The following is a 71494-nucleotide window of genomic DNA, read 5'->3' on the forward strand; positions in this document are numbered from 1 at the left end:
TCGTTCTTTAATTATTCCAACGGTTTACCCACAATCCTTTCTTGAATTAGCCTCGTCCATTTAAACATCCTATTTAAGCCCGTAATTCTGCATGAGGCCGCTTGTTTAACGGTCTGTTGGTTGATTCCTAAGGCCGCTTGTATATTTACTGGTGGGAACCATTGTAAAAGAGCTAGGCGGGGATTAGTAAACGTGAAAGATGCATAACTTATTGGTTGTTACATCAAAGAGCCAGACACGATGTACTGCGTTCAATTGCCACGATGTTGATTTATTTTGACCCAATTATTTTTCGCGGTATCTATGAAATCCCATAGAAGGCCCATCAACATACGAGTACCTAGCCCGGATGGCTTACCATGTGTACGAGCAAACCATACGAAACTTTAGCGTGTGCTCATACCAAACGAAAATAAATGAAAAGAACCAAACCAAACCAAGAATACCTATTCCCTTTAATAGTAGGTATAGATATAGATATATAAAGAATCTAAAGGAAGCCAGAGACAACACGGTAGCGAGGCAACGATTATATGGAAAGAAACACGGGACGGAGAGATCGTAACGCGGGAGAACGATATGATGACGTATGAAGAAATCATGAAGAAACAGACCGAAGGACAGTAAGAATGGTCAAATAATATAATGTCCTATACAATTGCGAAAGACATGAATCGGAAGACGTGGTTAGTAGAGCGAGGCAATATTGATTCAACCAGACTTCGACTCATGCATATGCACTTTATTTTTCTAACGAAAATGAGCAAACCAGGACGTGAGCGAGGTGTCCTACTTTATTATGCAAAACTAATTTTAAATCTCAGCCATCAATATTTATGTTAAATATATAAAATCAACAGATATAAAAGGGTGACGTATGGAGAACTATGAAAGCCTCTGTCCTTTAATATTAGGTAAAGATATTGAATCCAACAAGACAATTACTCCCTCTGTAAAGAAATATCTTTAGTGATCTAAACGCTCTTATATTTCTTTATGGAGGAAGTACTTTACAAGACCCTGTGCATCCATAAAGCTAGAAGTTTCTTAGATAAATAAGCATTTCTCAAGATTCGAGTATCTTGTCATCTCCTCGTTATTATATAATCAAACTATTCTTATTGAAACATAATTTGTCTAGAGGAATAATTAATATTGCAAAAGGTGAAATCAGAAGATAAGTCATGTCACACTGGTCCTGTCTTGTTTTATTCATTGGTCTCTGAACTATCATCTTTGTAACTTTCTGGACCGAACTAATGAACAAAAGATACATACATAAATGCAAGTTGGCTTCTAGAGTAATAGTTCTCGATATACTGTAGGGTTTATTTTGACAATAAGTTGGTGTATATTTACAAAAAAAATACAAATATTGAAGTGCCAAATAAGACACAAAATACAGATCCTTATGTGATGTTTCAAATCTTAACTGGGTAATGATCTACATTTAATTAGAACTGGGTAACTGACCTATAACTTATAGTGATAATAGCAAAGGAATCAAGAGTGAGTTGATCAGAGACCAAACAAAATAGTCTGATGGGATAACATGTTACTAACCCTATATATGCGCACAACTTTCGCCGACATTTGAGAATGAGTGAAAACTCACATGTTCCTTATACCAAGAAGTGCATAATGTAAAGCACGTGAAGTTGCTGATACTGGAGCTACCACAACAGCCGGAGCTCCACAAATTGCAGTAGTCAGTGCTGACCTGGCATCAGCCCCGCGATTATACACATTAATAGGGTTCCCAATCAAAGCAGAGGTAGTCCTTCCAAGTCCATCAGTAAAGCTTTCATAAGCCTGGACAATGTTCCAGGTTAATATTAAAACACTCGGCACTACCTGTGTACTTTAGGATTCAGGCTAGTACAGTTCAGAGACTCAGGTGAAGCAATTTCAAGGTCTATTTTTAACTTATCTAGAGACTTTCATGGTAATGCAAAATTAAACTCCAAATCACAGAAAATTAGCAAAGCCCTGAATCCAACTTCATGAAGAGACAATTTTCATGTTATTCTAGAACAAGAGATATTTTTATCATACAATTCAAAGGAATTGAATACCTACTTTAGTCCTTGTGTTGCATTTTCGGGTTGGTTTTCCCTTACGTTATCTTTGTTTCTTTTACCTTCACACACAACAATACACTTGCCACTTCGCTAGGGCCAAGTTTAGCAATACTTGTGAAAATTCAAACATATAAAAGCATCATTCCGGGTATATAACGATTGCAACCACTCCATTCGGATACTTGTGTCGGTGTACAAAAGTAGGGGACCTTATGTACCCCTTTACTTGTGCACGGGCAGTCGTAGCCACACCTGCGGCCGGGCTCGGCAGGGCAGAGGAAGCGAAGATACAAAGCTGCTGAGGCAGCACCCAAGCCAGAAGCATAAGGAGCAAAGGGACAAGATGGGCTTCCCCTCGCAAGTGCCTTGCCGGGGCGGCCTACATGGCCCCGGCAAGAGCCTTGCCAGGTCAACTTGCCCAACACCAGCGAGACCGCCACCCTTGAGCCTGAGAGTTATGACGCCATCGACAAACGTCAAGACCGAGGCTCGGGAGCGCCTGCATGGTGGCATGCAGATCTTTGTGGAAACCAAAGGCCTGCAAGCCTAGATGAGAACCAGAAGACAAAAGCCCCCGGCAAGATCTTGCCAGGGACGACTGAAGACCCCCGGCAAGACCCTTGCTGGGGACACTCGCAAGCCCCCGGCAAGACCCTTGCCGGGGACGCCCACAAGATCCCGGCAAGGGCCTTGCCGGGGGGCGTCTACGGAGCCAAAGCCAGGCCCGCACTTACCAAAGCTTCACTGCCCCATGCCCGTTCCGACGTGGCAACCAGCCTACCAACTAGGCACGCACCCGCGTGGCAGCATGCAGCCTCTAGGCCGACCAGCCAAGCACCTGCGTGGTGGCATGTAGATCTTCGTGAAGACCCTGCCACCGCACCAGCTTAGTTGCCATCCAGCCAGCGTGGCACTGCATGCCTCGTCACCTTGGACGCGCGTCGAAGCAAGGCGAGGCGGCGATGGACGGGACAAGCTTCCTTACCGTCCCCGATAAAGCAAGAGGACACATAGTCAGCGCATTAAATGCGTTTGTCCTAGGATGTCAGGAGATAAACTTGTACACTGAACATACTTTCCACCTCCCGTGTGCCACTGTGGCGACCCCTTTGGCATATAAAAGGAGGTCCGAGGCGTATTGAGGAAGGATTCAGACTTTTTGGACTGGGCATGCATGGCAGCTAGTTCAAGAACTCAAGAACACTAAATACACACAAAGCAGGACTAGGGTTTTACGCATCGCTTGCAGCCGGAACCTAGGTAAAAATCCCACCAAGTTATTCTTTTAGACCCACTCTTTGCGCAGCCCTACGCCTCGCAATCATAGAAGGGATTCCGCCGAGGGATCCCGTAGTTGTCGTTCCAGAACCCCGACATCTTTGGCGCGCCAGGTAGGGGGCGTTGAGGCTATGGAAATCCATTTTTCAGGCCAACTCATCGACTCCTTCATCGCGATGGCTCGAGAGAAGAAGGCGACGTTGATCAACTACACTCTGGTGCCGTCAGCTGGGCGAGGCGGTGCCATCCTCAGCCGTAGTAACCATCCGCATGGCAATGGAAGAGTTAAGTCACGCAAAACTTTGAGCAATTTTCCTTTTTATAGAGTTATCTTCCTCGAAAGATCTTGCTCCTTGTATGGAAAACCTGCACGCAAGGGAACCCTTCTGCTATTGGCAACGCCCCTGTTCTGTTTTGAGTCCGCTCAACAGATCAGGCGGCTGCGCTAAGAACGGCAAGGTGATTTGCCCGGCAGCAAGCGCCCCCCGGTAGGCTGCTGAGGATCCGTTCCTCAAAGCGCCACAACATGGGTTTACGCACCGACAAACCTGTCCAACTAGGCGTAGGGTGTGTGCACACAAAGAAAGATCGGACAGGAAGATAGCATGCTTCATTTCAAAGTACTGTAGAGTTATATTACATCAATGACTGTCGCGGTCTAACTTAAGATAAAAATTGTCTCGGGCATGAACTCGCAGCGGCAAGGAGAAACAAGGTGGCTAGTCCCGGTGCTGGCCCTCCACCCTCTGGACTCCATCGACGCAGCTGATGATGGGCTCAATGCGCTCTTCGAGCGCCATGAGGTCCGTGCCCTCCGGCAAGCTCTCAAGCGCATCGGCGAAGTCGACATTGGGGTTCCAGAACACCACCTTGGTGAGCACCTTGGTCAGGGCACCCCGGCAAAGCCTCTAGGACTCATTGGCCAGATAGGGCGCTCGGTTGGAGCGGAGCCATTCCAGAGCGTCGAGGATGCCCTCGAAGAACAAGGTCAGCCTGGCGTTGGGGCTCATGTTCGGCTCCTGGGAGTACCTGACATCCGGCATGCCCATGACGGCTAGCTGCGCAGTGAGCCTCTTGGCAACATCGGCAAGACAGCTGATCTAGAGGTTTATGCTGCCCGCATATTCCTTATGGGCGGCGGCGTCATCGCTCCGCAACTTCTTCTCGGTCTCCAGGGCCTTGATCAGGGTCTCCTCCTGGGCCGTGACCTTTGAAAGCTTCCCCTCCAAAGCACCCAGCCACAGCTTCAGATCATCAATGGAGCTGTTGGCCTCGGAGAGCGGCTTGGTCTGGTCGGAGATGGTGACCTTCAAATCCGCCAGAGAATGGTTGGCTGCGTCCCTCACCTCCGTCAGCTCCTCCCGTTCCATCTCCATCTCCTCCGCCTTGTCGGCGTGGTCCAGGGCTAGAGCATTGAGTGTGTCCTTGTGTTTCTGCTCCAGCTCCTGGGTCCGTTGCGCGACAATCTTCCCAACCTCCTCATCCTTGCCACGGAGCGTGGCAGCAAGCGCCTGCTCACGCGCAACGAGGTCTTCCTCCTGGCTGTCCAGTAGAGCTTGTTGCTGCTGCCGGGCGGCTTCATCCTTGGCGGCCTGCTCCTTCGCTGCCTCTTGGACCTTCTCGATGTCGGCCTGCTTCAGGATGAGCTCTCGCTTGCGCTCTTCACGGGCATCGCCAAACCAGACTTGCGTCTGGGTGACGCGCTCCTCAAAATCTGCCTCCGCCTTGTCCACCGCCGCCATCCTGGACTTCACCTTGTCCTGGCGGGCACGGTGGAGCGCTTGGAGCTTCTGGAAGTTGGCGCTCATGGCCCAAAGAAGCTGCTCCTCCTAGGAATCACCGTCGCCGGTGCTCGGTTCGTCGACAACCTGGAGCCCGGCGGTGGCGAGCACCTCATCATCAAACACCTCCCCTTCGGCTGGCGCTCTGGTGCTCGTCGTCCCTGGGAGGCGGACGAACAAGTCATCACCCACCCTCAGGTACTTTCCCGGGGCAGGGACTGCAGGGGAGGAAGCTTGGTCATTGGACACCTCCTCCTCGACGGGCTCCTCGGCGGCCTCCCCGGCAGGCCCCTTGCCGGCCTCCTCGGCAGTGGCCATGCCGGGCTCCCCGGCAGGCTCCTTGTTGGCCTCCTCGGCGACAGACTTGGTGGCTTCCTCAGCCGCGATCTTGGCGGCCTCAGCTTCGGCGTCCTTGATGACCTCCCCAATCATAGTATCGATGACCTCATGGTCCATCGAGGGAGGGTCTGGAAACTAGAAAGGAGAATGAAACGAGGCCAAGATCAAAATTAATAAAGAGAGATGAGAGGCGGGCCACTTACCCGTGCCAAGCTGGGAAGAAGTGGTTCCCTCCCCGCCAACGTTCATGGCTGGGACGGAGCCGCCAGCGCCCATGCTGCCTCTTTCTCCTCCTCCTCCATGCACATGGGCTCGGCAGAAGGCGCCCTTGCCGGGGATGCCCCTCTGGGTGGCGTGGTTGACGGGGGCGGCGAGTCGGGGGTGGCCCTCAGTGGCTCCTTCTGTTGCCGCTCTCCTCCTAAAAACCCGGCAAGGTCAGCACCAAGGATTCATGCCCCAACGCCCATCAGTGAGGAGTGAGTAATGAACTCACGCTGGGGGCTGAGGCGGGGGCTGCGCCGAGGGCTGTTGTCCGGGTGGATCAGCACCAACTCCGCCGTGCGCGGGGCGCCCGTCGAAGCCCTGGCCCTCTTCGTCGCCCTCTGGGCCAGCGTCTCCATGTCGCTGCAAAGACAAGATCAAGTCAGGAAAGATGGCACAAGCTAAGGGTCAAAAATGATGAAGGGTGAGATGCTTACTCGCCCTCCTTTGCTTGCCTCCTCTTCCTCTTCGGGCTGAAGGACCCAAGGTCGAAGTCGGCCTCTGGGGCGGCGTCCGCGGGGGGAGGGGAAGGCGAAGGTGTCTTGCGCTGCTCCCTTCTACGGTTGCGGGGCATGGGGCTATGCAACTGGCGAAGGAGTTACCGCAGTAAAAACTCTACCACGCGTGCCCACGCACCGTTCTGGGCCTGTCCCAACAACGCTCCGTGCTTATGTGTGGTCCATGCTCGGGGGCTTCTGTTGGTGTACAAAAGTAGGGGCCCTTCTGTACCCCTTTACTTGTGCACGGGCAGTCGTAGCCACACCTGCGGCCGGGCTCGGCAGGGCAGAGGAAGCAAAGATACAAACCTGCCGAGGCAGCACCCAAACCAGAAGCATAAGGAGCGAAGAGACAAGATGGGCTTCCTCCGGCAAGAGCCTTGCCAGGACAACTTGCCAAACACCAGCGAGACCGCCACCCTTGAGCCTGAGAGTTATGACGCCATCGACAAACGTCAAGACCAACGCTCGGGAGCGCCTGCATGGTGGCATGTATATCTTTGTGGAAACCAAAGGCCTGCAAGCCTAGATGAGAACCAGAAGACGAAAGCCCCCGGCAAGATCTTGTCGGGGACAACTAAAGACCCCCGGCAAGACCCTTGCCCGGGACGCTCGCAAGCCCCTGGCAAGACCCTTGCCGGAGATGCCCATGAGATCCCGGCAAGGGCCTTGCCGGGGGCGTCTACGGAGCCAAAGCCAGGCCCGCACTTACCAAAGCTTCGCTGCCCCGCACCCGTTCCAACGTGGCAACCAGCCTACCAACTAGGGATGCACCCACATGGCAGCATGCAGCCTCTAGGCCGACTAGCCAAAAGCACTTGCGTGGTAGCATGTAGATCTTCGTGAAGACCCTGCCACCGCACCAGCTCAGCAGCCAGCCAGCCAGCATGGCGTTGCATGCCTCGTCACCTTGGACGCGCGTCGAAGCAAGGCGAGGCGGCGATGGACGGGACGGGCTTCCTTAACGTCCCCGATAAAGCCAAGGGACACATAGGCGGCGCATTAAATGCGTTTGTCCTAGGATGTCAGGAAATAAACTTGTACACTGTACATACTTTCCACCTCCTATGTGCCACTGTGGTGACCCCTTTGGCATATAAAAGGAGGCCCGAGGCGCACTGAGGAAGGATTTGGACTTTTTGGACTGGGCATGCACGGCAGCTAGTTCAAGAACTCAAGAACACTAAATACACACAAAGCAGGACTAGGGTTTTACGCATCGCTTGCGGCCCGAACCTGGGTAAAAATCCCATCGACTTGATCTTCTAGACCCGCTCTTTGCGCAGCCCCACGCCTCGCAACCGTAGAAGGGATTCCGTCGAGGGATCCAATAGGTGTCGTTCCAGAACCCCGACACGTGGTAGCTTCAGTCTTCTCAAAATTGATTCCTACAAATTAACCAGTGCATCCAAAGGAATTTGTTTAGATATGAGCATATCCAAAATCTGAGCACACCTAAACACCTATTGGACTACAGAGGAAGAAAAGGAAAAGCTCACCAACAAATCTTGCAATCTCCCGCAGCAGCAGCAAACGGCATCTGTTATAGAAACCAATTTGGAACTTCCTATTTGAATGCATAACTTCTGAGACTAACTGAGATGAAAATAAAGTGTATTGAAGAGAAGGGGCCAAATCATGCCAGTTAACAAGCTCAGCTTAGCATTTAAGAGATGATTATCGAGGAGCTGCAGTAGAGACGATACACCCAAAATTCATACGTGGTCTCGTAGTAGTACAAACTTAATTTTCATGAGCAAGTAAAAATAGTTCCTTGTCTCAACTGAATTAAACTGAAGAACAAAGGTGGCACTACATATTCATCATTTGAAATTGTATTTAACTGAAGAACAAAGATGGAAGTACAAGTTCCTCATTTGAACTGAATTTAACTATCGACAGATACACTTAAACTTCGTACATTATCTTGTTGTTGTACTAACTTAATTTTCATCGGCAGCAAGTAAAATGGTTCCTCGTGTAAATAGAATTTAAGTGAAGAACAGAGGCGGGCGTTGCTACTATTTGTTTCTCGTTCAACTTTAATATGTTGGATTGCATGTTGAAATGATTATGTTGATGATTTGCTGGGCCTAGAAGAGCAGTTTATGTTGAGCTGAATCATGTGGCAGGTGCAGTTTGGGAGCTCAAATTCTATATTGATCTGTCAATATCATTGTGTTCACCAATTCTACTGACATGATGTTGTTCTTTAGAGATGTGATGTATATGCACCTTATCCAGAATGTTTTTTCTTTAGAGAAGGGCAATCATCTAAATCCTGATCTATTGACAATTCACCGAGGTTTTCATGGCAATGAATTTGCAACTGAGATATCGATTGATAATGTATTTGTATGCATATCATAGAAATATGTTGTGAAATGAGATTAATAGGAATCTGTAATATAGACAATAGTTATGTCGAGTATTTTGAAAAGAAGATATAACATACAGTAAATATAACAATAGCAGCAACATTGTATGATTCTCATATGCAATTCCTTAGCTTCAACATAAGATAGATTCGGCTATTACAACGTCATATTATAGGGATTACATGGAGAGTCCTTATGTTTATGCCATGGCCTGAGTGTGACAGTTCTTTCTTGTCTTGTCATTCATTTCAGCTATTGAATGGTGGACGTGGCATTTTGCTAACCAAAGTTGAAACCTGGAAGCATGAATAGAATTGATGAGTGATGCATCAAAAAAGCATATGTTAAATACAAGATGATAGCTTCATAAACTGGGTACATATTGGAAATTGGTCATCGGTATGATCAGAAAAGCCAATGATGAAGATATTAAGATTTTGAAATGCTCTTGGCTATATAAAAATGTAGCAATAGTCTTTTGCAAACTTGTGAATTTTGCTGCAATTTACTTTGGGTTTTGAAAGCACGCAAACTTTTATGGAATTGTATGACCATATCTCGCATGATAGAGGTTAACAGAATTTTTACCTTAGCTTTCTTGCATACAAGTTAATTATTGAGTGGAGGAATGGCAACGCTGGTGCTGGAAACTTCTCTCGATGGAACCTGCTTTTATCAGGAGAAAAGACAATGGGACAGTTAGCATACGGAAGATGATCATACATGTGAAATTGTGAGCTCACCTCAGAGTTTTCTGAAGTTACATAGAGCTCTATTTTGTATCGGTGCAATCGCAGCTGCAATCCCGTCATTTGTGCTGATTCAAATACACAACCATCAGGTGTGACCCAGGTTGTTATTAAATCTGGCATCTGCTAATTCGCTTTTGTCCAAACGGTGCATTCATATCCTACTAAATTTGGTGATGAGCCTACATCATAACCATTATCATCCAGCGTGTAGTAGGGGCTTAAAATATCCTCCATGATTACTGTGCTATAGTATCTATTTGGTAGCCCTTGCAGTCTAACATCAAGTCTCCTTGTGAGCTCACCCGGTGTACCTTTCACTGATTTGGACCATTTGCGTATACAGTAGGGGCCAACATGGATTTCTTTTGCTGAATCTTTGAGTATGCTATTTTTCCTGAGCGAAAGTGACAGGACTGTGCCGTTTATGAGGCATGTTCGTCTGTCTAGGAACTTAAGCCTTGGCTCAACAACATTCAGTATATTCATATCATGGAGTTGCTCTATGATTTTTGCTTCGTTTTGTAAAGGAGTTGATAGAGGAACACTTAGTGTGTAGGATGACTCTAGCAGGCACATTGTTTGCAAGTCCACATCAACATCATTGAGATAGCAATAATTAACACTTCCAAGAGCGGCCGCCTCAACAAATGTATATTTCCTGGTCTCTGTAGTTTCGGTGGCGCCTGGGTGAGGGTTTGTGTTGAGAGTTCGAGCACGAAGTGCTACACAATATGTCATGATCTTCTTACATGTGCGGTGTTGTGATCCAACTGGTCCATCAATTCTAATTCTAACATGAATCACTATGTAGTGTGGGAAAGCTTTGTTGCCTAGTGCATTCCATCCAGCACATGCTATCCCTCTAAGTTCATTCAACATGAGGTTTGATTCATTGAAGTAGGTAACGATGCAGTATGGTTGGAGCATGCGCTCGATGGCCTTCACTATCCACAAGTGCAGCGAAAGAGAGTATATGTTTATATGAAGATGGAATCAGGCTATGTTGATCGTGCATGGAAAATAATATAAGGCTTCATCATAGGTTTTCAATTCATTCGAGATACACTGACAAAAATATTCAATTCCATCTATATGGAGGTTTCTACGGCTACTCATAAAAGCTATTGCGTACCTATTCATGAGTTCATTTACTAGCTCAAGAAGTGTAGTGGAATCCGTGTTGAAGGTGTAGAGTACCGGAGTATAACTCATTCAGAGACGATAGAATAGGGCCTTCGACAAGTCAAGTCGGTTTGCAGGTGACCCATCAGCACGGTGTATGGTGAACCTTGTGATAAATCTATGCAGATGCCTGATACGTCTCCAACGTATCTATAATTTTTATTGTTCGATGCTATTATATTATCTGTTTTGGATGTTTATGGGCTTTATTATGCCCTTTTATATTATTTTTGGGACTAACCGTGCCCAGTGCCCAGTGCCAGTTTCTGTTTTTTCCTTGTTTTAGAGTATGCAGAAAAGGAAAATCAATCGGAGTCCAATTGACCTGAAACTTCAGGGAACTTATTTTTGGACCAGAAGAAGCCCACGGAGTATCGGAGATGGACCAGGAGAGTCCCGGGCTGCCCACGAGGGTGGGGGGCGCGCCCACCCCCTGGGCGCGCCCCCTGCCTCGTGGACAGCCCGGAGATCCGCCGTCGTACTTCTTCCTCCTATATATACCCATATACCCTAAAAACTTTGAAGAACACAATAGATCGGGAGTTCCGCTGCCAAAAGCCTCCGTAGCCACCGAAAACCAATCTAGACCCGTTCCGGCACCCTGCCGGAGGAGGAATCCCTCTCCGGTGGCCATCTTCATCATCTCGGTGCTCTCCATGACGAGGAGGGAGTAGTTCTCCCTCAGGGCTGAGGGTATGTACCAGTAGCTATGTGTTTGATCTCTCTCTCTCTCTCGTGTTCTTGAGGTGATACGAACTTGATGTATCGCGAGCTTTGCTATTATAGTTGGACCTTATGATGTTTCTCCCCCTCTACTCTCTTGTGATGAATTGAGTTTTCCCTTTGAAGTTATCTTTTCGGATTGAGTCTTTAAGGATTTGAGAACACTTGATGTATGTCTTGCGTGGGATACCCGTGGTGACAATGGGGTATTCTATTGATCCACTTGATGTATGTTTTGGTGATCAACTTGCGAGTTCCGCCCATGAACCTATGCATAGGGGTTGGCACACGTTTACGTATTGACTCTCCGGTAGAAACTTTGGAGCACTCTTTGAAGTACTTTGTGTTGGTTTGAATAGATGAATCTGAGATTGTGTGATGCATATCATATCATCATACCCACAGATACTTGAGGTGACATTGGAGTATCTAGGTGACATTAGGGTTTTGGTTGATTTGTGTCTTAAGGTGTTATTCTAGTACGAACTATATGATAGATTGAATGAAAAGAATAGCTTCATGTTATTTTACTACGGGCTCTTGAGTAGATCGATCAGGAAGGATAACTTTGAGGTGGTTTCGTACCCTACCATAATCTCTTCGTTTGTTCTCCGCTATTAGTGACTTTGGAGTGACTCTTTGTTGCATGTTGAGGGATAGTTATATGATCCAATTATGTTATTATTGTTGAGAGAATTTGCACTAGTGAAAGTATGAACCCTAGGCCTTGTTTCAACGCATTGCAATACCGTTTGTGCTCACTTTTATCATTAGTTACCTTGCTGTTTTATATTTTCAGATTACAGAAATCATTATCTACTATCCATATACCACTTGTATCACCATCTGTTCACCGAACTAGTGCACCTATATATACAATTTACCATTGTATTGGGTGTGTTGGGGACACAAGAGACTCTTTGTTATTTGGTTGCAAGGTTGGTTGAGAGAGACCATCTTCATCCTACGCCTCCTACGGATTGATAAACTTTAGGTCATCCACTTGAGGGAAATTTGCTACTATCCTACAAATCTCTGCAGTTGGAGGCCCAACAACGTCTACAAGAAGAAGGTTGTGTAGTAGACATCAATGCCTTCTTTTCTCATCGACTCTACTGATGTAAGTCCGAGGATACATGAGGCACTTGATTGGTGTGGTTTGCTCTATCATCCAAGATTGTAGTTCATCGGCTGCGATTTAAATGGGAGTTTGTTATATATGAGTTGTGTGCGTTCATAGTTTGGCAAATTCAAGTATTGCTCTTAGAGAGGACGTACCTGTAGGTGTTTTGAACGAAGAAGTATGGTTCTCCTCCATTCCTGCTGTTGTTTCTTCGTTCATTCACCAATTGCAAGTTCAAGATCAGAGAAGAAAATCTGCAGAATAGAACATGGTTATTTGGGATATGAAAAAATGGATGGTCAGAATGTGCTCCCTATTTACTGAAACTGCTGTCTATAAGTTGAACACCTGCTGTTGTGAATGTTAACCCATGTTGATATGAAAACACTGAAGAGGGTATAATAGGTCCTAACAGTTCAATTAAAATGTAGCGTATTTATAATCATGTTTTAGAGAGGAGAACAACTCAATTTTAACTTAAACTTAATGTTTCATACAGAGAGTGATGGGTACAGTAAGAAATCGTTGACACTACAAATGAATATCTTGTCTTAGTAGGCTACCAATGGTGGGAAGGAAGTGAAAACAGAGTACCAGAAACATAGCCGTTCTAGTGTTCTAGTCTTGTCTACAAACTTGAGAAATTGCCCAACATATGTACTACTGCTGGCGTTGTAGTCTTCTATACAAACTTTACAAGCTGACCAACATATGCACCACTACCACAATAGAAGAGAGGGAGGGTTACGAAAAAGAGGAGGCTTGTCGCAAAAAAGGAAGTAGGACAAAGGACAGGAGAGTGGGGTGAGGGGAGCGGAGCAGTACATGTGTTTGCTGGAAGGATGGCTTCAGGCGCGTTGCCGCTTGGGCACCGGAGCCACGAGGAACCTGTATTGAGGCGGCGGCGTCGCGCCGCGGGAGAGAGGCGATATTGACCAGTGACAGCGGTGCAGTAAACCCTAATCGTGCAAAGGGGAAAGGGGAAAGAGATGTGTGGTCAATCTGGGTTGCTGTGATGCGAGTTGTGAGGGTGACTCCAACGTATTTCTTTACAGAGATTGGCGCAAAAACGGGCAGGCCTGGAGCCAAAACATTCGGATTTATGGACTTTGGCAAGAAAGAGTGAATAGAAGGCATTGGCGATAAATAAATATTTAATCATTATTTTTTGTATGAAACGTCTTAAAATCAATTTTTTTGAGTTTTCGTAAATAATAGAGACGTAAAGTACATATTTATAGCAGAGGCCATTGCATTCAAAGACAGCATACATATTTATCACTCGATACACCGAATGCTTTGTAGGGCAGTGTTCAAAAGTAAACAGAGGTACATAGTATTGGACACAGTTACACAGAGCGTTCAACTTAATTTCTGTCGATACATGCATCGACAGGTGCGAACAGTACATTCCCTTAACATGAGATACATATACCTTAGAAACCTTGACATTAAAAGAGCTACTCGTCTGTATCATAGTAAGGTTCATCAGCAAGGCATAGGGATGGAATTCGAGCCGAGTCGAGCCAGTTCGGCTCGACTCGCTAGAGCTTGCTTCGTTAACGAGCTAGCTCGACTCGACTCGTTATTATAACGAGCTCAAATCCAAGATTGGCTCGACTCGTATAACTCGCGAGCTGGCTCGTTTAGCTTGTTAAGCTCGTTAAAGATATGAACATAAAACCCTCAAATATTATAAAAATAATTATGTATATATTAAACATATATATCACTAACAATAGTAATTTTCTTGTAACGCATGAGTCTCCTAGGCGGTTGGGCCTTCAATGGGTAGGCCTTGTGTTGTGCGCCTAGGACATAGGGTGTTGAGTGGCTGATCTTTTTTTGTATTGGGAATGACTGATCTTTTGTACCGAGCCTAACGAGTTACACAAGTACTCGTGAGATTGGCTCGTTTAACTTGGTCTATAAATGATCTTAAACTAAAGCTTGGCTCGACTCGTTATTCTTCGAGTTTGAGTCGATTCGAGCCGAGTCACGAGCTACTTGTTTAGCTCATGAACTTCGAGCTTTTTTTTCAGCCCTAGCAAGGCAGCTTGGTCCAATGTATTCATCTTCTGGTCCAAAGTATTGTGGAAGCTGATCGCCCTCACTGTCGTCTGACTGTGATTGGTCTTCATAACCACCAACGGACTGCACTTTCTCGGTTGCTTTGATGATCAAACAGTGAAGATCTGATGTGAGCTTCTCTAGTTCCACGAAACACGAGCTGAAAGGTGTAGCAACCACTGCTTCTCTATTCGATTGGTTGTCTGCTACAAGTGTGTGAATTTTTTGGCAATGGACTGTTGATGCGTGTATGAACGTGCGAAAGGCTGTTGTGAGTTCCCCAATTCTTCTGTTCTTCACGCATAGTGAACCTTTTTTGGAAGCTAACTGTTTGATGAGGTTTCTGTTAGAATCTTCCATGCTCTTCACTTTTACATAATTGTAGTCCTTCAGTTCCTTTTTCTCAACTGATAGCATGTATTTTATAGCCTTAACTGTTGCTTCGTGTTCAGCAACTTGCGGTGTCATTGATGCACTGCTTGATAGGTGTATTTCACAGGAAGGATAAGGCAGGGTGGATCTGGATGGGTAGAAATCCACAACTACTGTTGTTTTCCCATTCACATCTCCATGGCTGTGGAATGCTGGTGGAGGTAATTGGAGTTTATTCATTATGGTCTCAAAGATGACCCTAGGTGGAACTTCAATTGCATCCATTGTACGATGCTGATAAGATATTAGGCACCATGTATGTTAGTATGCACTCATTTCATAATTTACTTTGCAAATGATAGGTTTGTGAGCTGAAATAGAATTTTATGTGAGGTGACTGTACTGATTTTGTCACACAAACCAAAGAGTGTGCTTTATGTAGTATTAAACAGTATAAAGCTGGAAAGAGATGGGATTTTCCGTTTACAGGCTATGATGTACTTACTTCGTCTGGATGAATGATCGCCGAGAGGAGCGCTACTTGTGCAGACCAGAAGCACACGAAGTAGGGCGCCGGGATATGCACAGAATGGGCGCAACAGTGTGGAGAACAGATACGCCAAGGAGCTGGCCAGAGGGAAACCCTAGCGACATAAAATGATTCGCTCAATCGCACGAAACAGGGAACGTAATTCAATTTGGTGGAAGAGGTAGAGCACGTTGCATCATTGCATGGCAGGCGTGCGTACCTTCGATGGTGTTGGACGTCGCGTGTTGAGCCCAGAGTTCTGCGGTGAGCGCCGCCGTACGGGAGAGAGAACACAGGAGAAAGGGGATCGAGTAGGAGGTGCTGGGGAGAAAGAGAGTGAGAGAGACAGACTACGTAGGTGGTTTATTTTTTCTGGAGAAGAGAAATGGGTTGCGTGTTGCTTTAGATAGGTCTGTATTGGTGGGGCAGATGGGCCAAGTGGAGCAGGCCAAACGATCAAGCAGACTCATTATGTACTATCTTTATTCAAAGTGATTTAAAAGGTGGAAAGTTCCTAAAAAATTATACAAGTTCGGACCAAATTTCTCATAAGAAAGGATCGCTATAAAAAACTAAAAATGCGTCTATAAATGCGAAAGTGACAGACAAAATGTAACATAAGATAGTATTATTGGATGTAACAATTATTTGCAAGAACCAAGTAAATCAACTATTTTTTTAGAGAAAAAGTGACAATATTATTTAATCTAAATAAAATTATCAGCTATTTGCAAAACTTATAAAGTGATCAATATGTTTAACATCATATTTTCGTGCCTATAAAATTTATATTATATTTTTTGGAGTTTTTCATAATTGTAATATGCACTTTTATTATTAAAATAGTTATTAGTGTCGTTTAATGAAAATAGATGCCATTGTGTTTCGCTGCATACTCCATCGAAAGGGCGCCTAGAGTCAAGGCAAAATTGGACAGACTGGCCAGTCAACGGATGGATCTCGATTCATATACACAAACTTTGTTTTTTGTAGCGAAGATCACTTTGTTTTCTTGCTGTTTTAGAAATTAGGTTTTCACGCCGCTGCTTCTGTTGGTGGACCCTAGTCGTGTTCTAATACAAATACTCACATAGAAGTTTAAACGCTCTTATTGATTAGAAGAGTATAAGGGATTACAGAAAAGGATACTCTAAGAGCTTTGTTTCTCTTTCATCATGATAGTAGTGAAGAGTACATGGTCCTACATTTTACTGCCTTTTTTATCGATGGATTTTTCTTGCTGTTTTAGAAATTAGTTTTTTGGGTTGGCGCTTCTGTTGGTGGACCCCGGTCTCTTTCTAATAGAAATACTTGCATAGAAGTGCAAATGCTCTTTATATTAATTAGAAGAGTATAAGGGATTACAGAAAAGGATACTCTAGAAGCTTTGTTTCTCTTTCATCATGGTAGTATTGAAGAGTTCATGATCCTAAATTTTACTACCATTTATAATCGATGGAAGTGTACAAATATTGTAAGTCTAATACATTTCATATGACTTAGGTGTCACATGGATTGCGCGGTTACTTGTAATTCATAAATTTCTTCAAATGAGAGGACGATATGGATTAGTTGATGCATGTATGTTAAAAATGTAACTGCATACAAGATATGCATTCCAGGTAATAATATGTCAAGCAACATTCAAATAAAATATAGAATAGTAAGAAGAAGCTTCTGCAATACACATAAGTACTTCACTGCATAAGGGAAACCATAACTTAGGTTCAAGTCTTACAAGGTAGTACTATGTACAATATGTAGTCAGCACCTCTGCTTATGTCAGCAAGTGACATGAAAGGGAAAAGCAATTAGCTGAATATTAGGTCTTACAAGCTTCTAGTGTAGAATAAACTATATACAATACGTACTCGGCTCTTCTGCCTGTGCCAATAGGTGGCATGAGAGGGAAAAGCAGCTAGCTGAATATTAAGTCTTTTAACATTCTGCTACAGAACAGATGCACAACAAATCTGCTTACGCTGACAAGCAGCGGTAAACGGAAAAGCACTTGGCTGAACATGAGCTCGATATCATCGAATACTGGTAAGTTTGGATCCACTACTACTTTGGTGGATCATTGATATATTACATAACATAAGGGAGTTGCATTCGCAGGAATAGTTAACATGCAGAGTCGGATGAGCTTAAACGCTAGCATCTTGTGCTCATGTGACCATCCAAACGCAAGAGGTGAAGGATATCACCTGCATTACAACACAGATGATACACTTTAGCAAAGAGCACTAAAAATTCTATGAGGTGCAGGTAATGTGAAAGAGCCTATTGCTATCCTTCCACTCGGCACTGTCGGATCACTAAGGCCGACTTTCGTCTCTGCTCGACGGGTGAGTCTTGCAGTCAAGCTCCCTTATGCCTTTGCACTCGAGGACCAATGTCCGTCTGGCCCGAGAAATAAAGCATTGGGTCAAACTCTTCTTTGGTGTTAAGGTGGTAGCTGTGAATAGCCATCGACTACCTGGAAAAGGTAAAAGAATAGGACCTATTCTGGGCCATACAATGCATTACAGACGTATGATCATTACCTCGACTAAAGTATATACTTCGACTTTCATGTGCTAGAACTTTAGCTCGTAAACATAAAAGCACGGTACGAACTTTTATGCAACGATTGGGTTCGGCATCGGAAGACTCAGAAGAGGAATATGATACCCTAGAAGACGAATACAGGACCCGAGAGGACGATTGTGAATATGAAACCCTTGAAGAATCTCTTTCTTACTTTTTTTTGGAGCCAGTGTGTCCCTTCTTAGGCTTGTTTGGAGTATTAGAGGCAGTAACAACAGTCTTGCCCATCTTACTGCACATGTTTTCAAAAGATGAAAATAAGAAACAATTAAACTATGGGGAAGGAAGGAAATTGGCTAATTAAGTACTGAAGAACTATACGCAAGTGTTGTACAGTTTCTCCATGGTTGTTATTACCAAACATATTTTAGGGATATTCTTATTGAGAAATTATTGTTATTATTGATTCCCTTCCAAATTACACCAGTTTATGAGATCAATTAGAATGGACCTAATTGACGGAGGGGATACACACAATTTCTTAGGAGGGTTAGTCTGCTTAGTGGAAGTTCCTGATTCAACTGTAAGGTCTTCAGCAGCGCTGTAATGCATGTTGTAAATATAGTAGACAAACATGAGATTACGATAATTTGGCATCCACAATGGCATACTATATTATATTCTGTACATAATACTCCAAAGTGTAGTTGCATGAATATCTGTACATTGGAGAACTGACTAATAAGTGCAATTCATAAGAAGTGAACAAAATCAACAACCTGAGGACCAGCGGCAAGATCTTAGTATATAACAACCAAAGAGTCGGAGGACTAATAATGTTCTGGTTACCTTCATGTTTAAACGATGATAAACATTAGCTAGCATACATATAGAGTTCTAACGACTAAATAAAATAAAGAGGCGCTGCCCCCCGCGTCGCCCCCGCTCGGGCGACTCGGGCGGGATCTCGATCCCTAGCCGCCGCCGGTCCCCTCCCCTCCCTCCTCCCCTCCCTCCGCCGCCGCCGAAGGACGCCGCCGGCGATGGCCCGGGGCTGACGGCGGTGGCGGGGGTCCTCCCTCTTGCCTGCGCCGTGGGGGTGGTGCGGCGCCCCGCGGCATGGGTGGCGCGGCCGATCTGGCCTGGCGGCGCGGCGGCTGCCTCGGCCAAGGGCCGATCTGGCCTGGCGGCGCGGCGGGCCTGCCTTCCGGCGGCGGCGCGGCGGCTGCCTTGGCCAGGGGCGGCGATGGTGGGGTGCGGCAGCCGGTTCTGCCTCGGGCTGCGTGGCGGCGTTCGGCGGCGGCGGCCGGGTCTGCGGCGACACACCATCTGACCTCGGATCGGCGGTGGCGGCATGGAGGGCCTGGTGGTTGGGTCGGCACCATGCGGGTTGTGCCCTCCGGACAGATCTGATCTGGCCGGTGCGGCCTGCTCGTTGTGCGGCGGCTCAGATCGGCGGCGACCTGTGCACACATTACGTGATGGAGGTTCTTCGAGCGGATCCGGGTGAAAACCTTGTGCTCGGCTTCATGCCATGGCCGGCGTTGGTGACACCCTGTTGTGTCATTACCTTCTTGAAGGCATCGCCGTGGAGAAGCTCTAGACCTCTATCCGCTACCTCCGGGGGAAACCTTAGATCAGTTGATCGGATGACGGCGGCGCGTTGGTGTCGTTTCCTCCTTGGGGGCGTCATTCTTGGAGGCGTACACGGGATCGAGGGACCAGCGGGCGCCTTTTTGGTGGAGCGGTGCTTCATCCTTCACATTGATGACGGCGGATCTCGGCGGCGTGGTGCGGTGGAGACTCGGCGCCCGATGCGCGGTGATGGACTCGCGCAGGTGGAGGTAGTTGTCTGGCGTCAAGGTGGCGTCGATGACGGAGTGACCTCACAAGGTAGAAGCCTCAATATCTGCTCTGAAGACGGACATGTGGAAGATGGCGGCGACGACACATGTGAGTGCGTCAGACCAGTTTATGCCCCAGACCCAGTATGTGGCTCGGATGGGGCTTCTGGCTTTGGATGATAGGATTAGGTGAGTAGTCTGGGTATGTGGCCCAGGTAGCACCCCTGCATCATTTGGATAGGAGTAGTGGCATATGTTGTCAAGATGGCGGATTCAGGCATATTGTTGTAATACTTTGTAAGGTCCTCGAGAATAATCAATAAAGTGGCCGTATGCATCTCCCAGATGCAGAGGCCGGGGGTCATCCTCCTTTTCTAAAAAAATAAAAATAAAATAAAGAAAGGTTTGTAGCAATGCGTAACAAAAGTGCAAAAGAGCAGCAGCAGGAGTAAGAACTAACTAAAAGTGAAATAAGAGATAAAAAAGAAGACAAAATCCACGCTCAAACAATGTTGATCAGATCTGTGGTTCAGGGTCATAGGTCAACCGAAATGTAAGCCACAACAAACATGGTTTGCAAATTACGAAAGTGGAGGAAAAAGACAGAGTGAACCAAGTCACTACAGTCGAATTATGGGGTCATAGTTGACGTTGTTGATGCAGCTACAGAGAGAGAGAGAGAGAGGAACCTTGATGGAGGAATGAAGTCTTGTGGTAGAGACAGGCTTGAAGGAGTGGCAAATGCAGCGCCCTTTAGTGCCGTGTTGTCAACTTCAATGTTCTTGTCTTTGATCTTGTTTGTTGAGTTGTGTGTGGTACAAGCGGCATTACAATCAATTGATCGGAATGAAGCAAGATCAAACGATAGTTCTTTTGAAATTGATGAGACACTTACACGAGAGGTGTAATTGCCAGCACCGTAGTTCCATCACTTGAAGCATCGTTGTTGGTCACTTTGCTTGACAACTCTATTTCAGCAGAGCCATCAGTATTCTTTCTCTTCAGGAGGCGAAGAAGCTAAAGAGAGATGGAAAAGCGTTGTTTTAACACGATTGCATGATCCACACAATTCGAATAGTAAATACTTTAGATTTTGAAGGACATACCACACGTGATGCGCTTGTCTTTTTGATTTCTTTTTCAGCTACTATGGGGAGCTCAGGCATGTTGTCTACAGAGCTCGGGTTGGTAGATACAGCAAGTGCATGACCACTTGAAGATCCAGTTGGAATCGCTAGGGGCATAATAGTAGGAGCACGAGTATCATGTGACATAGAGTCATGTCTCCCAAAAAAGGTTTGAATGCCATTCACTTGGAATGAAATGTTTCTCTTTTAGAGGCTCTTCTGGGTCACTGAGACAGCAAGGGTATATTTCTGAGACACAACTGCAGCTATTTCACGAGGAAGTGCAGATGACCTTAGCAGTGCCATGACATATTTTCCAACAAGTTGTTGTGCAACTCTGTTAAAGAACACAAACTCGGATGCGCCTGTGCCATCCGTTCCTTCTAAACAAAGGCGGAACCTGCATAGGCAAATAAACAGCTCTGTTAATTGAGTGATCAAGAAGATCATCTTGAATTTCGTTTTTTATATGAGACTGTACTTTGGGTAAGCTTTTGTTGAGACACATCTTGCACTGCATCTGAATTCCGAGCCATAAGAGGTGGCAGAACAATGGAATTTACAACAAGATTGGAACCACCATGGCTGCTCAGGCATCACTTTTGTAATTGTGGCAGTGCAAAGAAAATATGTGTTCTGCCAAGGGAAAGAGTGCATCACAGATGTTTTCTCAAAGTTGGTACTATTATTTCTGAAAATAATCATAAAAGATAGGATAACTGAATTTAAGTGTGATAGAAACACACCTCTGCCTCCCATGGATCCATGTTTCGCAGCTCGTCGACAGTTTTCTGTGGGAGGTCACCTCGGTTGCTTTTTGCAGCAAACTTCTCAGCACCATTTGATATCCATTGAATTTTTTGGAAAATCATCACCCAACCTGTGTGTGTAAAGACATGTGGTTCAAACTGTGAGAAGATGAGCTCGTAGGCACATAGTTGTAAAGGGCACTCAAACCTTTCAAAGGAGTCATCTATTTCAGGAATGTCCTCGTTTAGATACCATCTGCATGCAGATCCTCTGCTAAGAGTTTCATCATCTGCATAATAGGTTGAGAATACATTCAGCATGAAACGCGAGCACCAAAAAGTGGTTCCAATATAAAATCTTTGACTTACTATTGTAAGATTTCATTAGAAGGCCAACAAAAACACCAATAACAGGTAAGTTCTGTCCATTGTCATACACAAGTTGCGCTTCAAACTCAACAACCCTTTGTCCCCAAAGAACGATTTTCATTTCGGTATTCCTGTAAAGAAATACACACATGGATGTTAATATTTGTTAGAAATAAGGTATTTTTGTGGTGATGCGCATCTTACTTAGGTAGTATTTATTTTAAATGCATGATAAACCATGGTTTCAGGAGCAGCCATTTTCAATGCAAATTCATATTAAGGGAGCGATTAGCCGTACCTATCATCTCTGAAGGCAGTGACCTGCTTTGGAGTGTCTGTTGTGTTTGTAGGCATTCGCACGTATGCCAACTGTGACACACCAACAATTTGTCCAATGACATCTGCAAACAAATTTAAGGCTGAATACATTTTCTCATTTCTATACCACAAGAGTGCTGCATATATAGTTAGACTTCTTACCAACAAAGAAATCCTGCGCACCAACACGTGATGGAAGTTCGGAAAATGGCATTAGTTTGTACACATACATAGGAAACTCTGGATCAACATCCTCAGCATGTACAACAGTGGTCCAGGGTGTGAACCTAATCATGTACTTGGCAAGGAACGGCTTGTAAGAGGCTTTGCTTCGAAAACCAATAATTTCTTGAAGCAATAAACTTTTTGTTCTTCAACAAGCTGTTTGAACTTGGTTGCCTCATTTCTAGGAATCTCAGCATAAATATGGTTACCCTGTTTAACACGGTAGTTAATGCTAAGAGGGTGTCGATAAATGAAATAATTGACATGAAAACATCACACATGTTGTGATTATAACCATCATTACAATAGAGAGGAGCAAGTAGAATTAGCTATATTATAAGGATTGAATTTGTTCATTCCAGGGTACTAGTACTGTATAGTAATAACAATTACAGATGTTGGATTGATGTCTATCGAAAGGAAATAATGTGTGCTAGCTATTAAATAGTGATGTTTGGGTACCTTTTCATCCACCAACACAGGTCAACATGTATTGGAGGTTGTCCATCACATGTTCCACAGTAGTAACACATACATGCAACACGGACGCGAATAGACCAGTGTCGGCTTGTCGGCGACACATCAGACAGCGAGTCAAAAAGCATCTGCAAATTAACAAGAAGAACAGAAGGTGAGCAGGAAAATCTTTGAACCAAGAGATGCTCTCAGGGTGAATGCAGGTAGAAATACAATACGCACGTGCCAAGAGAATTGAATAAACGTTACAGTCGCTGACTATAGAAATATTTTTTCCAGCGAGAGTATGTGTACTGTCTGCAATTCTGCTTATTACGTTGTATCAGAATTTGTAGATACATGGTTTCTAACATGAAGGCCAACCTCATTAAGAGATTGTGCCTGGGTTTTATTGAGCATTGCATAATAAACTCTCATTGCAGACTAGTGACGTTGCGTTGCTGACACATCAGAGACAGAGTTCAAAGCCATCTACAAGTTAACAAGAAGAGCAAAAGCTGAGGAGAAAAATCTGTGAAGCAACAAAAGTTGGTAGGGTGAATGCACGTACCAGTAGAGTACAAGTGTGGGTGCCAACGAAATCGAATACATGTCACAGTAAGTATATGTAGGAAATGTAAAATGATTTGTTTGCAACGATACTATGTGTACAGTACTATTATATACATACGCTAGTAATACACATTTTTCTGTTACCGCAGTGATCCAAATATTTCACGGTAGACAATATTTTTTGTCCATCGTGTAGTTCTTCTTATCATCTTCTATCACAATTTTCAGACCTGTCCTTGATGTGACACGCGACAGAGCTACGTAGAGCTGTCCATGAGAGAATACAGGGTTTCTAAGATAAAGCCCAACCACATTAAGAGATTGCCCCTGGCTTTTATTGATGGTCATTGCATAACAAACTCTAATTGGAAATTGACGACGCTCTAGACTGAACGTCCATTTTTTGTTCTTGGTGCAAAGCATGATCTTAGGGATGTAAACAGTTTCACCTATGTTGGAAACAGTGAGAATCTGTGCCTCAATCAAACGATCTCCTAAATCTGTGATTAACAGTTTTGTACCATTACAAATAGCCTCACTTGGATTCAAGTTTCGCAGCAGCATAATTAGTATACCTTTCTTGAGCACCAATCTATGCTCTGGATAATTGTTCACACTAAGCATGTTCAAGTATTCAGTTGGGTAAATAGCTTCCATATCACTAAATTTTCAGAAATTTTTGACACCCAGTCATAGCTTAGGTACTCTAGCCTGCCCTGGAACCATAGTTAGCATAACATCATGTGTAGCGGATATTGTCTTTGGAGGCCGAGCTCCATGGAGCTCGGTTTTGAAAAATTTGAATTTTGTTGAATTTCATATTTTCTACATTTCAAAAAATTCTGAAAAAAAACACACATATATATGAAGGCCTAACACACACGTGTGTAAATTTTCAGGGCAAAATAAGTTGAAATGAGGGCTGTGCAAAAAAGACAAATCTGAGGCTTTTTAACACATGACACTATTCATCCTCCCGGACCAGAAATTTGTCTTTTTTGTATAGGTCACATTTCAACGTTTTTCATTCTGAAATTTTACACACATAGGCATAACATACTTGTTTACTTGCACAATTTTTTTCAGATTTTTTTGAAACCGAAAAGTTTGAATTTTGATTTGTTTTCAAAAAAAGGCCTCCATGGCTCCCGGGAGCCAAACGTCCGTTCTCCATGTGTAGGGCATAATATAGCACGATCACAAAGATATGCTGGATCCATAAATTTATCAGGAAAGTCGATATAGACAGCGTCTATGATAGCACAAATATTGTTACCGCCTTCCATGATCAAAAGATTCAAAGGAAGTTCTATCCAAGATGGTTCTGTTTCATCACCTCTACGGAACGCAGGAATGTTCCATCACCAACAACCAAAACAAAGTCACTGAACTCTGATAACTAGACGGCAGAATTTGTGTCAAGGGACGGTGCTTTTAACCTCATGTTGGTGTTTAAGTGCAAAATCTGTGCATGTGCCTATAGATGGGAACTTGTGGCTGCATTAACAGTTTGGCTTCTTACACCACCTTCTACAACGGGTAGAATTTGCCTAAGGTCACCACCCAACACCATTACCTTGCCACCGAAAGGAAGCAGAGTTAATTCATGGTTATTGTCGTGGAATTGTCACGGCAGATGTCCTAGAGCAATGACTTAGTCATAGGGCCATCGCACTAGGAAGTTTAAAGGGGTTAATCGGGACAAAGGACACGAGAGGGTTTTATACTAGTTCGGCCCCTTACGATGAAGGTAAAAGCCTGCGTCTAGTCGGGATTGGTATTGCTGGGGTTTCGATCACCAAGAGGCTCAACTCGTCGGCTTGGTTATCGACTTGTATACAGAGTCCCGGCCGGCTCATAATCGTGTCCGGCTCGGTGACTTCCTTTACATGCCTTTCTTTAAAAGTCTTTCCTTACATACGGCGGTTCACAATATCAGGCCTTAAACCGCCTTCAGGCCTTTGGGCCTTCTATAATATTTAATGAACTATAATCTTGAATGTTTACTGGGCTTCTTGTGTAACCCGCCATTGGGGCTGACCCGGCCCCTCCTGGGCGGGTCATAATTGATAGTAATATCCCCAACATTAGGCCCCAGGTTTGACTTTGAACTTTGTTCTTTGTCAATCTTCAATACTTAGACAAAAATCCATCTTCTTATCTTCGCTGAAATTTTCTTGTAACCCGCCGTGACGTCATCTCTTGAAAACGCAAAAAACTTTCATGACGTCATCTTCCAACGGATCTTTTATCTTTAATGTTTCCTGAGAATCGAGGCGCCTGTATAGCTGGATAACCATTATTCGGCTCTCCCTTGATTTTCGCGCCCGTCTGTTCGCATCTTTTCCTTATAAATAGGCACGCCTCGGCCTTCTCATTATCCTCTCTCGCTCCGTCTTCTTCCTCTCGCAAACCCCCTGCTGCTTGAGCTTCGCCACCGCCGCGCTTCACCTCCGTCTCCATCGATGTTGGCCGCTGCATCAACCCGAACTGATCCAGAGAACAACGGCGACCTCCGCAGAAGATCCGCAATCGTGCAGTAGTGTTTTTGTACCTCTTCTTGATCCACAGATCCATTTCTCTGATTAAAAGGCTGCTTCAGAACTTACCGACTCCTCTGTACTGAACTTTTTAGGTATAGAATTTTTTTCATTTTGAATAACCATTTGATCTGGAATAATATCAAGCAATGTAGGAAACTTGTTTGTCTCAATACTTAGCTGAATTTGCCTTCTTCAAATATCTGTAGTCATGGCGGCTTATCATGCCGGCTTAATTTTCCTTATATGTCATTAGCCCTTAACTAAGCCGCCATTAATTGTTTGCATCTTCATCACTTAACTGTCAATCTCACCATTAAACTGAACCGACATGTTGCTTTTCTTTTCAGTTCTTCTTTGCACATCATGCCGTCCAAAACACCAACCATCTGTAACTGGGTTCCCTCAACCATAACTGAGGAACGTTTAAAAGAGTTCACCATAGGATTTCTGCCAACGAAAACCGTCATGTCTTACCGTGCCCCTGACCCGGAAGAAGAACGGCCCAATCCAAGAGACGGTGAGGTGATCATTTTTACTGACCACATGAACCGTGGCTTCTCACCGCCCGGCTCAAAGTTCTTCAGAGAGGTCCTCCACTTTTTCAAGCTCCACCCTCAAGATATCGGGCCCAACTCCATATCTAACATCTGTAACTTCCAAGTGCTCTGTGAGGTATATATTCAACAAGAGCCGACCGTGGAATTGTTTAGAGAATATTTTTATCTAAACCGGCAGAACGAGTGCACCAACGGCCTTAGCTTATAGCTTGGAGGCATATCAATTCAACGCCAGCAGGGTGCCATCTTCCCCCTCATTGTCTTACCAAGTCACCCGAAGGACTGGAACCAGACTTGGTTCTACTGCCAGGACACTTCACCAGCAAACGAGAAGCCACTGCCGGGTTATCGCCCCGATCTTCTTGACTCCAAGTTCGCGCTTCCTGATAAGCTTACCGTCGCTGAACGCAAGAGGCTGATACCATCTATCAAAAGGATCAATGCTCTGTTGGGGAATAGGTTAACTGGAGTTGATTTGACCCGCTGCTGGATCTCATGGCAGGTCATCCCTTTGAGCCGCCGGTCAAAGCTGATGTATGAGTATGGTGCAGGCCCGAACGATTCTCTTCGTCACAGCCCCGTTCAATTGACAGAAGAAGATATTGTCTCAATGTCAACTCTTCTGGTGAACGGGAAATATGAAGATTGCAGTGTCGTCGGGTTAAACCCCTTCTGCCAGCTTAACCCGGTGCCAGAAGTAAGGATGTCGTTATTTCTCTCTTTTGTATTTTCCCAGCCATATTGTTTTAATACTTGCCTGACTCTTTATCTTGTTTTACCTGTCTGCAGGCCAACTCTGACATCTGGAAGGTTAAGTATGACCACGAGGCTGCCAAGAAAGCGAAAGTCGCCGCCATAAACGCCAAGAAAACGACCCGGAGGTCGAAAAAGAAGAAAAAGAGCACTGCTAAAGATTTGATGAAGCTTGATGATACATCTGACTCGGAGGTAACCCTTGATTCCCTTGGCCAATTTTTTAACAGTCTTATTGACACTGATCATTACCAGGATGGCATTGGGGCTAGTCAGGCTGTGGAAGTAGAGGTAACTATCATTTCCTCCGACTCAGGGCCCTTGTCAAGACAAAAAGTTCGACGAGTGATCCGTAAAGTAAGGTTTTCTAACCCTTTAGCTCACTTGGATCCCAATTTTCATTTGAAAAAGTAGCAACATGAAAGCCGCCGTCAAGCTTGGACTGAAGATGAGCCGGCTGTCATTCTTCAACAAACTACTCAGAAGCGTCCAAATGAGGTTTTACTTCTTTCTGTCTTTAACTCTTTTTAATGGACCCTTCCCCTTGTATTACTTTTAACTCTATTTTATCCTTTCAGGAGGTGTCTCGCTCTTCTGACGACTCATCGCAGACGCAATTTCCGGCCTTCAAGACTGCCCTTGGGTAATGAAAAATCCTCATATTTTCCGGGTTGTTCAAATTGTATCTTTATGCTGATGATCTTGCAACATTTTTCTTAGTAGCCAAGCTAAATCCAAGAAAGCGAAGGTAGCTAAACCGGTGGAAGACCCGCCAGTGCTTGCATCTGACCCGGCCAGGCCATCTTCTCCATTAACCGACGCTCCAGCAGACCCGCCTGTTGATGTAGAAGCAAATCCTCCTGAGCCATCGTTTGATGAGACCAGTGTGAACCCTTCTGCTACTGGACCATCAAGCTCAGCCAACCCGCCATCACCGTCTGCACAAGACGTTCAGATCACCGGGAGCCGCTTTATTGAACCAAGGAATCCAACCGTGCTGGCTCGGTGTACTGCGAAACAAGAGGCATTGGAGAGGCAGAAAGTTCGCTTTGATGGTGCCAACTATGACCATATAAATGCCAATGATATTTTATCCGGCTATCTTAGCCATGTACACTCCAGTCGCGACTCTGAGATTGAAATGGTCAAACAGTTGCAGTTGAAATACGAGGTACGTTCTTCCGGCTTATCTATATTCCTTCAGCCCCCAAGTCTTCAGATTATGAGAGAACCGGAATGATCTGTAGACTTTAAAATATAGGCCGAGACCTTTACCTTTGAAACTTTTCTTGAATTCAATAGAACAAAGCTTCACCTGTAGTCCCCAAGGGCCGGTTCATTTTGATCATAAATGAGCCGGTACTTTAAATTGTTTGGTACCGTATTCAAAGGACTTAATACTCCGGCTTAACCTTGAGAAATTTGCTGAACTGCATACATTAGCCCCCCCAAGTGCCAAGTGATGTTACTTTGTAAGGTACTTGGGACTTAAAGTATGTCTTTAGAGTCATAAAAATTTGATTTGGCATACATTAGGCCCCAAGTGTCAAGTGGTTTTTTGTGAAGTACTTGAGATTTGAATCTTGATTTTTGAACTTGAAGCAAAATCTTGACTCATCTGAATGTTTTGCAAAATGCCTTATCTGAATTAAACTTGCAATTGACTTATGCGAAGACCCGGCTAGCGAGTCAGGAGGCAGAAATCAAATCTGCTAACTCCAAACTGCAAATAAGTCTCTCTGAGACGGAAAATTTAAGGACCAGCTTCGCTGCCAAGAAGAAAATTTGGGAAGAGGAAAAAACGCTTCTGACCCAACATGCCGAGAAGGCCGAAACAGCCCTTAAAGAGATTTCAACAGAGCTGAACGGTTTAAAGGGCCGGGTGTCTCAAATCGTGGCTTCCATCTTTGGTAAGCCGCCCGACTTTAATTTTGTGTGCTTTTTGCTGATCCGGAGTATAAGCCGCCAGCTGACTTTGTGTATAAAATATGTGCAGGCCCTCGAAGCAAAAATCTGAGCCAAGACCCTTTGATTAAACTGAAGGCAGTGTATACTTTGGTAGAACAACTATATGTTGGTGCACAGCGGGCTCTTGCCGCCATCTCTCCTGCCAATCAAGGACCCAACCGGCTCAGCGACGTCCTGAAGAAACTGTCGATCCTGCCTGCCAGGTTTCAAGAAGTGAAACGCTCCTGCGCGCGAGCCGGAGCTTTGACTGCCCTGAGCCGCTCCAAGGCTTGGGTGCCAGACCTAGACCCGGCGGACGTGGCCAGAGGCTATCCCACCATGAAGGAAGATGGTTCTCCTTTTGAGCAGGATGACTTCATGGCCTGCGTGCGTGGAGTCTGACCTCAGGCAACTACCCTTGGAGACGACACCAATATTGACAAATACCAGCCGGGTTTTGATGCTGAAAATAAGAAGATGGCGACTCCCTTGTACAAGGTGACGGATTTGATCCCGCCTGTAAGAGAAAACACATTTGCCCCGGAGGTTGACTCGGCAGGCCTGATCGATGCGGAAGCAGAATTTGTCGCCGTGAATGGTTTTGACTGGTCAAAACCCAACTTCCAGCCAAGAGAGGGGGGTGAACCGGCGAGGGAGGAATAATAACCATCTTCATTTGGCTTATAAAAAGCCGTGTAATAGTTTAGCTGTGAAAACACTGAATGCCTTGCTTATGCCATCGTGCATAAAACACTGTATGTGACTCCGTGTTTCCTGATGGCAATATATGCATTATATTTGATGATTGTTTCTGCAACACTTTAAATCTGTAGCCTGTAGAGACAAGAAAAGACTGGATTGGCGGCTTAGAATCGAACGGGTTAAAACACCCGGCTTATATCCAATATGTTTATCATAATAGAAAAACAGAAAACAGATATAAGTAAAGGACAAGGGCCGAAACTAACTCTTTAGTTAATGCAGCAGACAATTATATATAAATAATAGCCATACTTGTACCTTTGATCCTTAGACCACCGGCTTGAGTAACCCAGGTAATGAAGCCGATAACTCAATCTTTCTGAGAAATCAATACCTTTGAATACTTCAATGATCGTTATACCTTGGTAGCCATGTTGTTAAATAGACAAACCGGCAAAGAAGATCATGCTAATTATTTGCAACAAGAAACTCAAAGGCAAATAACAGTTAACAAGTATGATTTAACCTTACATTTAAAGGTTGGTGGCTTCTGATTCGAATACGATCAGTATACCGGACCAAAGGGGTTAAGCTAAGGTTCGAATACGACCATATAGCCCCCCAGTGGCTGTGGTGTTGCGCCGATCAAGAGGGTACCGACAGCTATGTTCTCTTTGGTTCGAATACGACCTATGTTTGAACAGAAGCCCCAAAATGACCTTGAGAGGTTTTTAACGACCCTGATTCAAATATGATCCAAGTCGGACCCAAAAGGGGTTAAGCTATGATTCGAATACGATCAAGAAGCCCCCTAGTGAGTTTGGCCTTGAGCCGATCAAGACGGTTACGACAACTATGTTCTCTTTGGTTCGAATACGACCTATGTTTGAACAGGAAGCCCCCAAATGACCATGATAATTGCAGCTAGATTCGAATACGATCATAAGCCAGACCAAAAAGGTTAGACTTGATTCAAATATGATCAGCTCCTTAATAGTCATTTGAGAATAAGAAATAACAAAGATGCATAATCTTTGAAAAGAAAAGAGACCGATGGTCTTACTTTATTACTTATCATGGTATATACAATGTTAAAGTATGTACATGATGAGAGCCGGTAGCTCAGGTGTAGTATGGCCGAAGTTGAGCAATGTTCCACGGCCGGCGGGTCTGCTCCTCCGACTTACGTGAATCTTTGTGTTCTCGAACGTCAATGAGGTAATACGACCCGTTGTTTAAGTTCTTGCTGACCACAAAGGGTCCTTCCCAAGGTGGGAATAGTTTGTGTGCATCTGGCAGATCCTGGATGAGCCGGAGCACCAGGTCGCCTTCCTGAAAAGTCCTGGATTTGACCCGGCGGCTGTGATAACGGCGCAGGTCCTATTGATAAATTGCTGATTGAGCCGCTGCTAAATCTCTTTCTTCATCAAACAAGTCAAGTGCATCCTGTCTGGCTTGTTCATTATTAGCTTCAACATAAGCCGCCACATGGGGCGAGTCATGACGGATGTCACTAGGCAACACTGCTTCTGCTCCATAAACCATGAAGAAAGGTGTGTAACCTGTAGACCTGTTAGGCGTGGTGTTGATACTCCACAACACCGAGGGTAATTCCTCTACCCAACAACCCGGCATTCGCTGTAAGGGAACCATAAGCCATGGTTTGAGACCTTTTAAAATTTCCTGATTTGCTCTCTCAGCTTGACCATTGGATTGAGGATGAGCTACAGAAGAAACATCAAGCCGGATGTGCTCACGTTGACAAAACTCCTCCATAGCCCCTTGGGACAGATTAGTGCCATTGCCAGTGATAATGCTGTGTGGAAAACCAAAACGGAAGATCACCTTTTTCATGAACTGGACCGCTGTGGCCACATCACACTTACTCACTGGCTCCGCCTCAACCCACTTAGTGAATTTATCAACTGCCACCAAGAGATGTGTTCTTTTATCCTTAGACCTTTTGAAAGGTCCCACCATGTCAAGACCCCAGACCGCAAACGGCCAAGTGATTGGAATCATCCGGAGTTCTTGAGCCAGCATATGCACTCGTCGTGCAAACTTTTGACATCCATCACATCTCCTGACCAGATCCTCTACATCAGTGTGAGCCGTCAACCAGTAAAAACCGTGACAAAAAGCTTTGGCCACCAGAGATTTTGACCCGGCGTGATGATCATAATCGCCTTCATGGATCTCATGAAGTATTTCTTGACCTTCTTCGAGGGAAACACACCGCTGAAACGCTCCGGAGACACTGCGATGGTATAATTCTCCATCCAAAATCGTCATTGACTTAGACCGCCGGGTTATCTGTCGAGCCAGGGTCTCATCCACTGGCAACTCTCCCCGGGTCATGTAAGCCAAGAACGGCATTGTCCAATCTGGGATGACATGAAGAGCCGCCACCAACTGCGCCTCCGGGTCGGGAACAACTAAATCTTCTTCTGTGGGCAACTTGACAGACGGGTTATGCAAAACATCCAAAAAGGTGTTAGGAGGTACCGGCTTACGCTGAGACCCCAACCGGCTTAAAGCATCAACCCTTCATTCTTTCGACGGTCAATATGCTCCACCTGATAACCTTTAAAATGCCCTGCAACAGTGTCAACCTCCCGGCGATAAGCCGCCATGAGAGGGTCCTTGGAATCCCACTTGCCTGATACCTGTTGAGCCACTAAATTTGAGTCGCCAAGATATCTGACCCAGCTCAAACTCATCTCTTTTGCCACTCGAAGACCATGGAGCAAGGCTTCATACTCTGTCGCGTTGTTAGTGCAAGGAAACATCAACCGTAACACGTAACAAAATTTGTCACCTCGCGGAGAGGTTAACACAACTCCAGCCCCCGAGCCTTCCAACTGTCTGGACCCATCAAAATGAATAGTCCAATACGTGTTGTCTGGTTTCTCTTCTGGCATCTGCATCTCTGTCCAGTCATTAATGAAGTCAACCAGTGCTTGAGATTTGATCGCAGTACGTGGCACATACTTCAACCCATGAGACCCAAGCTCAATTGCCCACTTGGCGACTCGCCTAGTGGCTTCTCTGTTTTGAATGATGTCTCCCAAAGGAGCAGAGCTAACCACGGTGATTGGATGTCCCTGAAAATAATGCTTAAGCTTCCGGCTTGCCATGAACACCCCATATACGAGCTTCTGCCAATGTGGATACCGTTGATCGGATTCAATTAGCACCTCACTGACGTAGTAAACCGGCCGTTGAACCGGATGCTCCTTGCCAGTCTCCTTGCGCTCCACCACAATAGCCACACTAACAGCTCATGAGTTGGCGGTCACGTATAACAGCAGCGGCTCTTTCTCGATTGGAGCAGCCAGGACCGGCGGCTCAGCAAGCTGTGTCTTCAGATCTTCAAAAGCAGAGTCTGCAGCATCGCTCCAAACAAAATCATCTAATTTCTTCATCATCTGATACAGAGGCATTGCCTTCTCCCCTAACCGGCTTATGATTCGGCTCAAAGCAGCAACACGGTCCGCCAGTCGTTGAACGTCATTGATGCATGTTGGTTTGGCCAGGGATGTAATTGCCTTGATTTTCTCCGGGTTAGCCTCAATACCTCGGTTAGACACCAAAAAACCCAAGAGCTTGCCGGCTGGGACTCCAAAAACACACTTGGCCGGGTTAAGCATTATTTTGTAGACCCGGAGATTATCGAAAGTATCTTTCAGATTTGTGACCAAGGTTTCTTCCTTCCTGGATTTTACCACTATATCATCCACATAAGCATGAACATTACACCCAATTTTATCATGAAGACAATTATGCACACACCGTTGGTAAGTCTCCTGGGAACTCTTAAGCCCAAAAGGCATAGACACATAGCAAAAAGCTCCAAAAGGAGTGATAAAAGCCGTCTTCTCCTGATCCTTGACTGCCATCTTGATCTGATGATAACCAGAATAAGCATCCAAGAAACTCAAACGTGCGCAACCCATCATAGCATCAATGATCTGATCAATACGGGGGAGGGCAAAAGGATCAGCCGGACAAGCCTTGTTTAGATCGGTGTAATCCACACACATACGCCAGGTGCCATTCTTTTTTAGCACAAGCACCGGGTTGGCTAACCACTCTGGGTGAAAGACTTCTATAATGAACCCAGCTGCCAAAATCCGGGCCACCTCTTCTCCAATGGCCTTGCGCCTTTCTTCATTGAACCGTCGGAGAAATTTTCTAACAGGTTTAAACGTTGGATCAATATTGAGAGTGTGCTCAGCGAGTTCCCTCGGGACACCCGGCATGTCTGAAGGTTTCCATGCGAAGATGTCCCGGTTCTCATGGATGAACTCGATGAGCGCGCTTTCCTATTTTGGATCCAAGTTAGCACTGATGATGAACTGCTTGGACGAGTCGCCAGGCACAAAGTCAACCATCTTGGTGTCATCAGCTGATTTGAACTTCAACACCGGCTCATGCTCTGTTGTTGGTTTCTTTAATGACGTCATGTCTGCCGGGTCAACATGATCTTTGTAAAATTTTAACTCCTCTGTTGCACAGACAGATTCAGCATAGGCGGCATCACCTTCTTCACACTCCAAGGCTATTTTCCGGCTCCCGTGTACTGTGATGGTGCCCTTATAACCCCGCATCTTAAGCTGCAAATACACATAACACGGTCGAGCCATGAATTTGGCATAAGCCGGCCGTCCAAACAGAGCATGATACGGGCTTTTGATCTTAACCATCTCAAAGGTTAATTTTTCTGCTCTGGAGTCATACTCATCCCCAAAAGCTACTTCCAGTTCAATCTTACCAACTGGGTATGCCGACTTGCCAGGAACCACACCGTGAAAAACAGTGTTGGATTGTTTAAGACTCTTATCAGTCAATCCCATTCGGCAAAACATCTCATAATAGAGGATGTTGATGTTGTTGCCTCCATCCATGAGTACTTTAGTGAATTTGTATCCACCAACCTGAGGTGCCACCACCAAAGCCAAGTGACCCGGATTATCGACCCGGGGTGGGTGATCCTCTATGCTCCATATCATAGGCTACTCTGACCAACGTAAGTAACATGGAACCGCCGGCTCAATGGCATTGACGGCCCTCTTGTGAAGTTTCTGGTCTCTCTTACATAAGCTAGTGGTGAATACATGGTATTGCCCACTATTCAGCTGCTTCGGATTGCTCTGATATCCGGACTGTTGCTGTTGATTACCTTGGCCGGGTTGCGGATTATACCCTCCTTGGTTACCAGGATGGCCCTGACCGTGGAATCCTCCTCCACCTAAGCCGGCGCCCGGTGTTGGGTTTCGTAGTAATTTCAAAAATTTTCCTACGCGCACACAGGATCATGTGATGCATAGCAACGAGAGGAGAGTGTTGTCTACGTACCCAACGCAGACCGACTGCGGAAGCGATGACACGACGTAGAGGAAGTAGTCGTACGTCTTCACGATCCAACCGATCAAGCACCGAAACTACGGCACCTCCGAGTTCGAGCACACGTTCAGCTCGATGACGATCCCCGGACTCCGATCCAGCAAAGTGTCGGGGAAGAGTTCCGTCAGCACGACGGCGTGGTGACGATCTTGATGAACTACAGCAGCAGGGCTTCGCTTAAACTCCGCTACAGTATTATCGAGGAATATGGTGGCAGGGGGCACCGCACACGGCTAAGGAATCGATCACGAGGATCAACTTGTGTCAACTTGTGTGTTTAGAGGTGCCCCTGCCTCAGTATATAAAGGAGGAGAGGAGGGGAGGCTGGCCGGCCAAAGAGGGAGGCGCAGGAGAGTCCTACTCCCTCTGGGAGTAGGATTCCTCCTCCAATCCTAGTCCAACTAGGATTCCTCGGAGGGGAAGGGAGAGAGGGGGGCCGGCCACCTTCTCCTAGTCCTAATAGGACTAGGGGAGGGGGAAGAGGCGCAGCCACCTTGGGCTGCCCTTTTCTCCTTTCCACTAAGGCCCATGATGGCCCATATGGCTCCCGGGGGGTTCCGGTAACCTCCCGGTAACCCGGTAAAATCCCGATTTCACCCGGAACACTTCCGATGTCCAAACATAGGCTTCCAATATATCAATCTTTACGTCTCGACCATTTCGAGACTCCTCGTCATGTCCGTGATCATATCCGGGACTCCGAACTCCTTCGGTACATCAAAATGTATAAACTCATAATATAACTGTCATCATAACCTTAAGCGTGCGGACCCTACGGGTTCGAGAACAATGTAGACATGACCGAGACACGTCTCCGATCAATAACCAATAGCGGGACCTGGATGCCCATATTGGCTCCTACATATTCTACGAAGATCTTTATCGGTCAGACCGCATAACAACATACGTTGTTCCCTTTGTCATCGGTATGTTACTTGCCCGAGATTCGATCGTCGGTATCCAATACCTAGTTCAATCTCGTTACCGGCAAGTCTCTTTACTCGTTCCGTAATACATCATCTCACAACTAACATATTAGTTGTAATGCTTGCAAGGCTTATGTGATGTGTATTACCGAGAGGGCCCAGAGATACCTCTCCGACAATCGGAGTGACAAATCCTAATCTCGAAATACGCCAACCCAACATCGACCATTGGAGACACCTGTAGTACTCCTTTATAATCACCCATTTACGTTGTGACGTTTGGTAGTACCCAAAGTGTTCCTCCGGTAAACGGGAGTTGCATAATCTCATAGTCATAGGAACATGTATAAGTCATGAAGAAAGCAATAGCAACATACTAAACGATCAGGTGCTAAGCTAATGGAATGGGTCATGTCAATCAGATCATTCAACTAATGATGTGACCTCGTTAATCAAATAACAACTCATTGTTCATGGTCAGGAAACATAACCATCTTTGATTAACGAGCTAGTCAAGTAGAGGCATACTAGTGACACTCTGTTTGTCTATGTATTCACACATGTATTATGTTTCCTGTTAATACAATTCTAGCATGAATAATAAACATTTATCATGATTATAAGGAAATAAATAATAACTTTATTATTGCCTCTAGGGCATATTTCCTTCAGTCTCCCACTTGCACTAGACTCAATAATCTAGTTCACATCGCCATGTGATTTAACAGCAATAGTTCACATCACCATGTGATTAACACCCATAGTTCACATTGCTATGTGACCAACACCCAAAGGGTTTACTAGATTCAGTAATCTAGTTCACATCGCTATGTGATTAACTAAGGTGTGATCATGTTTTGCTTGTGAGAGAATCTTAGTCAACGGGTATGTCATATACAGATCCGTAAGTATTTTGCGAATTCTATGTCTACAATGCTCTGCACGGAGCTACTCTAGCTAATTGCTCCCACTTTCAATATGCATCTAGATCAAGACTTAGAGTCATCTAGATTAGTGTCAAACTTGCATCGGCGTAACCTTTTACGACGAACCTTTTTCCATAATCGAGAAACATATCCTTATTCCACTAAGGACAATTTTGACCGCTCTCCAGTGATCTACTCCTAGATCACTATTGTACTCCCTTGCCAAACTCAGTGGTATGGCATACAATAGATCTGGTATACAGCATGGCATACTTTATAGAACCTATGACTGAGGCATAGGGAATGACTTTCATTCTCTTTCTATTTTCTGCCGTGGTCGGGCTTTGAGTCTTACTCAACTTAACACCTTGCAACACAGGCAAGAACTCCTTCTTTGACTGTTCCATTTTGAACTATTTCAAAAATTTATCAAGGTATGTATTCATTGAAAAAATCTTATCAAGCGTCTTCATCTATCTATATAGATCTTGATGCTCAATGTGTAAGCAGCTTCACCAAGGTCTTTCTTTGAAAAACTTTTATTCAAGTATCCTTTCATGCTTTGCAGAATAATTCTACATTATTTCCGATCAACAATATGTCATTCACATATACTTATCAGAAATGTTGTAGTGCTCTCACTCACTTTCTTGTAAATACAGGCTTCACTGTAAGTCTGTACAATAACTATATGCTTTGATCAACTTATCAAAGCGTATATTCCAACTCCGAGATTCTTGCACCAGTCCATAAATGGATCGCTGGAGCTTGTACACTTTGTTAGCTCCCTTTGGATCGACAAAACCTTCCGGTTGCATCATATACAACTCTTCTTCCAGAAATCCATTCAGGAATGCAGTTTTGACATCCATCTGCCAAATTTCATAATCATAAAATGCGGCAATTGCTAACATGATTCGGACAGACTTTTAAGCATCGATACGAGTAAGAAAATCTCATCGTATTCAACACCTTGAACTTTGTCAAAAACCTTTTTCGACAAGTCTAGCTTTGTAGATAGTAACACTACTATCAACGTCCGTCTTCCTCTTGAAGATCCATTTATTCTTAATGACTCACCGATCATCGGGCAAGTCAATCAAAGTCTACACTTTGTTCTCATATATGGATCATATCTCAGATTTCATGGCCTCAAGCCATTTCGTGGAATCTGGGCTCATCATTGCTTCCTCATAGTTCGTAGGTTCATCATGGTCTAGTAACATGACTTCCAGAACACGATTACCGTACCACTCTGGTGCGGATCTTACTCTGGAAGACCTACGAGGTTTGGTAGTAAATTGATCTGAAGTTTGATGATCATCATCATTAACTTCCTCACTTATTGGTGTAGGAATCACTGGAACTGATTTCTGTGATGAACTACTTTCCAATAAGGGAGAAGGTATAATTACCTCATCAAGTTCCACTCTCCTCCCACTCACTTCTTTCGAGAGAAACTCCTTCTCTGGAAAGGATCCATTTTAGCAACGAATGTCTTGCCTTCGGATCTGTGATAGAAGGTGTACCCAACAATTTCCTTTGGGTATGAAGACGCACTTCTCTGATTTGGGTTCGAGCTTATCAGGATGAAACCTTTTTCACATAAGCATCGCAGCCCCAAACTTTAAGAAACAACAGGTTAGGTTTATTGCTAAACCATAGTTCATACAGTGTCGTCTCAACGGATTTAGATGGTGCCCTATTTTAAAACGTGAATGCAGCTGTCTCTAATGCATAACCCCAAAACGATAGTGGTAAAGAGATATCATAGATCGCACCATATCAAATAAAGTGCGGTTACGACGTTCGGTCACACCATAACGATGTGGTGTTCCAGGTGGCGTGAGCTGTGAAACTATTCCACATTGTTTTAATTGAAGACCAAACTCGTAACTCAAATATTTGTCTCCGCGATCAGATCGCAGAAACTTTATTTTCTTGTTACGATGATTTTTTCCACTTCACTCTGAAATTCTTTGAACCTTTCAACTATTTCAGACTTATGTTTCATCAAGTAGATATACCCATATCTGCTCAAATCATCTTGTGAAGGTCAGAAAACAACGATGCTTGCCACGAGCAACAGCACTCATTGGATCGCATACATCGGTATGTATTATTTCCAACAAGTCAGTAACTCGTTCCATTGTTCCGAAGAACGGAGCTTTAGTCATCTTGCCCAAAAGGCACGGTTCGCAAGCATCAAATGATTCATAACCAAGTGATTCCGAAAATCCATCTTTATGGAGTTTCTTCATGCGCTTTACACCGATATGACCCAAACGGCAGTGCCATAAATAAGTTGCACTATCATTATTAACTTTGCATCTTTTGGCATCAATATTATGAATATGTGTATCACTCCGATCGAGATCCAATGAACCATTTTCATTGGGTGTGTAACCATATAAGGTTTTATTCATGTAAATAGAACAACAGTTTATTCTCTTACTTAAATGAATAACCGTAATGCAATAAACATGATCAAATCATATTCATGCTCAACGCAAACACCAAATAACATTTATTTAGGTTCAACACTAATCCCGAAAGAATAGGGAGTGTGCGATGATGATCATATCAATCTTGAAACTACTTTCAACACATATCATCACTTCACCCTTAACTAGTTTCTGTTTATTCTGCAACTCCCGTTTCGAGTTACTAATCTTAGCAACTGAACTAGTATCAAATACTGAGGGTTTGCGATAAACACTAGTATAGTACACATCAATAACATGTATATCAAATATACTTATGTTCACTTTGCCATCCTTCTTATCCGCCAATCACTTGGGGTAGATCCGCTTCCAGTGACCAGTCCCTTTGCAGTAGAAACACTTAGTCTCAGGCTTAGGATCAGACTTGGGCTTCTTCGTGGGAGTGACAACTTGCTTGTCAATCTACTTGAAGTTCTCCTTTCTTTTCCTTTGCCCTTTTCTTGAAACTAGTGATCTTGTCAACCATCAACACTTGATGCTCTTTCTTGATTTCTACCTTTGTTGATTTCAACATCACGAAGAGCTCGGGAATTATTTTCATCATCCCTTGCATACTATAGTTCATCACGAAGTTCTACTAACTTGGTGATGGTGACTAGAGAATTCTGTCAATCACTATCTTATCTGGAAGATTAACTCCCACTTGATTCAAGCGATTGAAGTACTCAGACAATCTGAGCACATGCTCACTAGTTGAGCGATTCTCCTCCATCTTTTAGCTATAGAACTTGTTGGAGACTTCATATCTCACAACTCGGGTATTTGCTTGAAATATTAACTTCAATTCCTGGAACATCTCATATGGTCCATGACGTTCAAAACGTCTTTGAAGTCCCGATTCTAAGCCGTTAAGCATGGTGCACTAAACTATCAAGTAGTCATCATATTGAGCTAGCCAGACGTTCATAACTTCTGCATCTGCTCCTGCAATAGGTCTGTCACCTAGCGGTGCATTAAGGACATAATTCTTCTGTGCAGCAATGAGGATAAACCTCAGATCACGGATCTAATCCGTATCATTGCTACTAACATCTTTCAACACAATTTTCTCTAGGAACATATCAAAATAAACATAGGGAAGCAACAATGCGAGCTATTGATCTATAATTTGCAAAATACTACCAGGACTAAGTTCATGATAAAATTTAAGTTCAATTAATCATATTATTTAAGAACTCTCACTTAGATAGACATCCCTCTAATCCTCTAAGTGATCACGTGATCCAAATCAACTAAACCATAACCGATCATCACGTGAGATGGAGTAGTTTTCAATGGTGAACATCGTTATGTTGATCATATCTACTATATGATTCACGCTCGACCTTTCGGTCTCCGTGTTCCGAGGCCATATCTGCATATGCTAGGCTCGTCAAGTTTAACCTGAGTATTCTGCGTGCGCAACTGTTTTGCACCCGTTGTATTTGAACGTAGAGCCTATCACACCCGATCATCACGTGGTGTCTCAGCACGAAGAACTTTTGCAACGGTGCATACTCAGGGAGAACACTTCTTGATAATTTAGTGAGAGATCATCTTATAATGCTACCGTCAATCAAAGCAAGATAAGATGCATAAAAAGATAAACATCACATGCAATCAATATAAGTGATATGATATGGCCATCATCATCTTGTGCTTGTGATCTCCATCTCCGAAGCACCGTCATGATCACCATCGTCACCGGCGCGACACCTTGATCTCCATCGTAGCATCGTTGTCGTCTCGCCAATCTTATGCTTCCACGACTATCACTACCGTTTAGTAATAAAGTAAAGCATTACATCGCGATTGCATTGCATACAATAAAGCGACAACCATATGGCTCCTGCCAGTTGCCGATAACTCGGTTACAAAACATGATCATCTCATACAATAAAATTCAGCATCATGCCTTGACCATATCACATCACAACATGCCCTGCAAAAACAAGTTAGACGTCCTCTACTTTGTTGTTGCATGTTTTACGTGGCTGCTACGGGCTTAAGTAAGAACCAATCTCACCTACGCATCAAAACCACAACGATAGTTTGTCAAATAGACTTCGTTTTAACCTTCGCAAGGACCGGGCGTAGCCATACTTGGTTCAACTAAAGTTGGAGAGGCAGTCGCCCGCAAGCCATCTCTGTGCAAAGCACGTCGAGGGAACCGGTCTCGCGTAAGCGTACGCGTAAGGTTGGTCCGGGTCGTCTCGTCCAACAATACCGCCGAACCAAAGTATGACATGCTGGTAGGCAGTATGACTTTTATCGTCCACAACTTACTTGTGTTCTACTCGTGCATATAACATCAACATCATTAACCTAGGCTCTGATACCACTGTTGGGTTTCGTAGTAATTTCAAAAAATTTCCTACGCGCACACAGGATCATGTGATGCATAGCAACGAGAGGAGAGTGTTGTCTACGTACCCAACGCAGACCGACTGCGGAAGCGATGACACGACGTAGAGGAAGTAGTCGTACGTCTTCACGATCCAACCGATCAAGCACCGAAACTACGGCACCTCCGAGTTCGAGCACACGTTCAGCTCGATGACGATCCCCGGACTCCGATCCAGCAAAGTGTCGGGGAAGAGTTCCGTCAGCACGACGGCGTGGTGACGATCTTGATAAACTACAGCAGCAGGGCTTCGCTTAAACTCCGCTACAGTATTATCGAGGAATATGGTGGCAGGGGGCACCGCACACGGCTAAGGAATCGATCACGAGGATCAACTTGTGTCAACTTGTGTGTTTAGAGGTGCCCCTGCCTCAGTATATAAAGGAGGAGAGGAGGGGAGGCTGGCCGGCCAAAGAGGGAGGCGCAGGAGAGTCCTACTCCCTCTGGGAGTAGGATTCCTCCTCCAATCCTAGTCCAACTAGGATTCCTCGGAGGGGAAGGGAGAGAGGGGGGCCGGCCACCTTCTCCTAGTCCTAATAGGACTAGGGGAGGGGGAAGAGGCGCAGCCACCTTGGGCTGCCCTTTTCTCCTTTCCACTAAGGCCCATGATGGCCCATATGGCTCCCGGGGGGTTCCGGTAACCTCCCGGTAACCCGGTAAAATCCCGATTTCACCCGGAACACTTCCGATGTCCAAACATAGGCTTCCAATATATCAATCTTTACGTCTCGACCATTTCGAGACTCCTCGTCATGTCCGTGATCATATCCGGGACTCCGAACTCCTTCGGTACATCAAAATGTATAAACTCATAATATAACTGTCATCATAACCTTAAGCGTGCGGACCCTACGGGTTCGAGAACAATGTAGACATGACCGAGACACGTCTCCGGTCAATAACCAATAGCGGGACCTGGATGCCCATATTGGCTCCTACATATTCTACGAAGATCTTTATCGGTCAGACCGCATAACAACATACGTTGTTCCCTTTGTCATCGGTATGTTACTTGCCCGAGATTCGATCGTCGGTATCCAATACCTAGTTCAATCTCGTTACCGGCAAGTCTCTTTACTCGTTCCGTAATACATCATCTCACAACTAACATATTAGTTGTAATGCTTGCAAGGCTTATGTGATGTGTATTACCGAGAGGGCCCAGAGATACCTCTCCGACAATCGGAGTGACAAATCCTAATCTCGAAATACGCCAACCCAACATCGACCATTGGAGACACCTGTAGTACTCCTTTATAATCACCCATTTACGTTGTGACGTTTGGTAGTACCCAAAGTGTTCCTCCGGTAAACGGGAGTTGCATAATCTCATAGTCATAGGAACATGTATAAGTCATGAAGAAAGCAATAGCAACATACTAAACGATCAGGTGCTAAGCTAATGGAATGGGTCATGTCAATCAGATCATTCAACTAATGATGTGACCTCGTTAATCAAATAACAACTCATTGTTCATGGTCAGGAAACATAACCATCTTTGATTAACGAGCTAGTCAAGTAGAGGCATACTAGTGACACTCTGTTTGTCTATGTATTCACACATGTATTATGTTTCCTGTTAATACAATTCTAGCATGAATAATAAACATTTATCATGATTATAAGGAAATAAATAATAACTTTATTATTGCCTCTAGGGCATATTTCCTTCACCCGGGCCTTGGAAACCGCCTCCACCTAAGCCGCCAACTGGGCCGTGACCTCCATCAAACGTGTTTGAATTTTTATACGCCTTCATGATCGTACAATCTTTCCACAGGTGGGTGGCTGGCTTCTCCCGGGTGTCGTGTTTTGGACAAGGCTCATTCAATAATTGCTCAAGGGTGGGACCTGACCCGCCCAACCGAGGGGGCTGTCTGCCCTTGCGCTGTTGATTTTCGCTCTGTGCATTGGTGTTAGCAACAAACTCATAAGCCTTACATTTATTACCTCCTTGATTCGCCGGGTTATGCTGGTGACCCTTGCCATTGCCGTTCTTCTTTCCCTTCGTTGCCTTTTCTTCGTCAGACACCAGGTCCTTGGTAGTATCAGAATCAGCATACTTGACGAGAGCCGCCATCAATGTTCCCATGTCATTATAGTCACGCTTGAGCCGCCCCAGCTTCTGCTTCAGAGGTTCAAAATGGCAATTTTTCTCCAACATCAAGACCGCTGAGCCGGCATCCATCTTATCAGATGAATGTATTATCTCCTTGACCCGGCGCACCCAATGGGTTGTGGATTCACCATCCTCTTGCTTGCAATTGGTCAGGTTCACAATCGACATAGGCTGCTTACACGTGTCTTTAAAGTTCTGGATGAACTGGGCCTTCAACTTTGCCCATGAGCCGATGGAATTGGGTGGCAATCCCTTCAACCAAGTACGAGCTGTTCCATCTAACATCATAGTGAAATACTTGGCCATTGCTGCATCGCTGACCTCCAATAACTCCATAGCCATCTCATAACTCTCAATCCAAGCCCCGGGCTGTAAGTCAGCTGTGTAATTAGGAACCTTACGAGGACCCTTAAAGTCCTTTGGCAAATGCTCATTACATATGGCCGGCACCAAGCAAGGAACGCCTCCGGTTCTTGTGGCCACTCCTGCCTCGACCGAGGTTGCTGGATAAGCCGGAAAAGTTTGATGAGCCGCCTAATCTGTTGCCATTTGAACTGCTCGTTCCGCCTCTTGACGAATCCTCTCCTGATCCGCCAAGTTAAGGGCTCCAGCCCGCACCAGCTCATGCCTGTATGGCCGGTTGTGGCGTTGAGCATTAATTGACATATCTGTGGATTCCATATACCTACTGTAACTCGGGCTCCGGCTTGGGCGAGGAGTTGAATGGATCCTGTCTCGACTGTAGGAGTATGCATCCTGCTACGCCAGAGCTGTTTGAAGAAGTTCTCTTACCCTCCGTGTTTCAATTGCCGCCCGTGAGTCACCTTCCATCGGAAGAGCCGCCAGACGAGATGATGCTGCGATGAGGTTTTCCAAAGGGTTGGAGAAGTGACCCGGCGGCGTTGGGACGTAATGAGGCGGAGCGGTAATTAGACGAGGTGGATCCATGGCGCGCAGCTGGACCGGTGCGCCGGGTGTTGTAATCCGGGGTGCCTCCGGCGGGTTACTTCCGCTGGCTCCGGGTGTGTGAAAAAGATTCCTAGGATTGAGCATCAGAGGCAGACGTGATTGGGTTTTCTGATGCCTCCTCCTCATGACCTCGTTTGACGCGTTCAGATCCACCGAGAGTCGGAAGGTCTCCGCTTGAAGCTGTTGAGCACGAACGTCCAAAGCCGCCCACTTTGCTTCCATCCCGACTTCCTCTATGGCTAGATTTTCTTTAGCTTGCACCATCTCTTCACGTACGCGTGCCACCTCTGTGTCATGCTGGCCTTTATCCGCCGGCTCTACCACGGCAGTCAACAGAGTCGTCAGTTTATCCATGAGGTCCATCAAGATCCGAGCCGGGGGGCGCGCGGGGTCTCCTAACCCGGCTGCGGCCGACCTGGTAGTTGTTGCCGCCGCTGCTGTAGAGTTCTGCACGGGTTGTGTCCCTGCCATGAAGACTCCGGCCCAATTCGGTGGCTCAAGAGGGTCCGGAATACTGCTGCCATCGGAACAGCCCCCAAGCATGCCGTCCTGCAGTTGGTACAAAGAGTCCGTCTCACCCGTTGATGAAGCGGTATCAGAACAGACGGCCGTCTCACCGCTCTCCACCGATCCTTCAGAGTATTCACCGCCGTGGACACAGCCTACGAAGGCATGCTTCACGGCAGATTGAACACGGGCGGTCCTCGTGCGTCGAGCCGTTTCGATGAGGTTGGTGTGGACGTCCGGCTCAGGACCTGACTCGCCGATCCGGCCTATGAAGACGTGAATTCCGTCGAAGGGGACCCGGTATCCGTACTCAATTGAGCCGGCCTCTGGGCCCCAGCCTTCGTCGTCGATGTAGAGCTTGCCGCGACGACTCTTGGTCATCCGGCCTCACAGCGTATCCTTTGAGCCATTCGAAGTTGCCCTTCAAGAACTCAAATCCACTGTGCGCTGTCCCCACGGTGGGTGCCAACTATCGTGGAATTGTCACGGCAGATGTCCTAGATCAAGGACTTAGTCGTAGGGCCATCGCACTAGGAAGCTTAAAGGGGTTAATCGGGACAAAGGACACGAGAGGGTTTTATACTAGTTCGGCCCCTTACGATGAAGGTAAAAGCCTACGTCTAGTTGGGATTGGTATTGCTGGGGTTTCGATCACCAAGAGGCTCAACTTGCCGACTTGGTCATCGACTTGTTGTTTCTTGCCCTAAGCCGCCACCGGGTCGTCCCCTTATATACATGGGTTGACGCCTGGTGGCCTACAGAGTCCCGGCCGGCTCATAATCGTGTCCGGCTCGGTGACTTCCTTTACATGTCTTTCTTTACAAGTCTTTCCGTACATACGATGGTTCACAATATCAGGCCTTAAACCGCCTTCAGGCCTTTGGGCCTTCTATAATATTTAATAAACTATAATCTTGAATGTTTACTGGGCTTCTTGTGTAACCCGCCATTGGGGCTGACCCGGCCCCTCCTGGGCGGGTCATAACTGATAGTAATATCCCCAACAGTTATCTTCAGAAAGCACATCACGCATAGATCTATCAACTGCTTCAAAGCAACGCCGATGGCTCATTAGGGCCTCGTCCCATATTATAAGTGAAGCTAACTTGATCAATCACGCAAGCATTGAACCGTGTTTCATATCACAAACGGCGGTTTCATCTATGTCAATCGATATTTTAAATTGTGAATGTGCTGTTCTACCACCTGGAAGAAGCAAGGGTGCGACGCCGGAAGATGAAATGTAAGAACAACCAAATGTTGGGATCGTAGGTATGCGGTGATAGAAGTCCATAGGAAGGTTTTCCCAGTTCCACCATACCCACACACAAAGTACAGAGCTGGTGGTCCAATGGTCACATTATCGACAATACGATGGTAAGCAGTGTGTTGGTCATTATTTAGACGTTCATACAGGCGTGGGCTCTCAACTAATAGCTTCGGTACATTATATGACAGTTCTTCACCAACCAATCTATTTTCAAATGCACTTGAAGTGCTACCAGTAAGAGGAGGAAAGTTGTAATTTGATGGGCTATGACCATTTTTTAAGAACAACTCATGTAGTTCCTGTAAAACCATGTCTTTTAAAGAGTCATCAGGCACATTGTATGACATATTATTTGAACTGCGTCGCCCATAGCTCGCCAATATTTTTCAAAAAACCCACGTTCGTCACCTATACCACAGTAGATAAACATCATAACGAAAAGTGAGTGAATCCATCTTCGTACGACTCAGCTGCTTTGACATACATAAGAAGCATTCACAGGTAATAACAGTCACCAGCATCTGGAGGCACGTGGTACATACGACCTATCTTTGTACCATGTCATCTTTCATCCCACTTACGGCGCTCTAAAATCTAAACAAAATGTTGTGGGTACTCACAATATGTTAGACATCTACCCTGTGGAAACTCTGCATTCGCTTCGAACCATGCGGTCAGTGTTGTTCGTTGAAGGAAAGGTGTAGAAACTAATGATGGTAAGCTAGTAGTCGATTTAAAGATAACATTGTTCATGTTTGGAAGATGACAAGCAAGACGCTCAACAAGGGGATAATAGTGGTGGATGTCATAGCCATACATTTGCCAAATAGCTTGTTTGTCACAAAGATATCGAGCTTTCAGAAAGTTATTTGTCTCATCTATTTCATATTTTTAGCACCTAATTTCCCCTAAGTTCAAACTTTGTACGTTTTGCAGCAGAAGAAGTCTCTGGCACGTCACTAACGTCATCACCACCACCATGTTTCCTCTTTTTGTATTTTGTGAAAACAACATTTGAACGGTCTGTTCCCTTGGTCACGTACTTGAACAGGTACTTTAACACCTCACTTTTGTTGCACCACTCTACATGGATGTGAGCTTGGAATTTCTTTAAGAGTTTCATGCAATATGGAACAACATGTCTGTTATCAAGATCAGTACCCTTTTTGTTTATTTTTATACCAGAATCACGACGCCTATACATGACAAAACCCTTATCGTCAACAGTGCTCTCACTCTGAAATTGTTTTGGACATTTTTTGTGCACACCTTATCTTTCATGCAAGGGCAGTTTTTATTAGCTAAACCACACGGGCCATGCATCATAAAATCTTCGACTAAGGCATAGCCAAGAGGATCTACTACTGGATCGAGAATCTCGGCTAAGATGTATGTATCTGCAAGGTCGGTTAGGCCTCCACCTGTCCTACCTTCAAGCCAGATGAGGACATGTATGTGTGGCAGATCGCGCTTCTGAAACTCCACACTCTGTAACACTATATATCAATTGAATGGAAGTATTAGCCTAATGAGTGTAGAGCTACGGAGTTGTTGACAAATCAGTTGTGGGGAGAATAGGTACCCGTGCAAACAGGACCAAAAGTTCGACCCTTCATGATCCCTTTCATGAAATGCTCCAGCTTGAGCTTGAACACTCGACACACGAGATCAGATCGATCTGTGTATTTTTGTCTAGGCTAAAATACAAGGGCATCTTTGATCTCATCCCACTTCGGGTTACACATGAAGGTGACAAATAAATGAGGTGGACCAAAAACACGACAGATTGTGACACCATCTTGAAAATTTTGCTGTCCATAGCAATCGCTGCCTGTGAAGGCTGCATGGATAATTCTCTTTTTACCTATACTGCTACCATCAAGATGTCCCTGGCCAACGGCATCAGCAACACCTTGGAAATGTTCGCATCTAAAGTCATCTTGATGCTCTGCTATGTATGTTAGCCTGCCTTCTTCAACACTTGCAAAACCATCAACCTGGGACTGAGAAGATAATCTTCCACAGCAAAGAAATGGATTGAATTGATCTTTTTTATAATGAAAGCAGTAGCAGTAGTACTCTGCCATTGAGACATGGCTTCTACCCTCAGGAACTGGGAGGTCACTTGTGATATCTACGGAGTGCATTAAGTCTATCTCTCTGTGAGGTATGCCGAGCTGAAATCCTCGTCGACCATACGGGAACAATAAAGGGTACTACAATGGCATGAAAGCTGGATGGAGGCTAGACACATGGTGTAGACCTTTCTCCATACTATCAACAATAACATCGCGTTTATAATTTTCTAGACCAAAATCACCAATAATTAAACCAGCAAGTTCATTGCATGCAGGGACATTATACTGTACTGAATCATTTTTTTCTGCACCAACAATCCTAATACCAATTCTTTCATCGCCTTGGTTTTAAAGTCGATCTCTAGCCATTCTAAATGTCTGCATAAGAGGATTATACTCATCAAGCATCTTCATTAAACCATCAGCTATGTCTCTATCAATACCACTGTCTTTTTCACCATCTTCGGTCATCCCGGCATTAATTCGATTTGAAAGCTCATTTTGTGTGTGATGAATGTATAGTTCAACAAACTTTGGAGTGGCACCTCTATTTGGCAGAAGCAATCCAATACGGTGATATACCTGACCATGAAATTTAAACACATATGGACCACCACCTTTGTTAATATGTTTATTAATATCCGCTCCCATGGACGTGAAAGCAAAAAGTGAATTGTATTGTCTGATTCTATCCAAGAATTGCTTAGAACGTGAATCACCATCAAACCTAAGTAGTTCTGACAGAAAAGGTGGTGGCTTTTTAAAGGCGGGCATTGATAGTTTACCGCATTTGCAGCATAGGTTATATACGATCTGACGTTCACTCACACATGTTTCTCTATTACATCTCTCACGGAACCAAAAGAAAGCGCCACATAACTGGCATGTGTATTCAGGCGCTCCCAGATAGGACCTCTTCTTATATGATGTTGTAGAGAGAGTGAATTAGATGTTTCTACAAAGTGTGTAACTATATGACCTTTTATCACAAAGATACCTTTTAAGAACTCTGTGTAGTCAGAAGAAAACAGAGAGCGCGTGGTAGATGTAGTCTGGTAGGGGTAACCTTAAAACAAATGAAAGAAATAATTTAGCACAGGCGCATAACGAGTTAGGCTTTGTTTTTATAGTGGGATGTGAGCCGACACAAGCAGGGCAGACCTGTTCGACGCCACACTCGCATTTTTCTCTTTCGCATTCGCTGATGTCGCCTTAACCGGCTGTATGTACGTGACAGAACCGGAAAGAAACCACCGCCTAAGGAAATTTTCAGATTGGTATAGATGTGTTAAAAGGGTGTTATTCTACTTGTTTGAATTACAGTATTGATGGCACATACCCATAAAAGGACTGTTTGCACCAAAGGATGATGATCTAGGTACAGAACTCAAGGCGCCTAAAGAGGTGATTTACACATAAGTTCACATTGCACAAAATGCAGCGTTGTAAGTACAACAATAACCTACGATCATTTCAAACCGCAACGCACTTTTGAACAACGTAAGACGTGCTGCTGCTCTACTACGACTTCGAGCAACAGATCAACTGTGTGCAGCAGCATGATCGGTACCAGGATCACTGGAATTCATGTTCCCTGCTCGTCGATACGTACAAATATTATAGATCATGCAAGCAAAATAACCGCGAATAAACAGATGCAATCCAAGAACAAGCAACAGAAGCAAGCTAAAAAGAGTGGAAAGCGCACCTTAGCAGCAGAGTCGATATGCTGAGCATAATGTAAGTCAACCACACTGCTTAGTTTTGTGAGGAAGTAAATCATGAGAAGGCTAAAAACACACACAAAGGCAGCAAGTAGTCCTTGAGAACCTGCAGCAGATCACTACAAAGTCCTTTCTTTGGACCACTTACTGGTATGCTTTGCTATCAAATCTTGCAGTCAAATACACCCTCTGTTTCTAGAAACAAGATGTTTTGGCAGTTAAAATTGAACTACTAAAACATCTTATATTTAGCAACGGGGGTAGTAATAACAAAACAGGGGTACTGGTGCTAGGTATCAAGCGTGTACTAAACAAAAGTCTTTACAAATAGGGGTGTAAGCAGAATTATTAAGCAGAGCCAGTTATTTTTTGTAGTTCCATCAATTCTGAAAAACAGCGAATGTCTCCCTCTAAAGTTCAGTATTTGGCTATCGCAACACAAAAAATTTATGGCCAAACCATTGCAAAGGCAACACTCTCCAAGAAAACGGGGAAAAAAGATCAACAAAGAGATCATTTCATGTGAAGAAAAAGTACAACACAGCTCAACAATCACTAAAGCAATTCTTTGCTGGCCTGCTCAAATAGCAGTGTACTAAACGCCGCAAAACTGCCTCGGCCATATACTAATCACTTGTTCAGACTGTACACACACTTGCAAAAATGTACACCATATCAATCTGTATGAGACTCATCAAGAACCTCACAACAAGAACAAGTAGAGAAAATAAAGAGAACCAGATCTGGCAGAACAAAAGGGGGGAAGACAGATGGCACTATGCTTTATCAAGAACTGAAGATATCCTTGTACGACCTCAATTACCACCTACTGTTAATGACTCCCTCAATTTTACATGAGTGACCAAAACTACAATCTGCACTTTTAATAACATGTAATAATATCAATCAAAAGTGCACTTTGTTGTACAGAACAAACAAGGAAAAAAGAAGCATCCATCTATAATAAAATTATAGAAACCATAATCATAACATGATTGAACCTCCTCTGATGTGTACCTACTCTGATGGGATAATGATAGCATGAGGCACAAATCGAAATCTGAAAGAAGCAAAACAAGAGCCGACCGAACAACCTTGCTTATCATTCACAGCAGACTTGGTTTCAACATAACTTGTGCTGCAGGCATGTCATCTATCTAGCACAGCAAACTTGGCACACATAAGAAGAAACACCTGATGAGCGTATTCACAGAGGCAGAAACACCTGATGAGCGTATTCACAGAGGCAGAAACCGAAAGCTCAAAGAAGCAAAACAAGAATCGACCAAACAACCTTGCTTGGAAAATCGCACAATAGAAAAAAGAAAACAAAATTGAAGCAGACATAACAAGAAACGCCTCAAAGAAGCAAAACAAGAATCGACCAAACAACCTTGCTTGGAAAATCACACAACAGAAAAAATAAAAGAAAATTGAAGCAGACATAACAAGAAACACCTCATGAGCATCAACAAAGTAACATAGGCAGAAACTGAAATCTCAAAGCAAAACAAGAACTGACCCAACAACCTTGCTTCAGATCTCATACAAGAGAATGACACGATTATTTGTAGATCACTTTCAGTTAACTCCGTCTCGCTGTCAAGTGCTCCTAAATTTTTGAGTTCATGGTTCCCCAAAGTTACTTCATTGACATATGTGTTTCGTACCCATCGATCGACCCTAAATTTTGGTATCTGCTTATTCCTTGTTTCATAACAAGGCAATGGGAACCATGTGTGCCAAAAACAAGTCAGTGTTGACCTATATAGTCAAGATATAGTTAAGGAAAATAAAATGGTTATATTTTAGCAATGTCAAATAACTGTTGAGTTGGAAGACAAAAGGATGTTTTTTTACCTTTTCTTAGCTATAAGAGATCATATCAAAGATGTGGCATTTCACAAATATCACAAATTGCGCAACGAAAATAACTGCGAATAAGCAGACGCAATCCAAGCACAATCAACCGAAACAAGTTAAAAAGAGTGGGAAGCGCACCTTAGCCGCAGAGTCGATATGCCCAGCAGATTAGATAACGAGTCAAACTTGATTATGAACCGATGATGCCAATCCCTGAGGAGGCATACCATAATGTAAGTCAACCACACTGCTTAGTTCTGTGAGGAAGTAAATCATGATAAGCACACTCTATATTCAGCAACAATGAGTTTTCACTCTTCTATGCTACTTTGTATGCATTTTTTTGCTTATCCATATAATGATTTCTATCATTTTTGTTAGGGAACACAGTAATTTCAAAAAAAATCCTACGCACATGCAAGATCTATCATGGTGATGCATAGCAACGAGAGGGAAAGAGTGTTTTCCACGTACCCTCGTAGACCGTAAGCGGAAGCGTTATGACAACGTGGTTTATGTAGTCGTACGTCTTCACGATCCGACCGATCCTAGTACCGAAAGTACGGCACCTCCGCGATCTGCACACGTTCGGCTCGGTGACGTCCCACGAACTCTCGATCCAGCTGAGTGTCGAGGGAGAGCTTCGTCAGCATGACGACGTGATGACGGTGATGATGAAGCTACCGTCGTAGGGCTTCTTCGCCTAAGCACTACGTAGATATGACCGAGGTGGGTTATGGTGGAGGGGGGCACCGCACACGGCTAAGGGATCAATGATCAACTTGTGTGTTCTAGGGTGCCCCCTGCCCCCGTATATAAAGGAGCAAGGGGGGAGGCCAGCCGGCCCTTAGAGGTGCGCCAAGGAGAGGAGGAGTCCTCCTCCTAGTAGGAGTCCTCCTCCTAGTAGGAGTAGGACTCCCCTTTTCCTAGTCCAACTAGGAGGAGGAAGGGGGAAGGAAGGAGAGGGAGAGAAGAGAAGGAAAGGGGGGCGCCGCCCCCTTCCCTAGTCCAATTCATACTAGAGGGTGAGGGGCGCGCGGCCCTGCCTTGGCCGGCCCTCTCTCTCTCCACTAAGGCCCATGTTGGCCCATTAGTCCGCCGGGGGTTTCGATAACCCCCCGGCACTCCGATAATTATCCGGTGACCTCCGGAACTCATCCAGTGTCCGAATATAGTCATCCAATATATCAATCTTTATGTCTCAACCATTTCGAGACTCCTCGTCATGTCCGTGATCGCATCCGGGGCTCTGAACTATCTTCGGTACATCAAAACACATAAACTCATAATACCGATCGTCACCAAACGTTAAGCGTGCGGACCCTACAGGTTCGAGAACTATGTAGACATGACCGAGACACGTCTCCGGTCAATAACCAATAGCAGAACCTGGATGTTCATATTGGCTCCCACATATTCTACGAAGATCTTTATCGGTCAAACCGCATAATGATATACGTTGTTCCCTTTGTCATCGGTATGTTACTTGCCCGAGATTCGATCGTCGGTATCTCAATACATAGTTCTATCTCGTTATCGGCAAGTGTCTTTACTCGTTCCGTAATGCATCATCCCGCAACTAACTCATTAGTCACACTGCTTGCAAGGCTTATAGTGATGTGCATTACTGAGAGGGCCCAGAGATACCTCTCCGATACTCGGAGTGACAAATCCTAATCTCGATCTATGCCAACTCAACAAACACCATCGGAGACACCTGTAGAGCATCTTTATAGTCACCCAGTTACGTTGTGATGTTTGATAGCATACTAAGTGTTCCTCCGGTATTCGGGAGTTGCATGATCTCATAGTCATAGGAACATGTATAAGTTATGAAGAAAGCAACAGCAACAAACTAAACGATCATCGTGCTAAGCTAACGGATGGGTCAAGTCAATCACATCATTCTCCAATGATGTGATCCCGTTAATCAAATGACAACTCATGTCTATAGTCAGGAAACATAACCATCATTGATTCAACGAGCTAGTCAAGTAGAGGCATACTAGTGACACTCTATTTGTCTATGTATTCACACATGTACTAAGTTTCCGGTTAATACAATTCTAGCATGAATAATAAACATTTATCATGATATAAGGAAATATAAATAACAACTTTATTATTGTCTCTAGGGCATATTTCCTTCAATTTTCTGTTATGTCATACCCACACATAACTTTGGCTTCAGCCATGTCATCTATCTGCCTCATTATCTGTTGCAGCACATGTAAAACTGGCATCATTATTTCTACAAGATCTGAAAGAAGCAAAAGAAAAACCGACCGGCCAACCTTGCTCCAAAAATCATACAAGAGGAAAAAGAAAAGAAAATTCAAGCAAGAACAAACACCTAATGAGCCTGAACGAACTGACAGAGGCACAAATTAAAAACTCAAAAAAGCAAAACAAGAACCGACCAAACAACCTTCCTTCAAATCTCATACAAGAGAAGAAAGAAAGGAAAATCAAAGAGACATAAGAACAAAACACCTCACGAGCATGAACGAACTGACAGACGCATAAATCAAAAATCAACACACACACACATCCATGAGCACGCATAAGCAGACCAGAAACGGTACCTTGACGACGACGAGGACCGGAGAACAGAGAGACGAACAAGACGAGCGATGGATGAACAGGTCAGCGAAGGACCACCTGCGAACACACAACATCGATGACCGCTAAGCGCACCAGTGATAGGTAAGAGAAGAGAAGAACATCAAGAAAACTCATCCAAGGGAGAACAGCCCACCTTCATGGCGATGTGGAGGCGAAGTACAGCGACGGGCGGAAGCGATGTGGAGGCGTAGTACAGCGGCAGGCGGAGCGAGGCGGAAGGAGGAACAAAGGACGAGAGCGGCCCGCGTATATAAGGAGGAGACGCCACGCAAGATAGTGATTCGTAGGTAAGCCGCGTCCACTACATCGCAAGGCCGCCTCAAAAGCGAATCTACCTGAAGGACCAGTGGGCCGGGCGCACGAGCAGTAAGCCCAATCGTCCTTCCTCACATCCACCCACGCCAGATCGGTTTTCTCTCCCGTGCCAAACGCAACGAACACACGGGCATTCTGGCGCACTCAATGACAACGTCGGCCCACCGTAAAGAAGCCCCACAGGTCAGCGAACCGAAGCCACGCACACGTACGGAAGCCCCGTAACCCCCGCACACGTAAGGACGAGACAGAGGGAGATCCCATCCGCACTAACTGAAATCGCACGCGTAGAACCAACCACCGGCCTCCAGCTGGCCGCGCAGCGTGCAACGCGATTGGGCAGCCGCCTCGCTCTCGATTTACCCCGCAAAATATCTCTCGTTTTGGATGAAACCAGTGCGTACGTGGCTATATCCCAGCGAACGACCTTAATGCACACCTAATTGTTTTGGATTTCGGCGGAATAGAAGGTCTCGGGTCTGCTTTTCGTTTCATCACTACAGTATTCTACATTTCTCTCCCTTGTGTGTCTCGAATTCTTGGTTCATTTCGCAGCCTCTAGGTGTGGCTGGCTGCCTTGTTACCTCGGTAAAAAGCGCATCACGTGCCAACCGTAGCAAACCTCCCATGGGAAGAAGGGAAGCAGCCACGCAACGCGATTCGAGCCCGGTTGATCTGGTGGGGCGGGCCAGGGCTCCGATCCAGCCTTGAACTCCACGTCCAAGCTAGGCACCCGATGCCATCCCCTTCCCCGGCACCGTTAAAAACTGAGCTCGCGCTTCTCCCCGCCCCATCAACTGAATCCCTCCCACCATCACGAGCTGTACATTTCTCATCAGGGTCGCGGTGAGTTCCTTGCCGAGCCGGGATGGCGAAGAGCACATGGGCGCTCATCTGCCACCTCCACGCCATTGCAGGGTACGCCCATGCACGACAGAGCTCACGGCTCCTGAATCCTTCCGTTTCCATCGCTTATATTTGGCTGTAATCTGGTGGATCATGGGCGCTTCTCTTTCCTCTGCAGGCCGAGCCTGACCCTGATATACCCGCTGTGAGTGGACATTCCTGCCGATCGTTGCACCTTGCATTGCTGCGGCGGTTAACTGTGGCTAGGCTATGATATGCTCTGTACTGGGAACGTTGGTAAAGATCTGTGGGTGTATGTGTGAGCTGTTGGTTTTGATCATCAGGTACGCGTCGATCTGCGCGATGGAGAGCACGTCCAAGCTGGACGACGGCCAGTGGCTGGCCTACTGGATAATCTACTCCTTCATCGCCCTCTTCGAAATGGCAGCCGAGCAAGTCCTCTACTGGTAAAATCATAGAGGGGTACTATCAAAATTGTTCATGCTCTTTCCTAGTAGAATCCTAGCTGCGAACATTTTGCTCCGCGTGCAGAAAAGATAATTGTGTTGATCTCGCAGGATACCGCTGTGGTACGAGGTGAAGCTGCTATTCGTGGCGTGGCTGGTGCTGCCGCAGTTCAGGGGCGCCTCCTTCATCTACGAGAAGTTCGTCAGGGAGCAGATCAGGAAGCACGGGCTGATGCTGCACGAGCACCACGGCCACGATGCCGGCCACGGGTCGCACGTCCTCAAGGTACCGAACCTCGCCGAGTTTCTCTGTTGTCTTTTCGAAATAGCACATCCTCAAGAATCTTTGCCGGACGTGCAGGCTGAGCATGGCGTGCACTGAGGAGCGAACTCGCCAGGAGAATATCTGCCTGTCCGCCGACGACGAGCCTTAACCAAACCCGCCGATCAGGGATCCCCTTCCGAGCCGGCGTAGTTGTTGATATGTGCTGTGAGATGTTGGACGGAACATCGGGTTGGGGTACGATGTACTACCTTTGTTCATGAATGTAAGAAGAACTGTCAAAACGTCTTACATTTTAGAAACAGAGGGTATATGTGCTAATTCGACGATGCCTTGTATATTTATAAATAACGAAAGGATTCGCGTTCTTTGCGATCAATAAATTTGTATGGTACTGGTTTCGCACATTTGGGATGGCTTATTAATTCCTCGATTTCCTAGACTAATTCACCAAGTTTACGGGAATTGTTCATGTATTTTAGAAATTTAGATAACTTGATCATGGTACTTTCGGAAAAGGTTCCCTGGAAATCACAAAATTACTTTACTGTCATACACAAACATATTTTTCTAGTAGTTATCATCTAATGAATTACTTCATTGTATTTGCAAACAAGTATTCATGACTATAAAATATGTTCGCGCATTATAGAAAACTATTATGTATTTCAGAACATTCATGTATATAATAAAATACTCATATTTTCAGAAAATGCGTGTGTGTTTTAGAACAAATTTTCTTCTGTACCAAAAGAATTGTTCGTATATGTCACAAAAAAATGTCGACAAAGGTTTTTCAGAAATAGGGAGGTACAAAGAGAAGGCAACAATACAATATTTAGTAAGACAAGGAAATCAAAATAGGAGATGGGAAAATGAAAATACTATCATGTAAACATAATATAAATAAAATTCATGAGATAACTTAAAAGGATTTTCTTCTTCTTCTTCTTTTTGTTTTCACTTATTTCTCTTTTTCTTCCTGTTTTATGTCTCTTTTGTATTTTTCTCCTGTTCAATATTGTTTCTTGACATGTTTCTTCCTTTTTGTACAAATAGCTTTTTTGAAGAAAATTATCATTTTTATGAATATGAGATGAACATTTCTACAAATATGCAGCGAACATTCTTTTAATGCGCGGTGAGCAGTTTCCAAATATGCTATAAACATTTTTCCAAATACATGAGTAATACATTTAAAAAATGCGATGGACATTTTTCAAATATGAGTTGAAAATTTTCTTCCTCCGTTCCTAAATATAAGTCATTTTAGAGATTCCACTACAAACTACATACGGATGTATATAGATATATTTTAAATTGTAGATAAACTCATTTTGCTCCGTATGTAGTCCATGGTGAAATCTCTAAAAAGACTTATATTTAAGAACGGAGGGAGTATTTGTTATTTTTTTTCTTTTTGAGACAAATTATTACTCAATTTCTCTGAATGGTAGTCAAATTACAAGTAGAGAAGCAAATAAGGCCCAGTCCAGCCCAATAAAGAAAATACAAACAGAACACAGGCAACTGGATGACTCCGTGGATGGGTCAAGTTCTCAAGAAAGAAAACCAGGGACAACGTTCCAGGCAGAGAAAAATCGCATCGGATGAAACCGGTGACATCATTCAACCGAGACTTCGTTGTCTTTGAGCATGATACGTCATTCAATCAGAAACAACATGATACATCTCCCCCAAAAAAACAACAGCATGATATTCCCTCTGTACCCCAACTACAAGTATTTCGGTACAGAGGTAGTCATCATAAAACGAAACATAAATTAGCTACCAAACAAACACATGACCGACCCCACGGCAACTAGCGATTCATCTGTGTGACTCGACACAGTTTTGAAGCTTTTATTCATCCATCTGTGTGACTTGACACAGTTTTGAAGCCTTATTCTCATACCTCTATGCAGTAGCGATGAGATTGGAGCTGTGGGTCTCCATGGACTTGAAGGCCTCGAACCTGGGCTCCTTGTCCTCGAACTTGTGGCGCACGTACAGCTTCATGTAGTCCTCGAACACGAACCTCGGGTACGCCCCGCCGGCCGCCTCCGCCTCCACCAGCGCCGCCGCCGGGAAGATGACCGCGTCGCTGGCCGGGTTGTAGAAGGATGCGATGGACATACGGTTGCCGTCGGTCTGCGCGACCACGCGGTGGAGCACGCTCTTGTACCTGCCGTTGGTGATCACCTCCAGCTGGTCGCCCAGGTTGACGACGATGGAGTGGCGCGTGGGCGGCACGTCCACCCACTCGCCGTCCCTGAGCAGCTGGAGCCCGCCGACGCGGTCGTCCTGGAAGAGCAGGATGATGCCGCCGGCGTCGGTGTGGGCGCGGAGGCCCTTGACGAGGTCCGGGCGCGGGCAGGGAGGGTAGCTGCTGACCTTGGTGCCGAAGGTGGGGGCGCCCTTGGAGCCACGGAACGCGCGCGTGAGGTACCCCTTTTCCAGGCCGAGGTTCTCGCAGAGCAGGTCCAGCAGCCGCTCCGCCAGCCTCTCCAGCTCCGACGCGAACTGCTTCATCACCCGCCTGTAGTCGTCGTCGAGGTCGGGTATCTCGGCGATGTTGGGCTCCGGGAGGTGGCGCACGAAGAAGGTGCTCTCCCAGTCCAGGTTCTCCGCCGCCTTGCCGCCGTCCTCCAGCGTCTTGCTCGCGAACTCGAGGAACCTCTGCTCCCGCACCCTCTTGTAGTGCTCCTTGGTCATCTTCTCCACCTCGTCCATCAGCTCCGTCGAGATGCCGTGGTCCAGGACCTGCACGCACCACCGGAAAAAGAGAGAGCAGATCAGCATTAAGGATAGATCGACAAGGAGATTCATCCTGTCAGATCATGCCATGTTACTGCTGTGTATTCACCTGGAAGAAGCCCCAGTTCTCGCATGCATCGTGCAGAAGGTTCATCGCCGCCGGCCGCTCGTCCCCGCGGAGCAGACCCATGTCGATGATGGGGAATGACAATGTCGATGCCATCTTACCCTCTTGATTCGAGACAGGCTGCGTCTCCGGATGTTTCTTCTTGCCTACCGAGCTTCAGAGCTTGCCTGATGATGTACGAAGGAGCCAGGAGTGCAGTGCCTGGAAGAAGGCCAGCTTCGGGTGCAATTTATAGCCTCGATCGACCAGGCACCCAAAATGCTTCGACCAGAGAGGTGCAAAAATAAAATAAAATGCTTCGACTAGAATGGGTCGACCTTGGAGGCTTGTACACCCCTCACGTACATGTTAGATATGGCTGATTTAGTATAACTTTAGGACGTCGATAACTGTCATACGTGTGGGCGTTAATAAATCTATCCACACGTTCTGTGTGGTGTCTAAGAGGATCAGCCCACATATCCGTGTGTGGGCAAAACAACTAGCGCCCACACGTCTTTTTTCCCTCCCGATCCCTCTTACACGCGTGCGTGTGGGCGAAATAGATAACGCCCACACGTCTGTGTATGGGAAAAACAACTAGCGCCCACACGCCTCTTTTTTTCCCTTCCGGTCCCTCTTACACGCGTGCGTATGGGTGAAATAGATAACGCCTACACGTCCGGTACGTCAGGCCTCGTACCTCGTGGTCCCGCACGTCCCACGTGACACTTTTACCACGCGCCCAACAGTTGCCATGGGCCGGACCCTCGTCCATGTTCGTTTAAGTGCAGTTGCCATGTCGCTGAACTACAGTTGCCATGTCAGACAACTACAGTTGCCATGTTTGCTCAACTTCAGTTGCCATCTCAGGTCAAAGTTCCAGATTGTCATTTTTTGGACAACTACAGCTGTTGCCATGTGTGGTCTAGTCTACTACAGTTGCCATGATTTCAAAACTTTAGGAGTTGCCATCTACTAACATTAGGCAGTTGCCATGTAGCGCTACAAGAAATGGCATGGCGAAAAACATGTTCGGGGAAAAGAGAGAGTTGCCATGTGCTTACAAGCACGCTAGGGCAGTTTCCATTTAAAAAGAAAGAGTTGCCATCTGCTTACGTGCACGCTAGGGTAGTTTGTCATGTATCATGCAAAACATATGGCAACTGACATGTTCGGGTAAAAAAAAGAGTTGTCATCTGCTTGCAATCACATTAGGGCAGTTGCCATGTACACTGCAAAACGCATGGCAACTGGCAGCTTGGGTGTGGGAGAGGAGGCGGGCGTGTAGGCGAGATGGCAAACGCCCACACACCAGTCCTTGTGCGTGACTGAAAATTGGTGTGTGGGCAAACTGCTAAACACCCATACACCGGCCCCTCCGTGTGGTAAAACGGATGTGTGGGCGACCTCCCTTACACACCACACACGTGAGTTGTCCTACGTGGCATACAAAATCAGCTAATTTGTGCCAAGATTCATGCAGAAGTTACTGAACGGTGATGGATACGTATGATCAAGATGATCAACGCCCACACGTGTGGGCGTTAACATTTCCGTAACTTTATGCTAAATCAACGAGAAGTAATATGATAAAAGGAAACTAATAATATGTGAGATCACCTTCCTAACAATATGTGAGATCACCTTCCTAATATGAAACGGAGCTTAGGAAGATTGTACTCTAGTATTATTAGCAGTCATTATGCTAAATCTTTCAATCAGACTCACGCAATAAATTATGATGGTCATATCGAATTTCAAAGATATTGTTATGGGCTTTAAAGTGTTGGATCTCCACTTTTAAAAGGGGTTGATAGGCCGGCATCCACAGTTTAATTTCGCTTTACCTCCCGCCATCACCCCTTCACGCTAGGTTTTTCACCCTCACATTCAGAACCGAATCAATTTGTCCGACTCTCTTTTCGTTTTTTCGTGCTTGCTTTGACAGGTGGTGATTCAATTCAATCACGTAAATAATACGTAACTAAGAATTTAGAAATAACGTCATATATGTGAGATCACCTTACTAAAAGATACATAAGAGATCTTTCTCAATAACCTTTCAAAACAAAATGAGATATTCTTAAATAACAAATTGATAATCCGGCACACTACGACATGTACTATTGAATAACAATAACAACTTTTCGAATACAATAAAAATAACCTATATTTTTACTTACCAAATCACATATTTTAACTATTATTAAAACTCAATCTGCATGTCCTCCCATAGTTTGAACACATCTTCCACTCCCACCGATCCGATTTTTATGCAAATATAAAACCCACCTCCGGATCTCTTTTTTTTTTCATAAAGAACTAACTTCCACCCGGTGGTGGTTTCCATTTTTCACGTACCAAAGCCTTCTCTTTCCATACATAGTTAACTTCCACATAATCAGAAGTTTTCTACCCTTGCGTGCGACACATTAAAAGTGCCTGACAGAACTGCTCTCCCGTCTCACCACCACATTCCCCGGTGTGGCTAATGTTGAAGAACGTAGCAGAAATTCAAAATTTTCTACGCATCACCAAGATCAATTTATGGAGTAATCTAGCAATGAGGGAAGGAGAGTGCATCTACATACCCTTGTAGATCGCTAAGCGGAAGCGTTCAAGTGAACGGGGTTGATGGAGTCGTACTCATCGTGATCCAAATCACCGATGATCGTAGTGCCGAACGGACGGCACCTCCGCGTTCAACACACGTACAGCCCGGTGACGTCTCCTACGCCTTGATCCAGCAAGAGGAGAAGGAGAGGTTGGGGAAGACTCCATCCAGCAGCAGCACGACGGCGTGGTGGTGGTGGAGGAGCGCGGGACTCCAGCAGGGCTTCGCCAAGCACTACGAGAGACGAGGAGGGAGAGGGGTAGGACTGCGCCAACAGGGAGATTGAATCGCGTGTTGGGCTGCCCCTTTGCCTCCACTATATATAGGGGGAGAGGGAGGGCTGCGCCCCCACCTAGGGTTCCCACCCCAAGGGGTGCGGCAGCCCTAGATCCCATCTAGGGTGGCGGCGACAAGGGGGGGAGGGGGAGGCGCACCTAGGGTGGGCCTTAGGGCCCATCTGCCCTAGGGTTTGCCCCCTTCCCCTCTTGGAGGCGCCTTGGGCCTTGGTGGGAGGCGCCCTAGCCCACCTAGGGGCTGGTCCCTTCCCACTATTGGCCCATGTAGGCCTCCGGGGCTGGTGGCCCCACCTGGTGGACCCCCGGACCCCTCCGGTGGTCCCGGTACACTATCGGTGATGCCCGGAACAATTCCGGTGGCCAAAACCATACTTCCTATATATCAATCTTTACCTCCGGACCATTCCGGAACTCCTCGTGACGTTCGGGATCTCATATGGGACTCCGAACAACATTCGGTAACCGCATACATACTTTTCCTATAACCCTAGCGTCATCGAACCTTAAGTGTGTAGACCCTACGGGTTCGGGAGTCATGCAGACATGGCCGAGACAACTCTCCGGTCAATAACCAACAGCAGGATCTGGATACCCATGTTGGCTCCCACATGTTCCACAATGATCTCATCGGATGAACCACGATGTCAAGGACTTAATCAATCCCGTATATAATTCCCTTTGTCCATCGGTACGATACTTGCCCGAGATTCGATCGTCGGTATCCCGATACCTTGTTCAATCTCGTTACCGGCAAGTCTCTTTACTCGTACCGTAACACATCATCCCGTGATCAACTCCTTGATCACATTGTGCACATTATGATGATGTCCTACCGAGTGGGCCCAGAGATACCTCTCCGTTTACACGGAGTGACAAATCCCAATCTCTATTCGTACCAACCCAACAGACACTTTCGGAGATACCTGTAGTGTACCTTTATAGCCACCCAGTTACGTTGTGACGTTTGGCACACCCAAAGCACTTCTACGGTATCCGGGAGTTGCACAATCTCATGGTCTAAGAAAATGATACTTGACATTAGAAAAGCTTTAGCATACGAACTACATGATCTTTGTGCTAGGCTTAGGATTGGGTCTCGTCCATCACATCATTCTCCTAATGATGTGATCCCGTTATCAACGACATCCAATGTCCATGGTCAGGAAACCGTAACCATCTATTGATCAACGAGCTAGTCAACTAGAGGCTTACTAGGGACATGGTGTTGTCTATGTATCCACACATGTATCTGAGTTTCCTATCAATACAATTCTAGCATGGATAATAAACGATTATCATGAACAAGGAAATATAATAATAACCAATTTATTATTGCCTCTAGGGCATATTTCCAACAGTCTCCCACTTGCACTAGAGTCAATAATCTAGTTCACATCGCCATGTGATTAACACTCACAGGTCACATCGCCATGTGACCAACATCCAAGAGTCTACTAGACTCAATGATCTAGTTCACATCACTATGTGATAAACACTCAAAGAGTTCTGGGTTTGATCATGTTATGCTTGTGAGAGAGGTTGTAGCCAACGGGTCTTGCCATATTCAGATCCCTATGTATTTCGCAAAACTTTATATCGTAGATGCTGCTACCACGTTCCACTTGGAGCTATTCCAAATTGTTGCTCCATTATACGTATCCGGTATCTCTACACAGAGCTATCCAGATAGGTGTTAAGCTTGCATTGACGTAACTCTTTATGTCGAACTCTTTATCACCTCCATAAACGAGAAACATTTCCTTATTCCTCTAAGGATAATTTTGACCGCTATCTGGTGATCTACTCCTAGATCACCTGTGTACCCTCTTGCCAGACATGTGGCAAGGCACACATCAGGTGTGGTACTCAGCGTGGCATACCGTATAGAGCCTATGACAAGAGCATAGGGGACGACCTTCGTCCTTCCTCTTTCTTCTGTCGTGGTCAATCTTTGAGTCTTACTCAACTTCACCCCTTACAACTCAGGTGAGAACCCCTTCTTTGACTGATCTATTTTGAACTCTTTCAAAAACATGTCAAGGTGTGCGTTCTTTGAAAGTATCATCAGACGTCTTGATCTATTTCTATAGATCTTGATGCCCAATATGTAAGCAGCTTTATCCAGGTCTTCCTTTGAAAATCACTCTTCAAACAACCGTTTGTGCTTTCCAGAAATTCTACATTATTTCGAATCAGCAATATGTCATCCACATATACTTATCAGAAATGTTGTAGTGCTCCCACTCACTTTCTTGTAAATACAAGTTTCTAGCAAACATTGTATAAACCTAAATGCTTTGATCACTCCATCAAAAACATATATTCCGATTCCGAGATGCTTGCTCTAGTCCATAGAAGGATTGCTGGAGCCAGCATACCTTTTAGCATCCTTAGGATCGTCAAAACCTTTTATTGTATCACATACAAATTTTCTTACGAAAACTGGTAAGAAAACTTGTTTTGACATCCATCTGTAAGATTTCATAATCGAAAAATACAGCTAATGCTAACATGATTCCGACGGACTTAAACATCGCTACGGGTGAGAAATTCTCATCGTAGTCAACTCCTTTAACTTGTGAAAAGACTCTTTCCCACAAGTCGAGCTTCATAGACGGTAACATTACCGCCCACGTCCGTCTTCTCTTAAAGATCCATTTATCTCAATGGCTTGCCGATCATCGGGCAAGTCCACCAAAGTCCATACTTTGTTCTGATATATGGATCCTATTTCGGATTTCATGGCTTCTTTTGTCGGAATACGGGCCCACCATCGCTTCTCCATAGCTCGTAGGTTCATTGTTGTCTAACAACATGATATCTAAGACAGGATTACCGTACCACTTAGGAGTAGTACATATCCTTGTCGACCTACGAGGTTCGATAGCAACTTGATCCGAAGCTTCATGATCACTATCATTAACTTCCTATTCAATAGACGTAGGCGCCATAGAAAACATCTTTCTGTGTTGCGTCACTCTCTGGTTGAAGTAAAGGTTCGACAACCTCATCAAGTTCTATCTTCCTCCCACTCAATTCTTTTGAGAGAAACTCCTTCTCGAGAAAGGACCCATTCTTAGCGACAAACAATTTGCCCTCGGATCTGAAATAGAAGGTATACCCAACTGTCACCTTTGGGTATCCTATGAAGATGTGTTTGTCTGCTTTGGGTTCGAGCTTCTCTGGCTGAAGCGTTAAGCATCGCAGCCCCAAACATTAAGAAACGACAACTTTGGTTTCTTGCCAAACCAATGTTCATACGATGTCGTCTCAACGGACTTAGATGGTGTCCTATCTAAAGTGAATGCAGCTGTCTCTAACGCATAACCTCAAAATGAAAACGGTAGATCGGTAAGAGACATCATAGATCGCACCATATCTCATAAGGTTCGATTACGACGGCCGGACACACCATTACTCTGTGGTGTTCTAGGTGGCTTCAACTGTGAAACAATTCCACAATGTCTTAAGTGATTGCCAAACTCATAACTCAGAAAATCCCCTTTTGATCAGATCGTAGGAACATGATCTTTTTGTTATGATGATTCTTAACTTCACTCTGAAATCGCTTGAACTTTTCAAACGTTTCAGACTTGTGCTTCATTAAGTAAATATACCTATATCTACTCAAATCGTCAGTGAAGATGAGAAAATAGCGATATCCACCGCACGCTTCAATTCTCATTGGATCACACGCATCAGCATGTATGATTTCCAACAAGTTACTTGCCCATTTCATTGTACCTGAAAACGGGGTCTTAGTCATCCTGTCCATGAGGCATGGCTCGCATGTGTCCAGTGATTCAAAATCAAGTGACTCCAAACATCCATTGACATGGAGTTTCTTCATGCATCTTATGCCAATATGACCTAAGCGGCAGTGCCACGAGAAAGTGGTACTATCATTATTAACTCTACATCTTTTGGCGTGAACATGTGTATTACCACGACCGAGATTCAATGAACCATTCACATAGGGTGCATGACCATGAAAGGTATCATTCATGTAAACAGAATAACCATTATTCTCTAATTTAAATGAATGACCGTATTGCAATGAACATGATCTAATCATATTCATGCTCAACGTAGACACCTGATAACATTTATCTAGGTTCAATACTAATCCCGAAGGCAGATGGAGCGTGCGATGGTGATCTCATCAACTTTGGAAACACTTCCAACACACATCGTCACCTCGCCCTCAGCCAGTCTCTGTTTAGTCCGTAGCTTTTGCTTCAAGTCACCAATAATAGTAACTGAACCGTTATCCAATACCCAGGTGCTACCAGGAGTACTAGCGAGGTACACATTAATAACACGTATATACTTTGTTGAAGTTGCCAGCCTTCTTATCTACCATGTATTTGGGGTAATTCCGCTACCAGTGACTGTTCCCCTTACAATAGAAGCACTTAGTCTCGGGTTTGGGTTCAACCTTGGGTTCCTTCACTGGAGCGGCAACTGGTTTGCCATCCATGAAGTTTCCCTTCTAGCCCTTGCCCTTCTTGAAACCAGTGGTCTTGTTAAACCATCAACACTTGATGCTCCTTCTTGATTTCTACCTTTTGCGGTCTTAAGCACCGCGAATAGCTCCGGGATCAACTCCATCCCTTGAATGTCATAGTTCATCACGAAGATCTAGTAGCTTAGTGATAGTGGCTAGAGAACTCTATCAATCACTATCTTATCTGGAAGTTTAACTCCCACTTGATTTAAGTGATTGTAGCACCCAGACATTCTGAGCACATGCTCACTAGCTGAGCTATTCTCCTCCATCTTGTTGGCAAAAGAACTTGTCAGAGGTCTCACACCTCTCAACATGGGCATGAGCCTGAAATCCCAATTTCAGCTCTTGGAACATCTCATATGTTCTATGGCGTTCAAAACGTCATTGGAATCCCGATTCTAAGCCGTAAAGTATGGTGCACTAAACTATCAAGTAGTCATCAGGATGTGTCTGTCAGGTGTTCACAACATCCACAGATGACGTTGTAGGGGTTTGCACATCGAGCGGTGCATCAAAGACGTAAGCCTTCTGTGTAGCAGTGAGGACACTCCTCAGATTACGGACCTAGTCCGCATTAGTGCTTACAATATCATTCAACTTGGCATTTCTCTAGGAACGTATTGAAACAGGGAGCTACAACATGAGATATTTATCTACAACATATTTGCAAAGACAATTTAGACTATGTTCATGATAATTGAGTTCATCTAATGAACTCCCACTCAGATAGACATCCCTCTAGTCATCTAAGTGAAACATGATCCGAGTCAACTAGGTTGTGTCCGATCATCACGTGAGACGGACTAGACAACAATGGTGAACATCTTCATGTTGATCGTATCTTCTATACGACTCATGCTCAACCTTTCGGTCTTCCGTGTTCCGAGGCCATGTCTGTACATGCTAGGCTCGTCAAGTCAACCTAAGTGTATTGCGTGTGTAAATCTGGCTTACACCCGTTGTATTCGAACGTTAGAATCTATCACACCTGATCATCATGTGGTGCTTCGAAACAACGAACCTTCGCAACGGTGCACAGTTAGGGGGAACACCTTTCTTGAAATTTTAGTGAGGGATCATCTTATTTAAGCTACCGTCGTTCTAAGCAAATAAGATGTAAAACATGATAAACATCACATGCAATCGAATAGTGACATGATATGGCCAATATCATTTTGCTCCTCTCGATCTCCATATTCGGGGCTCCATGATCATCGTTGTCACCGGCATGACACCATGATCTCCATCATCATGATCTCCATCATCGTGTCTTCTTGAAGTTGTCTCGTCATCTATTACTTCTACTACTATGGCTAACGCTTTAGCAATAAAGTAAAGTAATTACATGACGTTTATGTTGACACGCAGGTCATAAATAAATAAAGACAACTCTTATGGCTCCTGCCGGTTGTCATACTCATCGACATGCAAGTCGTGATTCCTATTACAAGAACATGATCAATCTCATACATCACATATATCATTCATCACATCCTTTTGGCCATATCACATCACAAGGCATATGCTGCAAAAACAAGTTAGACGTCCTCTAATTGTTTTTGCAAGTTTTTGCGTGGCTGCTATAGGTTTCTAGCAAGAACGTTTCTTACCTACGCGAAAACCACAACGTGATATGCCAATTTCTATTTACCCTTCATAAGGACCCTTTTCATCGAATCCAATCCGACTAAAGTGGGAGATGTCGTGGATCTAAGTCTGACAGTAGAGTGGGGGGTAGGTATGGAGAGGCAAGGTCCTAGCTATGGAGAGGTTGTAAACACAAGAGATGTACGAGTTCAGGCCCTTCTCGGAGGAAGTAAAAGCCCTACGTCTTGGAGCCCGGAGGCGGTCGAGTGGATTATGTGTATATGGATTACAAGGTGCCGAACCCTTCTACCTGTGGAGGGGGGTGGCTTATATAGAGTGCGCCAGGACCCCAGCCAGCCCACGTAGGAGAGGGTTTAAGGTGCGTTAAGTCCGGGGCGTTACTGGTAACGCCCCACATAAAGTGTCTTTACTATCATAAAGTCTACTTAATTACAGACCGTTGCAGTGCAGAGTGCCTCTTGACCTTCTGGTGGTCGAGTGAGTCTTCATGGTCGAGTCCTTCAAGTCAGTCGAGTGAGTCCCTCGTAGGTCGACTGGAAGGTGATTTCTTCTAAGGGTGTCCTTGGGCAGGGTACTTAGATCAGGTATGTGACCCTACCCTAGGTACATGACTCCATCATTAGCCCCCGAATGGATTGAGGCTTGAGTGATGAAGGAGTTGATGTTGTTTCCGATTAGCCTTCGCATACTGGTCGTGCGTTGTTTTGAACTAAAAAATCTCTTTGTTGAAAGTGAGCAACTTTTCTTCAATCGACTCGATCCATTCTTTTCCTTCGTCGAGTGAACTTTTGGACTTCGCCGATTTCCGAGCGACGGATCGCAGGAAATCCCGCGTTTGGCAGACCGATCTGCCGCTCGCGGATTCCGCGGGATGCGAAATTTGGGGAAGCGCGCGAAGCGGGGCGGACCGCGGTGTTCGGACGGGATAGGGCATAGACGCCTCGATCCCCGCGCCGCTTTTTTTGCCACGTATCGCGTCCGCATAACTGTTCAGGATATGATTAGATTGACCGGGCCCACCCGTCATCCACTCGGAAGGGATCTTATAAATGCGCCCAGCGAGGGTTTTTTGAACAGTGCCTCAGCATTCTCTCTCTGCTCCCTTCGTCTCCGCCCAACGTGCTCGCTCTCGCCTCCGCACAACATCCCCTCGCGCGTCCCGCCGGCAGCCATGGTCAAGGAGAAGACGGTGGCGTTGGAACGCGCGAAGAAGGCGTCGGCGATGGAGAAGGCGAAGGGGAGATCCAACAGTCGTGGCGGGTCTTCGTCTAGATCTCGCCTGCCGAAAGGCTGGGTCTAGGGAGATTGGATCCAGTCGACCATCACGGAGAAGGATCTCCTCGACATGGCCAACGAGGGCCTGATCCCTCATGGAGCTGGGAGGCTTCCGGGGAAAGAGTGGCAGCCCCATCCGGAAGAGGGTGAGTGCGTGCTTCTGGCTACCCATGTCGACCGCGGATTTTCTTTGCCGCCGAGCATTTTCTTCCGTGGTTTCTTGAACTTCTTTGGAGCGCAACTCCACCACTTCACCCCGAATTCTATTGCCTATCTTGCCGCGTTTGTGTCCATGTGTGAGAGTTTCCTGGGTTGTCGACCGCATTGGGGTTTGTTCAAGCACATATTCACGTGTCGCTCTCAGACGTGAAGAAGGCGAGCCCAGGTGACGAAAAAACCCGAGTTGTCCAAATGTGTGGGGGTCTGGGGATCCAGGTGAGGAACAAGAGCACCTTCCCAGCCATGACATTTCCCGAGTCAGTCAGAGGCTGGCAGTCGACTTGGTTCTACTGCCAGGATCAGTCGACGCCGGGGCAGTCGAGTGGACTCCCTCAGTTCACCATGGGCCGAGTGAACAAACCCTCCTCTCTGAAGGTGATTCCGGAGGAGAAAGCTGACGTGAAGATGCTGATGGAGCGTGTAGTTCAGTTGGTTCGGGAGGGAGTGACGGGTATGGATCTCCTGGAGGTTTTCCTTAGGCGTCGTATCCAGCCTCTTCAGTTCCGGAGCCATTGCATGTGGTTGTACTGCGGGACTGAGGATGTGACTTGGGTCAATCCAGAAACAGTCGACGATGCCACTCTGGAAAGGTGGATGGCCGCTGTTACTGGGAACAAGGATAACCCTCGCGGAGCCAGAAGGATTCCTCCACTCGACTGCCACAGTGATCCAAACAAGGTATGTCTGCTCGACTTCCCATTGTATTCTCGTCACATTTATTTCTGTTTTCTCTGTTGATCGGTCGACTGATCTTTGTATTGATGTCTATCAGGCCCTCACTGAGCTGTACTCGATGCCCAACGGAGCACAGGCTCCGACTGAGGAGGGAGAAGCGA

At 45.3% G+C, this 71494-nt stretch overlaps 3 protein-coding genes and 2 long non-coding RNA genes across 8 annotated transcripts; 1 reads left to right on the forward strand and 4 right to left on the reverse strand.

Moving 5' to 3' along the window:
* Positions 1 to 8668: 8668 nt before the first annotated feature.
* On the reverse strand, positions 8669 to 15728 carry LOC123107137 (uncharacterized). Its single transcript, XR_006451595.1, has 5 exons — positions 15587 to 15728; positions 15343 to 15481; positions 12551 to 12649; positions 9204 to 9281; positions 8669 to 8911 (listed from the first exon to the last, which is right to left on the reverse strand). It is a non-coding gene; the product is annotated as an uncharacterized lncRNA (long non-coding RNA).
* Positions 15729 to 17047: 1319 nt separating this feature from the next.
* On the reverse strand, positions 17048 to 22121 carry LOC123103931 (uncharacterized). Of its 3 annotated transcripts, none has more exons than XR_006450034.1 (9): positions 21985 to 22121; positions 21824 to 21905; positions 21613 to 21746; positions 21348 to 21502; positions 20846 to 21266; positions 20635 to 20756; positions 18431 to 18744; positions 18110 to 18187; positions 17048 to 17573 (listed from the first exon to the last, which is right to left on the reverse strand). XR_006450034.1 is itself a non-coding variant. In XM_044525631.1 (9 exons), exons 5-9 carry the CDS (start codon positions 21011 to 21013, stop codon positions 17570 to 17572), a joined length of 438 nt encoding a protein of 145 aa, XP_044381566.1. In that variant the 5' UTR covers positions 21014 to 21266; positions 21348 to 21502; positions 21613 to 21746; positions 21824 to 21905; positions 21985 to 22121; the 3' UTR covers positions 17048 to 17569. The 3 variants fall into 3 exon arrangements, 1 of the variants encoding a protein (XP_044381566.1); XM_044525631.1 differs by having other exon boundaries at positions 18431 to 18496; XR_006450033.1 differs by having other exon boundaries at positions 17048 to 18187.
* Positions 22122 to 22280: 159 nt separating this feature from the next.
* On the reverse strand, positions 22281 to 55697 carry LOC123103932 (uncharacterized). Of its 2 annotated transcripts, XR_006450036.1 has the most exons (7): positions 55493 to 55697; positions 55320 to 55395; positions 53209 to 53357; positions 52873 to 52947; positions 22990 to 23132; positions 22465 to 22737; positions 22281 to 22385 (listed from the first exon to the last, which is right to left on the reverse strand). It is a non-coding gene; the product is annotated as an uncharacterized lncRNA (long non-coding RNA). The 2 variants fall into 2 exon arrangements; XR_006450035.1 differs by lacking the exon at positions 53209 to 53357.
* Positions 55698 to 56419: 722 nt separating this feature from the next.
* On the forward strand, positions 56420 to 57659 carry LOC123107138 (protein HVA22). The gene is made up of 5 exons (XM_044529145.1): positions 56420 to 56592; positions 56699 to 56725; positions 56865 to 56987; positions 57099 to 57273; positions 57349 to 57659. Exons 1-5 carry the CDS (start codon positions 56543 to 56545, stop codon positions 57367 to 57369), a joined length of 396 nt encoding a protein of 131 aa, XP_044385080.1. The 5' UTR covers positions 56420 to 56542; the 3' UTR covers positions 57370 to 57659.
* Positions 57660 to 58895: 1236 nt separating this feature from the next.
* On the reverse strand, positions 58896 to 60396 carry LOC123103933 (1-aminocyclopropane-1-carboxylate oxidase 1). The gene is made up of 2 exons (XM_044525633.1): positions 60137 to 60396; positions 58896 to 60033 (listed from the first exon to the last, which is right to left on the reverse strand). The coding sequence occupies exons 1-2, from the start codon at positions 60248 to 60250 to the stop codon at positions 59188 to 59190; spliced, it is 960 nt and encodes a 319-aa protein (XP_044381568.1). The 5' UTR covers positions 60251 to 60396; the 3' UTR covers positions 58896 to 59187.
* Between the last annotated feature and the right edge of the window lie 11098 nt (positions 60397 to 71494).

The sequence above is a fragment of the Triticum aestivum genome, chromosome 5A (genome assembly GCF_018294505.1).
Source record: "Triticum aestivum cultivar Chinese Spring chromosome 5A, IWGSC CS RefSeq v2.1, whole genome shotgun sequence".
NCBI classification, from domain to species: domain Eukaryota; kingdom Viridiplantae; phylum Streptophyta; class Magnoliopsida; order Poales; family Poaceae; genus Triticum; species Triticum aestivum.

What these genes read in the sequence shown, in the direction of transcription:
- LOC123107138 (XM_044529145.1), top strand. Translation starts at nt 56,543, where the DNA reads ATGGCGAAGAGCACATGGGCGCTCATCTGCCACCTCCACGCCATTGCA. An exon ending in CACCTCCACGCCATTGCAGG is followed by an intron (nt 56,593 to 56,698) that starts GTACGCCCATGC and finishes TTTCCTCTGCAG; the next exon opens with GCCGAGCCTGACCCTGATAT. An exon ending in GCCGAGCAAGTCCTCTACTG is followed by an intron (nt 56,988 to 57,098) that starts GTAAAATCATAG and finishes TTGATCTCGCAG; the next exon opens with GATACCGCTGTGGTACGAGG.
- LOC123103933 (XM_044525633.1), bottom strand. Translation starts at nt 60,250, where the DNA reads ATGGCATCGACATTGTCATTCCCCATCATCGACATGGGTCTGCTCCGC. An exon ending in AGAACTGGGGCTTCTTCCAG is followed by an intron (nt 60,034 to 60,136) that starts GTGAATACACAG and finishes TGGTGCGTGCAG; the next exon opens with GTCCTGGACCACGGCATCTC.
- LOC123103931 (XM_044525631.1), bottom strand. Translation starts at nt 21,013, where the DNA reads ATGTCACATGATACTCGTGCTCCTACTATTATGCCCCTAGCGATTCCA. An exon ending in AGACAAGCGCATCACGTGTG is followed by an intron (nt 20,757 to 20,845) that starts GTATGTCCTTCA and finishes ATCTCTCTTTAG; the next exon opens with CTTCTTCGCCTCCTGAAGAG. An exon ending in ACTAACCCTCCTAAGAAATT is followed by an intron (nt 18,188 to 18,430) that starts GTGTGTATCCCC and finishes AAACATGTGCAG; the next exon opens with TAAGATGGGCAAGACTGTTG.